The sequence below is a fragment of the Aulonocara sp. 'chitande type north' Nkhata Bay genome, linkage group LG1 (assembly GCF_057382095.1).
Source record: "Aulonocara sp. 'chitande type north' Nkhata Bay isolate Kocher_YH1m ecotype deep benthic linkage group LG1, A_spYH_male_GT1.1, whole genome shotgun sequence".
Taxonomy (NCBI): domain Eukaryota; kingdom Metazoa; phylum Chordata; class Actinopteri; order Cichliformes; family Cichlidae; genus Aulonocara; species Aulonocara sp. 'chitande type north' Nkhata Bay.
The window spans coordinates 2,518,589-2,588,596 of record NC_141344.1 but is presented as its reverse complement, the minus strand read 5'-3'; the positions used below and the strand labels follow the sequence as shown (position 1 = coordinate 2,588,596).

Sequence of the window (70,008 nt, the reverse complement as noted above, 5' to 3'; positions counted from 1 at the left end):
GTAACTTATATTCTATTGAGCTTTTATGCTTTCTCTAAGTTATTTTATTAAAGGCTGTTGTAGGATAACTAACCTGCTGCCTCTCCTATCTGACTGAAATCAAACTGATTTTCTTTGATGCTAATGGGTTTGTGCGCGTTTTGGGGGCTTCCTCGGTGTGCCACAGAAAGCTGGTTGGTACCTGAGTTTTAGCTGAATTAAATAATTAAAAAAGCTCTCCCTCCTCCTCTGATGTAAACCTGCTCACACACCGGTACCTGTCGCTGCTCGTTTATTTACCTTTCGCTCTCTCTGAAGAAGCTAACTCATGCGGCTAGCTGCGTTAGCCGCTAAGGGACCGGGACTCACCTGGACGAAGGTGGTTTTCCCGGAGCCCGCCATGCCGAGCACGATGAGACACACGGGTTTGTCCCCGGCAGCAGCTCCCGGGACCCCGCTGCCACCTGCCGTCGCCGAACTGCCCCGGGTCTCCGGGAAAGCCGCATCAGTGCCGGGACAATCCGCCGCCGCTGCCATGATGCTGGAGGGATATTATAGTAACCGGCTGCCGTCCACACGCAGCCGCTGTCGTAAAATGGAAACGCGGTGTTCAAAACGAAAGGCAGAAGGCAGCAGCGTGTTTAATAAACCACGATGAAAACACAAGGAAACTTTATTAGAATATTTTACAGATAAATTAATATAAATAAAAAAAACACGTGACTGCAGAGAGTAAAATATTTCTACTGTTCACGGGTCTTAAAAAATTAGAAATATTACGTTTAGTAAATTTTAGTAGTTTATAATTTATTAGTAACACAGTATATAAATAATTAATCATTTCTATATTATATATATTTCTGTATTTTAAAAGAATATTGGCTTTACTAGTTTTATGTTTTGCAAATATTTTAAATAATTAATTTTAATATACGTAACTGGAATTTTCACATGTATCACTAACACTTCCTTTTTAAAAAAAATTATAAACCAATAAATACTTATTTTTCTCATTATAGTCTAGAAATATTCTGAAATTTTACTTTCCTTGAATAAAACTCTAAAAGAAGTAGATTCTTCGTCTTCTTAATGTTGGTTTAAAATGGAGCACTGTAACAAAAAATAATTTCCCCCAGGGATCAATAAAGTATTCTGATTCTGATGATTCTGAAATGAAAATTGCTAGAAGTGTGGTGGATGATTTTCACAATAAGTCTCCTCCAGCAGTGGATAAAACTTCAACATAATAAACATTTGCATAAAAACAGATTTTAAATGTGTGGATTTTATATTTTGCTACATGAATGAATGTGAACGAGGTAAAACAGCCAGCCTTTTCAGTCATTTTATTGCAAATGAAAAATGTGAGCATACATGTAATTAAATCTTCAGTGCAGATTAAAAGTACAATACACCATCCATAAGCAAAAGCCTCATAATAATCAGACGATAACACAGTCTAACTCAGACAAGGGCACCAGTCATTCAATATAATAATCAAAGTTAAGAAGGAGAAATAATGAGACAAAAAATATGAAATAATAGGATACGACAAAAAAGAAAACATCAAAAGTCAGAGTCAGCTATCAAAAGAATTTAAAACATCAAAAAGTGTAAAAGATTTCTGATTATGGCGCAAAGCAGAAATTCAGTTTCCAGTTTAAACCAAAACTACAACAATGAAAGATTTAGAAATCTGACGACGAGCACGTTCAGGAGCTGCAGCTGAGCAGGATCCAGACTCACCGAGCCATCACTGCTTTTCTTATCTGTAGAACATTGTGATCTGCAGCTGTCTTCTATCCAGCGTTCTGTCCTTGACTTTTTGTTTTCTAAATGAGAAACTCTCTCCAAAATCTGTTCTGCAGCGTTTCACTGCAGGTCGCAGTCGGACGTGAAATACAGCAGTGAGCTCTCACAATCACAGTAAACTGAAACTAGGTCTTCAAATATATTTTACTCGACTGAAGTAAAACTAAAAACACTGCCTGAAATGATCCTGTGCTTCCTTAAGTGAACTTGAGATCGACCCATTTAGATCATTTCATATTTTTATTGTTTCAGTCTAGAGCAGCTTTGCATGAGTCACTATTAAAAATAATCCTTCTTTACCTTCTGCTGAACCTGGATGTAGCCACTGTGATGTCACCCTTTGTTTTCAGCTTGTGGAATTGAACAAACGGATAAATAAAGGCCGTCTCATCATCATCATCATCATAACCTGTAACCCCCATCGTGTAAAATGACCAATTAACATCCAGAAAACTTTCATCATGCCTGATATATTATGACATCATCATGACTAATATGTGTGTGCTGCATCTAAAGTCAAAGGTCACTCTTTCAAGGATGCCAATATTCACATTTTGGACAGAGAAGACGGAGTGAACGACCCTCTTTAGACGGAGGGCGGAGCTTATGACACCGACTGTCTGACGTTCTTATGGAGAACAGTAGAGTTTAAATACCAGGGACTCTCCACCGTTTGGTTTTACAGCTGCAGAAGCTTCTCAGATGAAACTTAAAGAAGTCCAGTGGCTTTTCTTTCCAAGAAGCAGATCTCTGCAAAGACCAGATTATGAACAAAGTGACAAAATTATTGGAACTTCCGATTATTGTGTCTTTGAGTGTTTTAATACCTTTGGAAAAGGGCGAAATAACAGTGCAGGGTCCAACGTCATGTGGCTAACAACGAGGAGCTGTGAAGGCAGGACAGAGAGAAGTTATCGCTCTGTTGTTGAACACAAACATGCAAAGCATATCTTATCCCACGCAGACAGCTTTTTGTGAGCACGCTCAACTGAAGCCTTAAACTTGTCCACTACAAACTCAGGCAGTGACAAGTAGTCTGATGACAGCAGCATGAAACTAATTCAGAACATTCGACGCGGTTTGCGATTCAGAGAAGAGAAAGAGGAAGTAAAGGATGCAGATTTACTGAAATAAAGGCACTTACAACCTGCTGTAAGAAATACTACCCCAGTACTCTTAGTCGAGTAAGTGAAAAAGTCTGAAGCCACCATTCATTTCTTTTGGAAGGTGTTTCAGAGAGAAACTGGCCATATTTTATCGTACCACCCACGACTCAGGGCAGAGTTCCCCAGTAATTAGCTTCAGTTTATATGATTGTAATTGTGTTTACCTACAAATACTTAAAGGTCAATTCATATTAATAATTGTACTACAAATAAATGCAAGTCTTTGGTTGGAAACAAAAAAATGTATAGAAATTGCCTTCCTACCTGTACATTTATCCTTTCTGAGGTCCTGATGAGTAAAGTGAGCGAGGAAGTTCAGAGAAGACAAAGGCTGATCTCATCTCAGCGTGAGGCTGGTAGATCCACACGACTGCTGTCGTTTCCTCTTCTAAAACACAGTAACAGAAAGTTTGTCCTCAGAGCGGAGCAGATGTGGACAAGCGTGAATTAAAAAGTGGGTTCGGTTTGGCCTGAAATTTGTCTGTTTGCAGCACGGAGCCTCTGATGAAGATGCCTGCTGGAAAGTTACAGGGGCGGAGCTCGAACTGAGAGGCTGAACCATGAAACTATGAAAGTACAGATATAGAAATGAGCTGAACAGACTTTTGGATATCTGCAGTTCCTTTCATGCATGGGAAATCTGTTTTTTATTTTTTAAATAAAAACTGCAAACCATGAGGTGACAAACTGATATATGGTCCCTGTGCTGCAGGCACAGCTGAAGGGCAGTGAACGCCTTTGCTCTGTTTTCACAGGCTCCAAAACATTCCCAGCCTAAACTAGTTTGCAGTGTCTGCCTTTACAGATGGATTCTGTGCATTATTTTGTTTCATACCAAGATTCAGCTTTCGTTCGCCTACATCCTGTTTTATATCCTTAACCCTTTGACCCCTGTGTGGAATACATGTGCAGACATGCAGGACCTCCACAAAAAACACAGAGTCCCGTTTCCCCTCTTTGCCCAGCGCCTCTCAACAGATACGACTTGTTTGCCTCTCCTGCTACATATTTCACGTTGAACTGTGTTTGACCTGCAAAGGGGACTGGATTTCAGTACAAGTGACGTCTGTGATCTTTGTTTAGTGACGGGTGTAGAAAAAAAGTTTCACCTTCAGTTTGTTTAAAGTTTAAAGCGAGGGGCGAGTCCTGCGCTGCAGCTGCTGAGATGAAAACAGGAAGAACTGTTAACTGACTCAAATATGTCACCCTGTTATTTTTAAAGTGACTTTTTGTGACTTCCTTCTGCAAATTCTAAAATATTTTAATTCAATTCAATTCAGTTTTATTTATACACAACAACAGTCGCCTCAGATCTGAGCGCTTTATACTGTAAGCTAGACTCTACAATAATACATACAGAGAAAAACCCAACAACCATATGACCCCCTGTGATCAAGCACTTTGGCGACAGTGGGAAGGAAAAACTCGCTTTTAACAGGAAGAAACCTCCAACAGAACCAGGCTCAGGGAGGGGCGGGGCCATCTGCCTGTATTTTACCAGGTGCCTTTCATCTAAACTAGTTCAGTAGCTCAGTAATAAAACAGCAATAGTTGGATAATAATGTGAAAATAAAGACTCAGTGGGGTGTGGAGATTCAGAGACCTGATTTTTAGACCGATTACGTCACAGAGACGCGACGAAGGCTGTCCAAATTCGAAGACTCTTCCAAATGCAGCCAACAAGTGCGTCCTCCTTTTCCCAGATTTGAAGGATGTGTCGGGTGTATCCTTCGTGGCCCAACCTATCCCATAATTCATAGCGCTGCCCAGCCGATTCCAGTTTCCAACAATGGCAGCAGCTACTTAATTTTAATATTACTCTAATTACTCTTTCTGGAGAGAGAAAAGAAACTGCTGTACGTAGAGCAGCGGTCTCCAACCTCTTTTGCGCCACGGACCGGTTTATGCCCGACAATATTTTCACGGACCGGCCTTTAATGTGTCGCGGATAAATACAACAAAATAAAACTAGTACCGGTACCGAAAAAAAGAAGATTTATACATAACACACGTGAAAAGACCCAGGAAAACAGAGTAAACGATAAAAACGATAACAAAATAACGCTGAAAACCGATAAAACCCCTGAAAACCAGACATTTCACACCTGAGCCTCAACTCTCGCGGCCCGGTACCAAACGACTCACGGACCGGTACCGATCCGAGGCCCGGGGGTTGGGGACCGCTGACGTAGAGAATGTAGCTGTGTAAACTTCAAATATCTGCTCGATTTATCAAGACATCACATATTTCTAAAAGTGCTCCGACATTTTTGGAGACGTCTGTTACCCACCAGCTCGATAGCTGACCGCGGCGATAACGGCGAACTCTGGGCACATCGTTTTCAACCCACCGGAGTTAAACATGATATATAAGTCACTCAGATAGCTTAAAAATGTTATTTTTTCAGTGTTTGATTTGTTCCTGAGTAAATCGGTTTGGCTGAGATTAAAGTTCTAGTTTTCACACAGCTGAATAAACGTCAAACAGAAAACTGATTAAACAGAAGTGAGACGGTCGAGAGTTTACTCCAGTGTCCTGTTATATTGAAGAAGCAAGCAGCAGACAGCCGAGTTTCTTAAACTCTACAGAGACAGCGGTCGTGTCCAAATTCATGGGCTGCATCCTCCTGAGGCCGCATTTGTAGACCGATTACGTCACAGCGACGCGCCGAAGGCTGTCCAAATTCGTAGACTCCTCCGAATGCAGCCGACAAATGAGTCCTCCTTTTCCCCGAATTTGAAGGATGGGTTGGGTGTGTCCTTCATGGCCTACCATATCCCAGAATTCATAGCGCGGCCCAGCCAAACTCCAGTTTCCAACAATGGCGGCCGCTACTAAGTTTTAAAATTACTCTTACTAATCTTTCTGGGTCACAAAATAAACTTTTAACATATTTTCAGGCGAGAAAGTAGTTGTGTAAACATCAAATATCTGCTCGGTTTATCAAGATATCCCATATTTGCAAAAGTGCTTCGACGTTTTCGGAGACGTCTGCTACCCACCAGCTCGACAGCTAGCCGGGAGCTCGAGGGTTACTGATGCGGCCGAGAACGGCACAACTCCCGGCACATCATTTTCAGATCACCGCGGACTTTCGCTGCTCGGATTAAACGTAATATATAAGTCACTTAGACAACCTAAAAATGTTATTGTTGGGCTTTTTTCAGTGTTTTGTTTGTTCGTGAGTAAATCGGTTTGGCTGAGATTAAAGTTATTAGATTAGATAAAATAAAACTTTATTAATCCCCCGGGTGGGTTCCTCCTTGGTTTTTACACAGCTGACTAAACGTCAAACAGAAAACTGATTAAACAGAAGTATGAGACAGTCGAGAATTTACGCCAGTGTCCTGTTATATTTTAGATAGCAAGGAGCAGACGGCCGAGTTTATTAAACTCCACCGAGACAGCGGTGACGCAGATCTGAAGGCTGGACCGTCCAATTTCACGGCCGTTTACTTCCGGCCTACCCGACCTTCTGAGGACCTGGCCCACGTAGACCGCGAAGGCCGGGTCCTCAGGAGGATGCAGCCCATGAATTTGGACACGACAAGCGGTGACGCAAATCTGTCCAGCTTTTTCAGTCTTCAAAGGACCCGCCCACGTAGACCGAAGGCCGGGTCCTCAGGAGGATGCAGCCTATGAATTTGGACACAGCTAATAACAATGCAATGCCATGTAATCGCCATGGTAATAAGGCTACTTTCACGGGTCGCCACTGATGGTAGCTCTGCTAGTTGGAAGTTTTATACCAGCTAGGGATCTTTGACTGTATGTGATTACCATGGTAACAGGAAAGAGCTTGATATGAATCTTGTAATATCAGGTGTGGGAATGTTAGTCACCGTCTGATTGACAGTTTTTATCTGGCCCCGAGTGTCAGGTGTGCAGCAGCATGTTTAGTTGACCGATGATGGTAAGTTCTCCAGCAAGAGAGCGTCACTGAGCTGCCACACGTTGTCACGTTGGCAGCTCAGTGACGCTCTGTGTTGGATTTCTAAACAGGCTAAGAAGCTAGATCTTCTGGTGTCTCAAGCTAAAGAGTCCAAAGCTGGTCATGCTGTTACCACAGCGCCCCCACATGACAGAGAAAAGAAACTGCTGTATGTAGATGCTTGTGGTTAGTTACAGAAAAGACACGACTGGACAAATCATAGAAAGAAACTCATTTATTGATAGTTAAATAGTAAAATGAAGTTTTCTTTTAAGGATATGTTGAACTGTTTTGAGGTGAGACGAGCAGCCGCACAGGAGTCAGGGAGGCTTTCACAATTTAAAATTAAATGAATCTGTCAGACTGAAGGGAGACATGACTTCACATCAGCACAAAACTCTTTCACATTATCACTGAACTCTCTACAGAAATAAAAACAAAGCTCTGACGGTACATCTAGACCACATTAAGTCATACAGTCACATTTTAAAGTTCACAGGTGTCTTTATATCAGGGGTGTCAAACAGGAGGCTCGGGGCCCAGCAAAGACTAATTCGGCCGGTGGAACAAGTGAAGGAAGGCATACATTTTGCCCTTTTAACTGTATTTCCGTAAGTTTGCAGCTTTTCTTACTGATAAAGACGTCCACCATCCACATTCATACTATAACACAGAAATAAAATAACAGAAAATCAGTTTGAGGGCAGAAAATTTCTTTTTTCAATAATGAGACTACAGTAAAAGTTTTCTGTGAATTAACAAAAACTTGGTGTTTTATAAGTACAGTGTGAGGAATGAGCTCTCTGAACATTTAAGCCCAAAGAGTCAGGCTGGCAGGTTTCTTTCTTTCCTGCAGCTGCTTTTATTTATCACGTAGAAAAACTGAGCTGTACTGTGCAGACTGCCCTTCTTGGTCTCATATGAACACATGTCAGGGATTAAATATGTACTTAAGCTTCTTTACGCTGACAGAAAGGCCACTTTCACTGGTCCGGGCCTTTTAACACAGGGTGGGCTGTATGTGGCCACAATGCAAACTGAGTCTGACACCCCTGCTTTACACCTTTATCCAGCAGAAACTGACAGTTTGACAAAAACAGCTTTAAAAATCTCTTCAAAGGGATCAAATCTGCATCATTACCTCACATGAAAATACAAATAAATAAAAACATGAACAATATCTCAAAGAAATATAGTGAAACTAAAACATTTCTTCACATTCATTCTCCTCTCTTCATTACTTTTTAGTCTCTTTAAAGCTAATTCATGTGCAGCTTCTTCATATTGTGCATGTGCCCAATACTGTCCTGTTTTGCATAGTTTAACATTTGATTCCTTCACAGCTTGAGGGCGTCGGACCGCTCTCACATCGCTCTGCTAAATGTGGAGCCATGAAGCTGTTTGCTAAGCTGAGCAGAAAAAGGTGCGTCTCTGTAAAGGCTCACAGCGTTTCTGCCAGGATCCAAACCAAGTCAGCTTTAGAGGATTTTCAGCCACTTGTTCCGAGCTCGAGCATCCTGACTTTTACTCTGCTGCAGGTCAGAGACCTCACCAGCTTTTTACTGCTCTGCATCCATCTGACAACAACATTAGTCACATTAAAAACATATTTATTTGAAGTCCCGACAGTAATTATGGACTCTTCCTTAGTAAACTCAGTGCATTTACATGATGCTGTTACTGACCGTGAAACAGTCGATCAGCTGACTGTCTCTCTGCTTCTTCTTTGGTAAATGAAACATACTAAAATCTTTCCTTGGACTCATCGTTGCATTAAAACTCGAGGCTTCGTGCTCAGCTAAGCTAACGTCTCCTGGCCTCAAATTTGCCCAAATGTTGAACTATTCATCTTCTGTTCACGCTTCCAGCCGCTCTGGCATAAAGTGAAGCTACAGCGGCACTCTGCTTTAGTGGCATTTCACATTAATCTGCATGTGCAAACTACTCAAAAAATACAATAAAATACAACAAAATAAATACTAAAGTGTGAAAGCACATCCTCGTGTCTTTGGTGAAGTCTCTGTGCTTCAGAGGTTAAACCTGCAGGTCTCACAGTTTTAACCATGTGAGGAAAAAGAGACTTTTTAATTTTAAAAAAACATGGGAAGAAATCTCACTTTCTTTGGAGTTTCTGGTCTGTTGGTTGGACGTTTACTGAAAGGTGGAAACAAGCTGCTTTCAGACGAGTTATTCCAAGAAATAATCAAAAAACCTGACTGACTGCAGTCCTGCCTGATTTAAGTCACTCATTAAACTCTACAGAGCAGACTGACGCTCGGACGGATGATGGATCCGTCTTCATCACAACTCAGTTTTACCCTCCTAAGACCCAAACTCTGTCATGGTATGCATTTTTAATTTCTCTTTGCTATTTGGGCTGATTGGGACCTGATGGATGTAAAAACAAAGAATTACCTGTTTTGTTTTTTTTACCTGATTTTTGTCTCTGAGAAAAATTAGATCCACATATGAGGACATTCATTTTAAATTTCGATAGAACAGTGGCAGTATAATGTCCTTGTTAGTGGATATCAGGCCCTTGTAGAGCAAAATTGAGTATTTTGGTCAAGACGACCCAAAATGCGATGTCCACATATGTGGACGCCAGGTCCTAGGAGGTTAAACAAAAAGAAATCACCACCAGTTTTCACTTGCAAGTAACGTCTGAATGACGAAGGAAAGTTACAGGTAGTTGGAGATAAAGTGCTATATTAAATAAGCTTGATATGTATTTGCACAAAGCAGCGCAGCAGCTTTAATAGTTTTCTGTCACACAGCAAAGGTCTGAGGCTCTTTGAGGACGTGAAGCCTCTGAGTCTGTCTGCGCTTTAGTGTTGGTGCTGTTTATGATTAAGACTCCAGAATGACCGATCACGGTTAGTTTCTCTCAACTATCCAGACCAAAACGGGCCTGGATAGTTGCTGAGATATTGTGGTGTGGACTGGCAGCTTCAGGACAGAAAATCTTCTACTACTACTTACAGAAAACATTTTCACATGCAGGCAGAAAGCTGTGATAAATATTCTTATAGTGTAAGTGAAGGTGCTGCACAGCTATAAATGGCCTTCAGTGTGAGTAAAGCTTAGTTTCTCAGATCACTTAGTAATTTTGGGCCTTACACAAGTGCAGCCCACCGGGACTTCGATACGCGTCTTCTGGACTCGATATGTGTCTGCGTCCTTACACTTGGTCTTCATCAGGACCACCATCGGAGCCCGAACCTCCACAGAGTTGTAGTCGTTCACCTCGCGCCCGTCGATGATGCATCCCTTACAAAGGCACTCGGCAAAGATGATGTCACGTGGATACCTGCTGTCGTTTCGGTCTATGCTGGAGACACAGACAGACAGAAAAGACCTCAACACGTGCAGGAGACAGTGAACACACAGCAGATTCAGTCAGGACAATACGCGGCTTCTCAAATCAAAGCTCGTTTAATATTAAAGCTGGTAGCTTTCATCTGCTCGCTGGTTCCAGGTTGAACTTCCTGAACCAGCTCAGCAGCCGTCCATCCATTTCTACTCCGCAATAATCCAGCCTGCTCTCTGCACGTCCAAACTTTGGATCAGCCACCACCAGAGATGGGCAGTAACGCGTTACTTGTAACATCCACCATACCTGCTGCTGAACCAAAGCATGATGTATACCATGTTGGTAAATAAATAAAGAATTATTAAATATGTTCCAATTCAAATCGATTTTAGCCAGAATAATGCGTTATCGATTCATTAAATCCTGAATCTATTTTTGTCAGTCTCTGACCAAAATTCACTGAACCAGCAGCAAAAAAAGTTCCAAGCTACACTTCACATTTGTAAAACATCGTCACTGTTTCTCTCTTACTTTGACTGTTTTGCTTCCACCACGATACGATCTCACTTCCTGCACAGCTCTGTCTCTCTAAGTGTCCTTCAAGAACAGTTTCCCATCTCAAATCTCTGTTTTCTGCATTATTTGCTGCTTATTACGCACCAGTCTACCTGTGTGTTCAGTGCTGTCAGCCTCTGACAAGAAAGCCTGTTCAGTGCAGAAATGTAAACTTTTTAAAATGATGCCAAAACTCTTAGCTGAGTCTCTAATCAAACCTCTGTAACTTCAGCAGCATCAAGTTCAGAAGCTGATTCGTGGTTTTCTTCCATTTTTGATTGGCTGCAGAATATTTTTAAGGTTATCTGTTAGAAAAAGCCAGACCAGGAAAATCTCCTTTATGTGTTTCTGTTTTAGCCTCAGTTACTTTGACACAAACGCATCTGTTGTGATGCTCACAGCTCTGATGAAGGGTCAGCCTTGTTTTTATACAGAGATTGAAAAAAAAATATAGAATTAGAATATTTCTGACTGTCAGTCAAAATTCAGTCGAATCGATGATAGAAATTTGCGACAATACCCAACATTCAAACTTTCATTCAAACAGTAATGAGTGAGAGAATGAGCATTTTTGTCCCTCTGCGGGTTCCATACTTACTAGTAACGCCACGGAGACAGCGCGCGGCCGTTGAGTTCGTGCATTTGCTGGGCAGCCTGTTCGCAGGTGGTGAGCTCCTGGTGCTCGCGGGCGTCGCGCTGAAGGTCGAGCTTCTTCAGGTTGACGTCAAACTTTCGCTCGCGGGCCTCCACCTTCTCGGCGCTGAGACACCTGGAGGCGGCCGGGCGGAGCTCGTGCATTTGCTGGGCAGCCTGTTCGCTGGTGGTCAGGTTCTGGTGCTCGCAGGCGTCCACCATCTCGGCGCGGAGCTCGTAGAGGATCAGCAGAGAGAAATGCAAAGTGGCAGAAACAGTCAGAGAGAGCTTGGCGTGATTGGCCATCTTGACTTCGGACGGCTGAGACTGGCGCCGCTCCATTGAAGCTGCTTTAAATACGGTAGCGGAGCTCCTACGGCTGCCCGGTTGCCATGGGGATCTCCTCAACATTTCCTCACGACAAACAGTCCACGTGCGGCCCCGCCCCTCTGCTGGCTGTGCGCTGTGTTTGTGACCGCGAGCAGACAGCCTCGTACCTCTAATAAACTCCGCCGTGAGCTCTTTTTAAACATTTCACACGTTTCATTGTTGGTTTGTTTTTTTAAAGGTAGAGACAGATGTTTATGTTTTACAGAAAAAGGTTTTATCGCCTGAAACGTGAATATTGTCAGGTTTTCTGCAACTGCTGCTGTTCTGATCCTCAACAGTACATCTCAGTGTTTACATGTGTTTACACAGTTTTTTTTGTTTTTTTTTTGTTAATTCTGTGGAGCTGAACACTGCGGCTTTACACAAGACTGAATACAGCTAAATCTGACTTTCTGTAGCTTTTTATTAGCAGTGACTTTATTTATTCTTCACATGTTGATAGTTTCATGTTGACTTTTGGCAAAATGCAGTGACAACAGATCTTTGACTTTAATGTGTTTCTTTTTGTTGTTCCCTTTTTTTTGACCTATTGACCTATTCAAGGCTGTAATAACCTCATGCCAAATAATCTATTTTGCAATTAATGTTTGGAAAATATTGGATATTATGGGTCTCCCCCCCCCCCCCTCCCCCCCCCCAAAAAAAAAAACCCCCAAAAAAACAGGGGTCTTTATGACAATAAAGCCACAGAAACCTAAAAAATATTTAAAAAATAATGAAAAACTTTATACCTATGGTTAGGTCTGAAGTTGTTTAAAAGATGTGATGTGGAAAAAAATGAAAAATGAATTCATATATGATAATGCTATATCACCTGTTGGATGGGGACCCGTTTGGGTCCCGAGGGTAAACAGTGGATGTAAATTTTAAAAACTCTTATTGCTCCAAAAATAATAATGCATCCAAATCAATTTTGTTATCAATTATTGACCTATTCAAGGCTGTAATAACTTCATGCCAAATATTTTACTTTGCAATTAATTTTTGGAAAATATTGCATATTATGGGTCTCCCCCCCAAAAAAACAGGGGTCCTTATGACACTAAAGCCATAAAAACTTTAAAAGATCTGATGTGGAAAAAAATGAAAAATGAATTCATATATGATAATGCTATATCACCTGTTGGATGGGGACCCGTTTGGGTCCAGAGGTTAAACAATGGATGTAAAGTTTGAGGGATGCTGAAGGGTTAAACGTTTGCAAAATGTATTAAACTAGGGTGACCAACCGTCCTCTTTTTTCTGCACTTGGTGATTTGTAAAAATCTTTATAACATTTTTTATTTCACCATTCATTAACTGCACAGAGACGGTACCGTGTAAATATGTTAAAGTTTTCTTTAAGAAAACAGTATTATTAAAGTTCTTCATGACTGGGCCAAGTGTCCTCTTTTTTGGAAATCAAAATATGGTCACCCTAATTAAACGGTCCAAGGTTCAAGTCCGCACTGTGCCATGAAACACCCGTATTCTCCTGTAAAATATAAATGTGAAATAAAAGATAAAACACATGAGGAATTAAAAAATAAAACGTGAGGTCGTTCCTGACTCTTCACATGGAAAAAAAATCCTCTTGAAGGTTTAAACATCTGGAAACGTCTCCTGCAATATCAGCATCAGGAACAGCAGCTGAAAAATGGCTGCTGCAGTTTTTACTATCTGCACACTGGATTCTCTTTGTGGGGGGACCGGTTCTGACGTCAGGGCCCCCCCAGGTCGTCATGAACTGTCAGTGAACACGCTGCTGTAATTTTACAAGATAGCAAGCAAGCAATTTATTAATATAGCACTTTCAAAACAGATCTCAGCTGAAAACAAAGTGTTGTGCACATGACATAACAAATAACAAAATGAAATAGTATATGTAAAAAGAAAAGCAAATTCAATCAGACAAAAACTACAAAAGGTCCGGGTCAGACTGTGTCATAAGCCAGGGAGTAAAAGTGATTTCTGAGACGGGCTTTAGAAGTGGACAATGATGGAGCACGAAGAAGCTCAGAGAGATAAGGTGGAGCAAGACCTTTAAAACATTTAAAAACAAGCATTAAAATTTGAAAATGAACTCATGCAGCCAATGGAGTGAAGCCAGGATAGGAGTTATATGCTCTCTCTTACAGGTTCTGGTTAGAAGTCGTGCAGCAGGATTTTGGACCAGCTGCAGACGGAGATGCAGAAGAAAGGAATAAAAATAAATGTTTTTTCCAGTTTTTCTTACAGGTGTTTTGGTTCAGGTCCAACACAAAGTGACTTTTTGAATATGAACACATGAACATGTGCCCACCCCAGTCAGAAATGCAGATGTTGTCATTTGCAGCCAGATGTGTGCACTTTCATTTATTACAGTTATTCTTTGCAAAAATTAATCACTTATTTGAAAAACTAGACATGCTTAAACCAAAAGAAATTTTGCACAAAACTTACATATTTCGTGGGCCTTGCAAGTGGGTGGAGCACAATGGCCTCATCGCACCGCTTATAAAACTGCAGAAGCTTAGCCCCACCGCTGTGTTTCAGGTAGGGCGCTATCGCTGTTGCTCACACATTTAATTCAACTTGGCACTGCCATTGTGGTACATTGCATCATTTGCATGACTCCTTCAGGCTGGGTCATTTAAGAGAGTGAAACTGTTTTTTATTGGCTCATTTATTGTTAGCTGTTAGACCTCCTCCACCGGGAGGAGGCCCCGGGGCAGACCCAGGACACGCTGGAGAGATTATATCTCTCGGCTGGCCTGGGAACGCCTTGGTATTCCCCCGGACAAGCTGGAGGAGGTGGCTGGGGAGAGGGAGGTCTGGACCTCTTTGCTTAGGCTGCTACCCCCGCGACCCGACCTCGGATAAGCGGATGAAGATGGATGGATGGATGGATGTTAGACCTTGAGACACAGGTGACATCAGTTCCTGGGTAGACCCATCCCCTGCAGCTAATTTTAGATCCCAGAGTCATCCTGCTGAGTTCACCTTTAGGAATGTGGACTCCTCCCACATATTTGAATAGCACTCCTTGTTTTTATACTGCACTGCAGTAAATGTCACAAAGGAAGTAAACAAACCTTTAGCATTTATGGTGAAAATGAGTCACCTGCTGTGGGTGTGCACATGACTGATTTTACATCCTGAGGTTTTAGGCTGACCAACGTGGTCAGAATCTCATCAGAAAAACATTTGTGCCAAAGATAATAGTACCACCGTCCAATAGGAGTGTGCTCCAGGTGCTGAAGTAGATGTGAGAATTGGAAAGCAGGAAGATTGATTACGCACAGGAAACAGGGAAACACACAGGGTTCCCACTGCAGCCTCCACCCCTCTGCCCTGTCAGGAAACCCCCATCTGTGCCTGAGCTCAGAGTAACACTGTTGGGAATGCGTGCCTCTCTGATATCAGGGCAAAATGTTCTCACAGACCTAAGATGTCATTCAGCGCTATCCATTCCTCACATACATCCAGTTGAAGAAGCATCCAATGATTATCTGTGAGAAATTACTGATTGGTAAAAAGGAAAAGGTTACATCATGTTTTGGCCTGAAAGCTTCTGAGCCGATGCTGAAACAGTGCTGTTGAAGGTGAGTGATAATCTGTCACTCACAGTAGATTCAGATGATAATGCAGCCCTGAATCTGATGGACCTCAGAGCTGCTGCCTTCTTCGCCTCAGACACTGGGTTGGCATTGAGGCTGCAGCTCATCACTGGTTCAGTTCTCACTTTACGGGGAACACTGGGATCCATCCTGGGACCAGTCGTCTTGTAACCGTGTCTGCTTCCATTTGGTGATACCATTAGGAGATTAAACATCTGCTTTCATTTCTATGCTAATGATTTACAGCTTTAAACCTCAGGGTTCATTACAACCTCTACCAGGCTGTCCACTAATAACGTCCTCTAGTTAAGGTCCGAACTCTTCCATGGCAGCATTTTTAATTTCTCTTTGATATTTGGGCTGATTGGGACCTGATGAATGTAAAACCAAAGAATTACCAGATTGTTGTTTTTTTTACCTGATTTTTTTTTCTGAGAAAAATGAGACCCATATATGATATTTGTTTAGAATTTCGATAGAACAGTGGCAGCATAATGTCCTCGTAAGTGGATATCAGGCCCTTGTAGAGCAAAATTTAGTATTTTGGTCTAAATAACCCAAAATGTGATGTCCACATATGTGGACGCAGGTCCTAGGAGGTTAAACAGTGACAAAACTGAGGTCCTCTTCCTTAGTCCTTCCACGTCTTGAAGTAGGCTATATGAATGCAGCTTGTTAACTTAGCTAGAACAGTACAGTAAGATACAGCTTAAAGCACCTGAAGTGGCCGAATGAGCTGAGCATCCAGACTTCATGATGTCAGAGAGGGTGGATATTCCAAATGCTGATGAAATGAGGGGCTGCTCATCAAAAGCTGCACAGAATTAGGATCTGGAACCTTTAAACACAACCAGCTATGCCTTGACTTTACATCTGAACCGTTTCCACACTTCAGTCAGAAACAGACTGAGTTACATATTTTGCACGTGTGATTTTGACTTTTAACAGCAGTTTTCCTGCTGGAGGCTCCCATTCACTGGTTGTTATTTACCTTGCTGAATGTGTATTTGTCAGTACTGTTTGAAGCAGTGGCGGTTTGCTATCGCCCATTTGCTGGGAGTAAGGGCGCCGGGGGCGGGGGACCTTCTCTGACCGGCTGGAGCAGCATCTAATAACCAACTCGCAAAATAAAACAAAATAAAAACAAACCAACAACCACGAAAACACCAGACATCATGATACAGACTTATAATTTGCACCGATGTTTTTTCTATAGGGAAAAGTGAGCGCGAGAGCCCTCGGTGCGCCTGCTCGCTGCTGAAGTCAAAGTAAACTTTATTGTCATCTCCGCTACATACAGTCCAGTATATATAGAGACGAGACGACGAGGCTCCAGTTACAGCAGTGCAAGTAAACAAACAATAAATATCAGAAGAGTAAGAAAATAAATCTACACTTTAGGACTCGGGGTAAAGGATCAATAATGAACAGAACAATCCGGTGCCACAGAAATGATCTGTGCTACTCCAAAAAATAGTTTGTCTGCTATAAAACAGAGAAGCATGTTACAGGCCTGACAGCCAAAGGTTCAACACTCGTCCTGTTTTCTAACAGGAAACAGCGTTTACACACACTCACTGGAATGTTTCTGGCCTTTTCAACTGTGACATTTAGCAGAGCGCTCATTGTTCTAAAACATAAAACAAAAGAAGACCACTCACTAGCTCACTATCGATATCCCTCTCTCCCCACATCACTCTCAAAACTTTCCCCTCCTCCTGAACCAAATGTCATGTTCCATACTATTTTTCTTTATTTTGTGTATTGATCACTTTAGTAATAGTAATGATCATTTTATTACTTAGTTATATACGCACAGTGGGATGCAAAAGTTTGGGCAACCTTATTAATAGTCAGTATTTTCCTGTATAAATCGTTGGTTGTTACAATAAAAAATGTCAGTTAAATATATCATAGAGGAGACACACAGAAGTGAAATGAAGTTTATTGGATTTATAGAAAGTGTGCAATAATTGTTTAAACAAAATCAGGCAGGTAAATCTGTTGTCATTTTATTGATTCAAAACCTTCGGAACTAATTGTTGGAACTCAAATTGGCTCGGTAAGCTCAGTGACCCCTGACCTACATACACAGGTGAATCCAATAATGAGAAAGAGTATTTAAGGGGGTCAATTGTAAGTTTCCCTCCTCTTTTAATTTTCTCTGAAGAGTAGCAACATGGGGGTCTCAAAACAACTCTCAAATGACCTGGAGACAAAGATTGTTCACCATCATGGTTTAGGGGAAGGGCACAGAAAGCTGTCTCAGAGATTTAAGCCGTCTGTTTCCACAGTTAGGAACATATTGAGAAAAAGGAAGACCACAGACTCAGTTCAAGTTAAGGCTCGAAGTGGCAGACCGAGAAAAATCTCGGATAGACAGAAGCGACGATGAGAACAGTCAGAGTCGACCCACAGACCAGCACCAAAGACCTGCAACATCATGTTGCAGCAGATGGAGTCGCTGTGCATCGTTCAACCATTCGGCGCACTTTACACAAGGAGATGCTGCATGTGAGAGTGATGCAGAGGAAGCCTTTTCTCCACCCACAGCACAAACAGAGCCGCTTGAGGCTCTGTTTGTGGGTGGGCGGAAAATTCCCAGGGTGGCGTTGTCGGGTTTTTGTCAAATTGTGAAGACTCTCCATTCTTCCCCACCTCGTGCTGCCACATTTAGGTGACGGCTAAGTGAAGAACATAGTCGTGATTCCCTTTCCCAGAGGAGTTAAGGATGAGCTGACGGCACAGACCTGCTGTATGTGCTGTGGAATTTCCTTTGGCTCTGTGTGTTTTGTCAGTTCGTATATACGGCACGAGGGTGGCGGCCCATCTTTAGAGATGACGTTTGATCGGCGCGCTCTCACCGTGCTGCAGCATGCGATAAAAGAATCTCATCAAGTGTTTACAGTTTACTTAAAAACTTCCATGACACCGTCTATGATCACATTTACAGGGAAGATTAAAAATAGTAAAAACATGCACAACTGTAAAAAGGGTTATTATTGAGTTACAAATCTCTGACTGCAGAAGCGCGATATTTCTAAAGATGACGAAAATGCTGAGTGACTCAGCTGAACAGTTGTTAGGTCGTTCAGGAAATAACAGTCAAACATTCACGCCCCGATACAAAACAGGCTGCTACTATGAGTCACAGTGGACTGATGCAATATCACAGCTGTTTTTTCCCAGAATGTTTTAAGCAGACATCATATCTGAGATGCCAGTGCAAGTGTAGGAGGCCATTATCAGGCTGAAAACCCCAAATAAACCAATCAGAGAGATGAGAAAATGAATACACTCAGCAATTCGGCAACACCAAAAGGCCTGAAAGAACACAGAAGACAACTCAAGTGCATGATGATATAATTATTTCCATGGTTTAGAAAACCAACTTCAAACCAAGTCAGGAACACCGTTGAAGAGGCAGGAGGATCAGTATGAAGGTCTACAATCAAGAGACGCCTCGATGGATGCTAATGCAGAGAGTTTACAGCAAGGTGCAATCCTCTGGTTACACCATCTTAAAGAGCCGTGACGGTTCGGTAAAAACGACTTGTGGACAGACGAAACCAAACTGATGGAAAGAGAGAAGTAGCTCGACCGGTAAATCGAGAGCTTCACCATCTTGGTTCTCTGGGATTGGTGGTGCAGTGATGCGGGCACTTTACTGGTCCTTTGTGGTTAAGAGAGAAACCGGGTCTTTGGTGTTTATCGATTACGTGACTGCTGGTAGAAGCAGGAGGATGAACTATGAGGTGCAAAACTGATGAGACAGAGCTTCACAGTGCAGGTGGATAATGTAAAAGAACATTTCTATTATTCTCATTTAAAGTATTTAAGGGTTTATGCATATGCTTAGTTGTGACACTTTAATAATGAATAATAATTAATTTCAGCCTCAGCACTGGGAGAAGACCAAGACCTTTACAGATGCTGATAACTTCCTCCCTCTTCCTTGGAATGCAATACTAATAATCGGGCAAAACCGAACTTTGCAAAACCAGCTGAAACAATAACTGAAAAACAGAAAAGGGAAATTAAAATGTTATTTCAAGGGACCTTTCCGTCCTCCCTCCTTTCTTTTCCTTCCTAGGTGGAATCCTGCTGCTTATCTGCCCTCTGTTTGTCTTCTAATGCCCTGCCAGAAAATCTCCATGGAGACGGGAGTAGCCACCTGATTAAAAATAGGAATGAAAATCCATCTCCAGGGAAACCACGAGGTCATCAACAAAAGACTACCGTATTTTTGGCGCACTGTTGATGAATGGATCTGTTTTCATACATAAGGCGCACCGGCTCCCTCTCAGTGATGCCGCAGTGTTCGTTTGACTTTGACCTGCATTTACTTACTGTACTCTGTCTGCGGGAAACTTTGCAGAAAGATCCTAAACACAAGGCCTCAGAGAAAATGGTTAAGGTGGCATGCTGTTTTGTGCTGCATTTTTTGTTGCATTTGTGACATTTTAAGTTTGTTGTGAATTTAACTCCAAATCCAGTTTATTTATATAGCACGTTTAAAAAAACAAAAAACCACAAAAAAAACAGCCCAAAGTGCTGTACAAAAACGAAATAAGAAATAAAGCCGTTCACATCACCTGCTGCTCCTTGGCAGGTAGCTCCATGCCCTCCTGGGTTTTAATTGCACCTTAGAACACATATGCATCAACACTACAATGAGCGGGTGGAGGGAGGTTTGGAGTCTTCTCCCACCCCCATTCTCTGCGGCCTGCTGGAGCGGGAGGGCTAGTAGGAGGAGTTGGCCGTCCGACTGCGGTCTGGGGTGTGGGGGCCTCCCTGCTGCTGCGGAGTCGGGGTGGTCTGCCTCTCCCCACCGCAGGGAAAAGGGTAACACCACCTGGGTCTGGGTGCAGTTCCCCCCTCCAGGGGCAAGGGTACCTAGACCCGGTTTATAGAGTACGCTTGGGGAGTGTGATCGTGTGTACAGCGTCTCTTTATGTCTGTCTCCACGTTGGTTGAGTGTGGAGTGAGTGCATATGAGAGCATGAGGGTGGGAATGGATGTTTGTGTCTGTGTGTGCCTGTATGTCTGTGTCTATATGTCAGGTTGGGTATCAGACGCCACCTCTCTGGGGACACCTCAGGCCCTCCAAGGTTTGGAGGCCTATCTCCACCCACCACCACTTCCCCTGCCGGTGGCGGACTCCCTCAGGTGTCGGTGTGTTGGTGGTTCTTTGTGTCTGGGGGTGGGCGTCCGGGTACACACCGGCTCACTCCTTGGCGGCCGCTTGTCGGGGCCTGGGGCCTGGGGCTCGCTCGGGCCCCTTTGGAGGTGGGGTGCCCCCGGCCTCTCGGCCTGGGGCTCGGTCACTCAGGCGCAGCTGGGGGCCGGCGGAGCTCACGGGCGCGTCACTGCAACTCCCCCTGACTTCTGCTCCGCGGCTGCTGGGCGAGCCCTCATCTGGGACTCTCCTCAGCTCTTACTGGAACAGTGGCGCGGCTGCCCCTCTGTTGGTCTTCCATGGTCTCTTGTGTTCTGGGGGCCTCTGGATGTCTGGAGTTTTGATCTCCTCCATACCCGCTTCACACCCTGGAGGACGGGGCTGTGGCCCCCCCACACTCCCTAGCAGATCATTACATGGAGAAACCTTTGGAATGCAAGCATGCTGATCCACACAGGTATGCACACATGGGTATTCACAGACGCGGACTAAAGCTTTCTTGGCTGCTGCCTCAAAGCACACTGTGCGCTGTCTATCTTGCGTGCTGCACAATATCGTTTATTATTTAGTAAATATTGATATCTATGACTAGCTAGTTTATTGTGATGGTGCTTTGTTTTCTCTATTATTATGTTGCTCTTTGTTGTTTGCTGTCTCCTCTGTTTGTTTTTTTTGTTTGTTTGTTTTTTTTCTCCATACAGGTGACCCAGGAGTTCTTTTTTTTTTTCTCTCTCTCTTCCCCCCCCCTTCTCACCGTCTCTTCTCCCCTTTGGTTTTCTTTCTTTCTCTCCCCCCCTCTTTCTCTCATTCATTCCCCCTGTCCTATTTATTTAAAAAAAAAAAAAAAAAAAAAAAAATGACAAAGGATGAACTGAAGCTCTGCCATCACGTAATGTTGCATACTGCTGTTTCTGATGTCATTTAGAAAAAAAAAAAAAAAAAAAAAAAAAAAAGAACATTTCTATTATTCTCATTTAAAGTATTTAAGGGTTTATGCATATGCTTAGTTGTGACACTTTAATAATGAATAATAATTAATTTCAGCCTCAGCACTGGGAGAAGACCAAGACCTTTACAGATGCTGATAACTTCCTCCCTCTTCCTTGGAATGCAATACTAATAATCGGGCAAAACCGAACTTTGCAAAACCAGCTGAAACAATAACTGAAAAACAGAAAAGGGAAATTAAAATGTTATTTCAAGGGACCTTTCCGTCCTCCCTCCTTTCTTTTCCTTCCTAGGTGGAATCCTGCTGCTTATCTGCCCTCTGTTTGTCTTCTAATGCCCTGCCAGAAAATCTCCATGGAGACGGGAGTAGCCACCTGATTAAAAATAGGAATGAAAATCCATCTCCAGGGAAACCACGAGGTCATCAACAAAAGACTACCGTATTTTTGGCGCACTGTTGATGAATGGATCTGTTTTCATACATAAGGCGCACCGGCTCCCTCTCAGTGATGCCGCAGTGTTCGTTTGACTTTGACCTGCATTTACTTACTGTACTCTGTCTGCGGGAAACTTTGCAGAAAGATCCTAAACACAAGGCCTCAGAGAAAATGGTTAAGGTGGCATGCTGTTTTGTGCTGCATTTTTTGTTGCATTTGTGACATTTTAAGTTTGTTGTGAATTTAACTCCAAATCCAGTTTATTTATATAGCACGTTTAAAAAAACAAAAAACCACAAAAAAACAGCCCAAAGTGCTGTACAAAAACGAAATAAGAAATAAAGCCGTTCACATCAAAACACTCACATAAAAGCATAAAAGGCATAACAAATCCCAGCGGTCCAAACGCTGTTGACAAAAAATGTGTGTTTTCAAGTTTTCAAAAGAGACTTAAGAAACAGGAAGCGAAGATGCCTGCGTGATATTTAAAGGAAACCTGTTCCAAAGTTTCTGAGCTACAGTTGAAAGAAGTTGGTTCTCCTCTAAGTTTTAGCCTCAATTTTTCTGGACAACCACAAGCACCTGGTTGGCTGATCCAAGGACCCCCGAGGGAATATAAGGCTGAAGTACCTCAGAAAGGTACGGCGGTACAAGGCCAGGCATTTATAAGCTGACATTGGGACTTTGAAATGAATTCTGTGATAAACAGGAAGTCACTGAAGAGAGGACAGGACAGGTGAGATATGTTCATGCTTGTGATTATAGGTGGCAGATAAATTTGGCAGTCGTCTGCGTAGCAGTGAAAGGATGTCTCATGTTTCCTAAGATCAAGTGTGTGATCATGTAGAAGTTGTATAGTTTTAATGTTTTATTTGGGAACAGAATGGTGTGTATGTGTGAGTTTGGTGATGGAGTTTTTATTATGAATGAATTATGATTTTTTTTATGAATTATGTCTATTTTTTATGTTTTATGGACGGCAGATGGACATTTGCTCTTGGCTATAATCTGGTATGTTTACATTCATGTAATGTTTTTACATGTATGTTCATTAACATGCACTGTACTAAATAAAATAAAAAAACACAAAAAAGGTGGCTGAGGTGTGAGTGCTGCACCTTTAACGCCAGCCAAGTGTTCCAAACGAGAGATAAGAATACTGTGGTCCGCAGTATCAAGCACTGCAGTAAGATCCAAAAGCACCAGAATCACAGAGCTTCCAGAATCATTTGCTGTAAGGATGTCATTAAAAACCAATAAAAGTGCTGCTTCAGTGCCTGGAACCAGACTGAGAAACCTCCATAAAAGCATTAGTATCCAAAAATGTATTTGAGTGGGTAAAAAAGAAATGTGAATAACTTTGAAAGGTAAATGGACTGATTCATATATAGCACGTTTCTACTCTCCCAGAGTACTCAAAGCACTTTATCCAACATGCCATATTCACCCAAGCACTTTCTTCTAAGCTTCTTAGTGCTTCCCAACTAACATTCATACTCATAGAGCAACTTGGGGTTAACCATACTCGGCATGCAGACTAGAGAAGCCAGGGCACTAACCTTCCGATCACCTTCTAGATGACCTGCTCTACCTGAGCTACAGCCACCCACAAAAGCAACTTTGGAAAGGATGTGCAAACTGAGGGGTTAGGCCCAGGTTGTTTTTTATAATACAATTGCATGTTTAAAACCATCAGGAGCCACACTGGAAGTAATACTGCTAATTGTAATAGCAAGGACTGAGGTTCCAGTCGAGGGAAAATCCTCTTTAAAAAGCCATGCAGGGATCACATCCACGGGAAAGCCAGAGCGTTTCATTTGCCTAAACACCTCAGTGAGAACGGTAATTGAAACTGGCTCAAACTGGTGAAAAAACAGCTGAGCAGGGAATAAACATGCATGGTTCATGTGTAGGAGGTACTATTGCTGAGCTGATAGACTCAACCTGTTTAAAAAGAAAGAAAGGAACTGATGACATATACCAGCAGAGCTTTTCAGGGTGGTAGACTGAGGCACATTCAGAATGGAGCCGATAGTCTTAAAACGAACACGGGGATTATGACACAAAGGCTTCATAATGCAAAGCTCCTTATATCTGATGGTTTTATTAAAGATAAAGCTACTCAGGAGCATTTAATTAAATAATTATCACCAACTGCAACATCAAAGTGACACACGTGTTAATGGGTCATCACATATGGATGACTCTGCACAATGGGTGTATTTACTTTAGGTACTTTGACTATTTTATTGACTACCGTAAATAAATAAGGCTTCTCACTGAGAACCTGTGGGTAGAGTCTGGTTTGGGGACTTAGATTAACATAAACTGGGCGTTAGTCAGGGATTCTGTGGTAGACATACCTGGAATAAAAGGTTTGTGCATCCAAGTACGAAGCTGCTTGGGGAAGATCACAAGCTGTTAAACCTTTAATTTTGAGGATTTGACACAAGCAGAAATGGGTTCATGTGTTTCTGAGGCAAATGGATGCAGATTATCATTAGAACAACTATTTTAAAAAGACTTTGCATCAAAGGCTCCAACAGCTTGTAAAGCCAGAATCATCAAAGCAGCAGCGATGCAGTTGCCCCAAACAGGGGCCTAATTTCAGTACTTTGCAAAACAGCATTTCACTACAAAATGATGTTTATGCTCCTAGGACCTGTGTTCAACCCTTGGATTTTGGTTCCCACCCGAATCCCACCAAAAACATATTTTCTGGTTGCTATAATGCCAACCAGAATGTCTTATCACAGTTTACTGCACATGGATTTGGGCATATTTCACAGTGGGAAACGTGACTCATGTAGTCAAGCAGATAAAAGACATTCTGGAATGGATGGGGAGGCAGAGTGTTATTCTTGCATTGTTATCTCGAGGTGGTGCCGGCCTTCTAAAGCTGAGCAGGATGTCAGCCAAATAAAATCACTCAATCAATCATCAAAAGCTCAACCCTCCTCCAATGACAAAGTGTGTGTACATGTGGATGTTCTGTTTTGTCCTTTGTTTTGTCTTTTTTGTTCTTTATTTTTTGTTCATTTCTGGCTGTGGTGTTAAAGTTTTATTTTTGGTTTGTTCACTGGGATTGTGGAGGGTGTGCCGACCATCCTGACCTGCTGGTGAGCCTCGGTCCTGAACCCTCTTGCCCGGCATGATTGACGGTGTAGCTTTAAAACATTGCATTCCTTTGAGTAGTAAATTTAAACTGAACTGTGCAATCATGTCTTCTGTGGAAACCTGTGCACCTTATTGGTGTTTCTACTCATTTCCTTAAGTGGAATTCCCAATGTGGGGTTTTTGTTGGCCACATTTTTTTTGCCCCTGGATATCATGAGAACAGTGAAAGTACTGAATCACTCTTAGACATATTCATTAAAAAAAAAAAAAAAAAAAAGACATATTCACACATGCTGCACCCTTCCGCTGAGGAAACTTTCAGACTTGAGATAAGCCTGAATATGTGGTCTTAATAAATAATAAGACTACATATTCTATAATAAATAAGAGTTTTATGAAAACACTGAATTAAAAAAACAGCGGCCTTGGAAAAGACCAAAGTTACGCTTCACTATTGAACATGACATAAAATAAACTATACACACAGTGTCTTTCAATGGCAGAGGTGCGCGTGTGGCTCAGTGTCTAAATGAGTGAGAATGTGCGCTTGAAGCCATTTATAGTTCACTTATCTGTTCTGCTGCTCACAAACAAGCACAAATTTATGTTAATGATCATAATGCCAAAAAAATAAGTACATTGGGCATCTTTCTTGGGCCTCAGACAAAAATACAAAATTATGGGATGGGACAAGCAAAGAAAAGAAAAAGAAAGAAACAAACATAATTAGACTGAACATGAGTGGTATGCCCCATTGCACCTGGCATGTTATTGGGACGTCCATCGAGCTTTTGCTTTATTCCTTCTTGTAGCTTTGTTATAAAGCCGACATCTTCTTGTGAAATGCTGCCTTGGTTACGCAGATGTAACGACCACCAAACAGCTAAGACAGTAAATGAGAGCAGGTAAATGGATTCAGCACAAAGATGCAGAGCGCAGAACCGACGCATCACAATCTGTGAGCTGTCGGCTTTCTCACCGACAGCACACAGACAGTGTCATGTGAGCATGCGAGGCCTTTCAGGTTAACAACTTTCATCCACTTGCCTTTCAGCAATGAAAGGCAATGAAATGTGCTTATTTCTTGATGCAAAATTTCCTTTTAACTTGACTTGAGTAATGAATACAGGACAGACTTGAGTGGGGAAAAGAAAGAGGGAAAGAAAAACAGCGGAGAAGAGGGACGGGGATAAAGGGCAAAAACCAAAAAAAGCAAACAGACAAAAAATACAAATATCAATCACCTGTTGAGAAAGAAAAAAAGAGAAAACAAGCAGAAGAAAAAAAAGAGCAACATATATGGGAATATGACAGTAAATACTAAATATTAAACATCATTGTGCAGCACATAAGATCAACAGAACACAGTGTGCTTTGAGGTAGGAGCCAAAAAGGGTGTAGTTTGTGGGTGTGATCACCCGTGTGTACACCTGTGAGCATGGACGCGCTTGTTTTTTTTGTTTTTTTTTAAAGGTTCCTTCATGTAATGATCTGCTAGAGGTGTGTGGGGGGGGGGGGGGGGGGGGGGGGGCCACAGCCCCGTCCTCCAGGGCATGAAGCAGGTATGGAGGAGATCAAAACTCCAGACATCCAGAGGCCCCCAGAACACAAGAGACCAAGGAAGACCAACAGAGGGGCAGCCGCGCCACTGTCCCAGTAAGAGCTGAGGAGAGTCCCAGATGAGGGCTCACTCAGCAGCCGCGGAGCAGAAGCCAGGGGGGGTTGCAGTGACGCGCCCGTGAGCTCCGCCGGCAGCCAGCCGTGCCTGAGTGACCGAGCCCCAGGCCGAGAGGACGAGGGCACCCCACCCCCGAAGTGGCCCGAGCGAGCCCCAGGCTCCAGGCCCCGATAAGCGGCCGCCAAGGAGTGAGCCGGTGTGTACCTGGACGCCCATCCCCGGACACAAAGAACCACCAACGCACCGATGTCTGAGGGAGTCCGCCACTGGCAGGGGAAGTGGTGGTAGGGGGAGATAGGCCTCCAAACCTTGGAGGGCCTGAGATGTCCCCAGAGAGGTGGCGCCTGACACCCAACCTGACATATAGACACAGACATACAGGCACACACAGACACAAACATCCATTCCCACCCTCATGCTCTCATATACACTTACTCCACACTCAACCAACGTGGAGACAGACATAAAGAGACGCTGTACACACGATCACACTCCCCAAGCGTACTCTACGAACCGGGTCTAGGTGCCCTTGCCCCTGGAGGGGGGAACTGCACCCAGACCCAGGTGGTGTTCCCCTTTTCCCTGCGGTGGGGAGAGGCAGACCGCCCCGACTCAGCAGCAGCAGGGAGGCCCCACACTCCAGACCGCAGTCGGACGGCCAACTCCTCCTCCTAGCCCCCCCGCTCCAGCAGGTCGCAGAGAATGGGGGTGGGAGAAGACTCCAAACCTCCCTCCACCCGCTCATTGTAGTGTTGATGCATGTGTGTTCTAAGGTGCCTTTAAAACCCAGGAGGACATGGAGCTACCTGCCAGAGAGCAGCAGGTAAGCGCATAGTCCCTCCTGCTAGCCCTCAATGTCTACGTGTACTTAAAATTGAGAGGTGGGCAACGACGCCAGGGGTGAGGTGTACACCCTGATGGTACTTTGGATTCCGTGTAGCGTGCCCACCCCCAAGATCTTATATGTATGTGTAATGAGAGTGTGAGTAATGTGAATGTCTAAGTTGTGGGATAAAATTGAGGCTTCTGGCTAACTTGTGGTGCTGTTGTTGTCAGACTTAAACACAGTTTCTTATTGTTTCTTCATCCTTGTGTCTCGTTTCCAAACATGAACTTCAATATCTGGCTTCTGGACGTCTTTAATAAAGAATAAAGTTGCTTCTTCATAAAGACTCTTTATGAAGAAGCAACTGGTGAATCATTGTGCCCAATAACATTTGCAGCAGCTTGGTCCTTGGTGCAATGACACGATTTCGCCACCAGGGGGCGGGAATTATGCAGTTCTGAGTTCGACTATCACTTCCACCTCTTCTTATAGTCAATTAAGAGCTTTTTTATGTGATGGCATGAAGTTGGCTGTAATGTGAGTTGAAAGGTCTTTGTGTTGATATTGTTACAGTATCACTTTGATCACAAACTACACCCCCGTCGAACTAAAACAACACAAACTTCAATAAATAGTGCGACGGGTGAAATAGAGACATACAATGATCTATGTAAACTACAAAACATACCTCGCTGGCTGACCTCCGCTTTGAGGCAGAAATGAGCACTTTACAGATACTTTTAAGAACATTTGAACTTGCTCTGACTTAAATTGGCCTCTACTGCTTCAACTTGCCTTGCTCATACATCCACATGGGCATGCATCTCACTCAGGTGCACCAGCAGAACTAACATGCAGTACAATAGTTCATGCATGAGAATTTCCACAATAAATGACCTAATGACGTATAAAATATGCGTAGTATAAAACAAAATACATTAATTAAAAGTATGGCAGTGAAAATGAGAGAAATTCACTAGAATAGAAGCTCGGGAGCACGAAGGAAAGGCGCAGGCTTCAGGGAGCGCAACCGGGAGTCTCAATAGAGGTTTGCAGGTGGAGAAGTGGCAACAGGGGAGGTGGGGTGAGGCGGCTGGGTTCCGAGAGCGAGGAATCGGCGGGATGCAATGACGGTGACTGAGGGCAGGCAGGTGAGTTGGTGGAGTGATTCAGTGGAAAACTCCCACAGTTTCCTCCTGTTATGATAATATAGCAGGATGATTTATGCCGTGAGAGTTGAGACTCGGGTGTGAAATGTATGGTTTTCAGGGTTTTTATCGTTAACTCGGTTCCTCTGGGTCTTTCCCGTGTTGTAGTTGTGCGTCTTATTTTGAAAGAAATGTTTCCCCGTTATAGCGACCAGAGAGCAGGATGTTACTCTCAATGTTGTTGTCAGGAGGACGCTGCTGATGAAGTTACACAGTTACACAATGAATTCTCGTTTATTATTATATTTACAAAATACCAGGTTTTTTTGTCTTGGTCGTATCATTTTATTTTGTTGTATTTATCCGCCACATCTTAACAGCTGGTCCGTGAAAATATTGCCTGAAATTAAACCGTCCGTGAAAGGTTGGCGACTGCTGATTTAAACCCGCTCTAATAGATAATCATGCCTGTTCTGAAAATGCTGACCTATTGCCAGCAGGTGTGTGGGCGTGGTATGTATGTGGTGCACGCTGCATAGAAGTTGTGGATGTTTTGTCTGCTTAATCCTACTTTTTTGTCCATTTTGAGGTCACACTACGGCAATACTGACACGGAGAAGTGGGATCAGGACAGGCGCAGAGAAAACATGGGGACAGAGACTGAACACAGAACAGGGACCATCAAAATAAAACAGGAAGCATAACGACAGGCACCGAGACACAGTTCTGACACTGAGCAGAGGGAACACGGCGTGCAGGGACAGGAGTCACATGAGACACGAGTGATAATATTAATCAAAAGAAAAACACCGAGTCATCACATACAGGACCGTGATAAAAACATTGTTTTCCTTTGAGTAATAAACTTAAACGGAACTGCAAAATGACCTTTTCTGTCTCATTCTAGTGGAACAAACCTGTGTGGCTTGTTGGTGTTTCTACTCATTACTCATCTTGAGTAGAATTGCCGAGGCGGCGTTGTTGCTGGAAGCCGTGGAAGCCGTGGAAGCCGTGGAAGCTGTGCTGTGTCACGGATGGTCTCAGAACTCAGAGCAGGCTGCTGGCAGCGATCCAATCACAGCAGCCGATTCATAAAAGTGTCAGAGCGCTTCTTTGATGTGTCACATCCGCATATTTCTATCATCGCTGGGGAAACTTTCAGACTCAATATATGACTGACTGCATAGTAGATCTATAAAAATAAGCGTTTTATGAAAATGCTGAATGAAAAAAAAACTTCCTTGGAAGAGATCAACGTTCAGTTTGCTGTTGAAGATTAATATACTATATTATTATTACTATACACAAAGTGTCTTTGAATGGCAGAGGTGTGCGTGCATGTGTGTGCATAATAATAATGTAATAATGTGTATGTGTTAGTCCCCATAGGGAAATAGTTCCTCTGCATTTAACCCATTCACCCAGTGAAGCAGTGGGCAGCCACCAATGCAGCGCCCGGGGAGCAGTGTGTAGGGACGGTACCTTGCTCAGGGGTACCACAGGGTAGCCGTTCAATGGAGTTGAACCCCCGACCTTCCGATCATGGGGCCACCACTCTACCTACTGAGCTATCCCTGCCCTATGTGCGCTTGAAGCCATTTATAGTTCACTTGTTTGTGGTGAGCAGCAGAACAAACAAGCGCGAGTTTAAATTTTGGACGTTTAGCTGTGATTGAGTTTTACAGCTTTTCCCACTGATTAAAACCTCCTTAATGCCAGTCATACAGCACAAAGTAATTAAGTAAGAAACAACTAACCTGTTGAAAATCAGAGCCCCGGTACCCGGGGAGAACATCTGGTTTAATGGGATGTGTTAGAGCCAATCTGTAGAGAAATATTTTTGATACTGTTTCAGTTATTGTTACATGTTTAATTTTGTATGATATGTTGTTAGAGAATAAATGCTGCGTGTTTAATTTGTGTCGGGTAAGAAAACATTACAGCGCATGTGTTGTAGCAGGTTAGAGTGAGCCAGGACGGCAATGGAAGTGTGCGCTGTAGCAGCAAATAGTTTTTTGACCGTGACATCTTTTGTTTGTATGTACGAGTCAGAAATAAATCTGAACAGCTCACATTAAGAAGTGGAAGAATTATTTTTTCGAAGCTTGGGACAGAAATTCGCCACTGCATAAAAGTCAAAAAACTAGCGAGTAACGGAGGAATGTTTTCCGCGGTGGAGCCACCGACTGAGACATAGAAAAGTCACCGGATCGTCGGCATAAGGACGCCTACATACAACAACACGGCGAACAGCTAAGTAAAAGGTGTTTTGTCAGATGCATCTTACCTGTGGAAGTAGCATAAAGGAGTTTGTGCAGTACACCACCCGACAGCTGTGCCGAAGAAAATCATTACGGCTTAGCGGTGTTATATGATTACAATGGCGGACGACATTAATGACAGTGTGGGTGTAGTTACGCGTGATGGCAGCCAGAGGGCGATGACAGACAAAGGTCTGGAGTTCAAACTGCATCAGCTCACAAAGGTGAGAAGAGGCAAATTAGGACAAGTGACAGCACAAGAAGATGAAACTGAGCGACTTTTGAGCCATGAAATTCTGCCGGCTGTAAATGATGTGAGAGAGGCACTGAAAGTTTACAAGAAGTTGTATGAAGAGTTTCAAGAATGCAATTATGCAGTGTTGCTGTGTATTAAAGATGAGGAGGAAAAGGAGGCTGACCAACAACTTTGGTTTCAGCCAATGTCAGAACGATGTTTGCAGTTCATTAATAGAGTTAATACATGGATTGAAATACAAACATGTGATCAAGAGATAACTCCCATGGACAGTGCATCCAGAGTGTCAAAAACATCTAGAGTGTCAAACAAGTCTAAAGTATCCAACACGTCAACGGTGTCGACAGCATCGTCGGAGCGCGTCAAGGAAGAAGCTAACAGAGCAGCTCTGATGGCACGAGCAGCGTCTCTGAAAGAAAAACAGGCTCTAGAGTTAAAAGAAGCAGAAATTAAAGCTGCAAAGGAAAGACTGGAAATTGAAACAGCCATTGCAGTGTCTACTGCCAAAGTGAAAGTGTATGAGGAATGTGAAGGGGTTAAGTCTCAAGTGAGTGAAACCAGACTTACGGTAATGCCACGTCGTGACCTCCTGAAGATGAATAACGAAAATGGTCATGGCAACGTAAAACACACACCAGGGAAGCCAACAGAGATAGAGAGGTCTGCCTCTTGGAGGAATCCTGGTGATCCAAGTACTGCAGCAGGGGCCATGCCTAAGACACATAGAACTCCACTGCAGGGGCCGAGCCAACGCCAAGATGGTGTCTCACTTCAGGAGACCAGACCAAGTGAGCTTTATCAAGTTATGCAGAAACAGGCAGATATCACAGAGATGCTTGTAAAGAACCAACAGCTGGCTCGGTTACCACAAAGGGATGTGCCAGTGTTCCACGGAGATCCTTTGGAATACAGGTCGTTTATGAGGGCATTCATGCACGCTATTGACACCAGAGCTGATAGCAATTCAGACAAGCTATATTTTCTGGAGCAGTATACTCGAGGCGAGCCTCGTGATCTTGTGAGGAGTTGTCAGCATATGCCTGAACATCGGGGGTATGAAAGGGCTTTGCAGCTGCTTCAAGATAAATATGGAAATGAGTTACAGATTGCTGGCACGCTAATTGAGAAGGCATCGAAGTGGCCACAAATTAAGGCTGAAGATGGAAAGGCGTTGAGCGCATTCTCTGTATTCCTGGTGAGCTGTCGTAATGCTATGGAGGATGTGGACTATATGGAAGAGATGGACAACCCTGCAACTATGAGGGTCATCATTTCCAAGTTGCCATTTAAAATAAGAGAGCGCTGGAGAGTCCATGCATATGATATCCAGGAGCGGCGCTGCAACAGAGCAAGATTCACAGAGCTGGTGGCCTTCGTTGAACGCCAAGCAAAGATCATGTCCGACCCACTCTTTGGCGATCTTGAAACAGCAGTGTCAGACAAGGTTATAAAAAAGCCACAGCAAGGAAATAAGTTGAAGAAAGACATTAGACATGGGAGCAGCTTTGCTATCAAGGTTAACCAAGGTTCAGAAATGGACAAAAGAAGCAGAGTGAGTAAGAACCAGAGTGACCTTTCACTCAACTGCGCCTTCACAAGACCTTGCATGTTCTGTGGGAAACTTCATACACTGCAAGAGTGTTACAAGATTAGAGAGGAGACTCATAAGGATAGAGTGGACTACTTGAAGAAAAACGGACTTTGCTTTGGATGCCTGCTAAAGGGTCACATGAGCAGAGATTGCAAAAAGAAGATGGTGTGCGAGGTTTGTTCACTCAAGCATCCAAGTTTGTTGCACTTCTCAAGTTATGAGGAAGAGAAGCCTCCCGATGAGGTCAATATGGGTAGCACTGCTAAAGGCCCAGCAGGGTTGTCTGAAGAAAAGGAGACAAGTGCCTGTACTGGGGCTGGAGGCAGCTGCGTGCTTGCCATTGTACCTGTAAGGGTGAAGTCCTGCAAGAGTGACAAGGCTGTGGAGGTTTACGCTTTCATTGACCCAGGTAGCTCTGCATCGTTCTGCACCAAAGCCTTGGCAAGGCAGCTGAAGGTGCAAGGCAGACGAACCGAGCTAACGTTGAGGACCATTAATTCCAAAAGTCGAGAGGAGAGTTATGTGCTCACAGAATTGGAAGTCAGCAGTCTGGCAGACAACAACTTTATCGCACTGTCAAAGGTCTTCACACAGAAAAGTATTCCTGTTTCCAGAGAGAACATCCCACTCCAGAAAGAGGTTGACAAGTGGCCGTACCTACGCGAAGTGAGGTTGCCTCATATTGAGGCTGAAGTGGAGCTTCTCATTGGAACTAAAGAATACACCATATTGGAGCCATGGAAGGTGATCCCAAGTGAGGACAATGGTCCATATGCCGTAAAGACAGCACTTGGATGGATTCTGAATGGACCACTCAGAGAAACCGATACTGCAGCCAATGATGTATAACCATGTGCTATTGTGAACAGAATAGCCATCGACAACGTGGAACAACTGCTTGTACGACAGTATAACCACGACTTTCCAGAGCGTCACTGTGATGATAAAGCAGGAATGTCTCAAGAGGACCACCACTTTATGGAGTCTGTGTCAAGCTCTACTCGTCTCACTGATGGACACTATTCCATAAGTCTTCCTACGAAGAAGTCGTGCGTTCAGATGCCGAACAATCGAAGTGCAGTGTTACAGCGTGCACTGAGCCTTCAGCGCAAGCTGAAGAGGAATCCTGCACTCCATGAAGAATACACTGCCTTCATGAGTGACATGTTGAGCAAGGGATATGCCGTTGAGGTTCCAACAACACAGTTAAACCGCAAGGATGGAAAACAGTGGTATATTCCCCACCATGGGGTATACCATCCACAAAAAAAGAAGCTGAGGGTGGTCTTTGACTGCGCTGCCAGCTACCAAGGAGTTTCACTGAATAGTGAACTTCTACAAGGGCCAGATTTAACAAACTCATTGATCGGAGTGCTGACACGGTTCAGGCAAGAGTCTATAGCCTTTACAGCAGATATTGAAGCAATGTACCATCAGGTGTGTGTCCCGGATGACGATGCTGACCTGCAGCGCTTTCTGTGGTGGCCAGCAGGGGACCTCAATCGAGACATTGCTGAGTACAGGATGATGGTGCATATCTTCGGTGCGACTTCTTCTCCCAGTTGTGCCAACTATGCACTGCGAAGAACAGCAGAGGAGAACCGCAGCAAATCATCACCTGAAGCTGTAAGCACAGTTCTGGAAAATTTTTATGTTGACGACTGCTTGAAGTCTGTTGCCACGGAAACTCAAGGTATGGAGTTATACACAGACCTCACTGAATTGTGTTCTGGTGGAGGATTTCACCTAACGAAATGGACAAGCAACAGTCGTGCCTTGCTCTCATTCATCCCTGAGCATGAGAGAGCCAAAGATGTCAGAGACCTGAACTTGAACCATGACCTGCTGCCTATGGAACGTGCTTTAGGAGTTCTATGGTGCCCTGAGTCTGACGCATTCAAGTTCAGGATTAACATCAAAGAAAGACCTGTGACGAGACGTGGAATACTTTCCGTCACCAGCTCCATCTACGACCCACTGGGATTCCTTTCCCCAGGAACTCTCCCTGCAAAAGTGATCTTGCAGCAGTTATGCAGGGAGGGTCTTGCTTGGGATGATGAGATCCCAGAACAGCTCAGTCATAAGTGGAACAAGTGGTTACAAGAGCTGTGCCAGCTGTCAGAGGTAACCGTACCCAGGTGTGTGAGACCATTGGACTTCGGTCCTGTCGCAACAGCACAGCTCCACCATTTTTCTGATGGGAGCGAAAGTGGATATGGAACAGCATCATACTTGAGGATGACCAGCAATGACGGACGGGTTCACTGTACGTTAATGATGGGAAAATCCCGTGTGGCGCCCCTGAAGCAAACCACTATTCCGCGAATAGAGTTGACTGCAGCTATGGTTGCTGCAAAGACAGACAAAATGTTAAGAACGGAGCTTCAGATGAATCTTCTTGAATCTACATTCTGGACTGACAGCACAACTGTGTTGAAGTATATTGAAAATGAAAACCTTCGCTTCAAGACATTCGTGGCCAATCGCGTTGCGGTCATTAGAGAGCTAACAAATCCCCAGCAGTGGAGGTACGTTGGTACAGCAATCAATCCAGCTGATTGTGCATCCAGAGGGCTTGCACCATCTAAGCTCATGAAGAATCTAAGCTGGTTCCACGGCCCAGCTTTCCTGAAAACCCCAGAAAGACAGTGGCCAGAAAGACCTGACAAGGAAAGGATTGATAAAGATGACAGCGAAGTGAGGCATGCAACCATGGTACATCTCACAAATGCAGCTGAGAATGTTCACACGTTGAACAAGCTGATCAATCACTATTCCAGCTGGCATTGAGTGAAGAGAGCTGTGGCATGGATGATCAAACTCAAAGACTTACTGCTACGACGATGTGAAAAAAGGAAAGAGACGTACGTTAAACAGAAAGAACAAGACAACGAATCAATGCAGACAACACTTACCCTGAAAGATCTGGTGCAAGCTGAGACAGAGATCATCAAGTTCTGTCAAAGTCAACAATTCCAAGAAGAGATCACCATGTTAAAGAAAGGCAAGTGTGTGACAAAGACTAGTCACTTGAGGAAACTTGATCCCGTGATGCAGGACGGAGTTTTGAGAGTTGGTGGTCGCCTCGCAGCTGCTGGGATGCCAGAACATGTGAAGCACCCAGTCATTATCCCAAAGGGCTCACATATCACCACACTGATCTTGCAGGATATACATGAGAAGATTGGGCACTGTGGAAGACTGTATATGCTTTCACGGCTGCGACAGAAGTATTGGATTCCATCCGCTAACTCAGAAGTGAGGAAGTTTCTGTCAAGGTGCGTAATCTGCAGGAAAACTAGAGGCAAACCACTGGAACAGAAGATGGCAGATTTGCCAGAGGATAGGCTTCTACCTGATGAACCCCCCTTTTCTAATGTTGGGGTGGATTACTTTGGACCGTTTAATGTGAAGCATGGCCACAGCACAGTAAAAAGGTATGGTGTGGTGTTTACCTGCCTTACAACAAGAGCAGTGCACATTGAAATCGCGCACACTTTGGACACTGATTCATGTCTGAACGCCATCAGACGCTTTGTGTGTAGAAGAGGTCAGGTATCTGTCATGCGTTCAGATAATGGCACCAACCTAGTTGCTGCTGAACGGGAGTTACGCGAAGCCATTCAAGAGTGGAATCAGTCAAAGATTCTAGATTGTCTCATGCAAAAGGGAATCCAGTGGGTATTTAACCCACCCGCTGGTTCTCACTTTGGAGGGATATGGGAAAGGCAGATCAGAACCGTGAGGAAGGTCCTGAGGTCTATACTGAAGGAACAGTTGGTCAATGATGAAGGTTTACTGACACTAATGTGTGAAGTGGAGTCAGTACTAAATGACAGACCGCTGACTACAGTAACAGATGATCCAACAGACCTGGAACCACTGACGCCTAACCACTTGCTACTAATGAAGAAAAAGCCGGGTTTGCCTCCTGGACTTTTCAGAAAGGAAGACTCATACTCCCGCCGCCGTTGGAAGCAAGTGCAATATCTTGCTGACTTGTTTTGGAAGAGGTGGGTGCGCGAGTATTTGCCTATGCTTCAAGAGCGTCAAAAGTGGACTCAGGTCAGAAGAAATGTAACTGTGGGGGACATTGTAATGGTGGTCGACGAGTCAGCGCCAAGAAGCTCGTGGATGTTGGGGAGAGTTCTTCGTGTCATTCCAGATGCTAAGGGTCTGGTGCGGCGTGTGATCATCAAGACAAAGACTAACACCTTAGAAAGACCCATTGACAAGCTATGCTTGATCTGTGAGAATGTCATGTAACTTGGAATGAGAAAATACAGTATATGTTCTGATCGGTTACAGGTTTTGTGAAAGATAATTTGAATGACCATGTGTGATACAGGAAGTGTTAATGTTATTTGGCTCTTTTGTAAGTGTTCGCTAATTGTCAGTCTTCACGCCCTCCAATTAGGGGGCTGGAAATGTTAGAGCCAATCTGTAGAGAAATATTTTTGATACTGTTTCAGTTATTGTTACATGTTTAATTTTGTATGATATGTTGTTAGAGAATAAATGCTGCGTGTTTAATTTGTGTCGGGTAAGAAAACATTACAGCGCATGTGTTGTAGCAGGTTAGAGTGAGCCAGGACGGCAATGGAAGTGTGCGCTGTAGCAGCAAATAGTTTTTTGACCGTGACATCTTTTGTTTGTATGTACGAGTCAGAAATAAATCTGAACAGCTCACATTAAGAAGTGGAAGAATTATTTTTTCGAAGCTTGGGACAGAAATTCGCCACTACAGGATGTATCGCCACATCTGCTATTTAAATACAGATACGTGTGTTGTCCACAGAAACATCAGCATCTCAGCTAAAAGCCCACAAAACCATTTCAACAACCACCAAACGATTAGCAAGCAGGTAAACAGATTCCTTTAAAACATGTAAACACAAAGTGGACACGGACACGCCGTCTGTGCTGAAAGCCCACATCTGAGATTCGGAAGCTGCAGGTTTCATCACTCCAACCGAAACTCACCGAACCAGCAACAAAACACATTTGAGAACATCGTCATGAATTCCCTTTTGCTTTGGCTGTTTTACTTCCACTGTGATAAAATCGCCCTTCTGGGCAGCTCTCTGTGTTAAACTATTCCAAGTATTAAAATGCTTTTTACGATCCCAGGAAAAAAAATAAAATGATAAGAGCCAAAAAGCTCAAACCTCGGCTCTGCACTGGCTTCAAACACTGGACACCATACTGGGCGTCCTCTAAAAATCGCCATGTTTGCTTGCCTGGCTATCACTGAGTGAGGGGTGGGGCACACCCTGGACAGGTAGGGCTGCAGGTAGGCTTGACTTTGGGCTGATATTGGCCTTACTTCAGCTGTCAGCTTGGCTTAGAATCTGGCTTTTGGTTTTGGACCTGCTTGAAACTATAAACTGTTGTGGTGCAATAAGACTGTAATTCGGATGCCCCTCCCCCTGAATAATTGATTCCATGTGTTTGTTCACCACTGTCAGCAAAGCCCTGTGATTTTTCTAAATATTTGAGTGTCTCTTCGGACTCTGAGGTCTGAGGAGCGGAGCGAGATTCAAACATAGACTAGTTCCATCAGAGCACCCCTAAAAACAACCATTAATAGTATTAACAATAACATGTTACAATAACACTCTGGCACAGCTGGCGGAGCCCACGGGCACGCCACTGCAGCCCCGTCTGGCTTCTGCTCCGTGGCTGCTGGCTGACTCCTCGTCTGGGGCTCTCCTCAGCTTCCCAGGTGGGTGGCACAGATGCCCCTCCGGTGGTCCTCCTTGGGCTCTCGCACTCCTTGGGCCTGGATCTCCTCCATGCATGCTTCATGCCCTGGGGGACAGGGCTGTGGCTCCCTACACCCTCCAGCACACAGGTGTCGAACTCCAGGCCTCGGGGGCTGAGTTTTTGCCTCGGGTTTGATAACTACAGGCTCCGCCCTAAAACGGTGGATTAGATTGAAATCTCTGATTATTCCCTCTGAATTATTCTTAGACACTACAGTAGGTCATCCAACACATTAGGTGGCTTTGGAACGTAACATTGTGACGTTTTCCAGTTGAATCATTAATATTAATTACAAGGCACGCGTGACAGTATGATTGGAAACTGAGCCCCCCTAAAAGTTTGGACCCGCCCCTGGATTCAAATATTAAAGCAATTCTACATTTTCTGCATCAGCAGCTGAACACACGAACACTGCAGTGATGCACAGTGTGGGTTCCTGTGGTGGCTCCACCCCATCTTTCCAGGTATGACCAGCGTCCGATAGAAGCTTCAGCAGTGGATGGGTCTGGAGATGTGACCACTAACTAAGGAACAGGGAAACAAGATTAAACACAAGGACTAAATCACAAAAACAAGGTACATGAAGACCTAGTTACCACCAGAACGTAGCTGACAAACTGGTGGAGAGTGGAGGACAGCGCTGGCCTCAAGAACCTTCTGCTGATTAACCGTGGATGGAACTCAGGTGAGACACCAGGGACTAAAATAAGTGCATGAAAGTCCTTCAGACTTTTTTACTGTGCGGAGTTTGTCCTGTGTTCGATTAGACACACAGGACATAATAACATGTATGTTATTATGAATGTAAATATATTTTATTAAAACAACATTAGCACAGTTACACACGGTCTTCTCTGCCTCATCAGAGAAACATCCACAGCTCAGCTGCATTTCTAATCTTATGACCTCTTACTGACCAATGGGAGCACTTTGAACTGCATGTGGCGCTCTGACCGCACGCTCATACAGCAGGTCACATGGCCAGCATAGAATCAAACCAACGCGTGAGTCTTTAGACTGTGGAGGGAAACCTGCAGGCGCAGGGAGAACATGCAAAACTTACACTGAAAGGCCCCGGCTCGGTTCGAGGTCACGGCTGACAGAGGTAGCACAGACACGGCGTGAATACACTTTCATCGTCTCAACTTTCACCAGAACTGCCATTTCCCTTCAGCTGACCCACACTGGTGAATCTAAACCCCCCGCCCTGTAGGGTTCCTATGAAGGGGGAGTCACTGCTGAAGCCTCTGCTGGACGTTAGAGGAACTGCAGGTTTTGGCACTTCAGCGTGTACCTCATAGCCCCAGAGCTCACTCCGTGTGAATGAGATGGAGTTACAGGTTTGAGTCCAGAAGCATTGAGGTGCTCAGAGATCCAGCAGCAGCAGCGGTGATGTTTTTAACCCAGAGAACAAGTTCAGCACCAGCTGAACAACTGGCTGCTGTTCACACTGGATCAAACTGTGATGTTTCACTGGTGCAGAAGAGCAGACTGCACCATCTGGTTGTGTGTTTGAAAGGCATGCAGCACTGCTGCGCTTCATTCCTGGAAGAGCTGCATTCACAGTTTGCACATCAGCATGTAAAGCACACTCTTATCTGAAGGTCTAATCAGGTGAACAGCAGGTGACACAGGTGTGCAGGCAGCATTCCTATGATAGTGCAGCCTGCTGAGCCTGAACTGTAGCGTGCGAGTAGCGTGTCGGGAATCCACCTCAGGATCATTCAGATAAAGGTCACATCTGATAGATATGGAAAAGACGGGTTAATGTAGACACGCTGAATATTTTACAGAAACACAACTCGCATACATCTTGAATTTATTTGGAGCTGGAATTGTACGCCTTTCTTTTCTTTAAAAAAAAATACAGAAAGAAAATGAAAAAAAAAATCAAAGTAAAACATAAGGAGAACAGAATAGTCATAATTAATATGGTAACATATTCAAAAAGGAGTAGGAAGAAGCTAAACTTATCCAAGTCCATCACCTTCTTCCATTTGTACTAATAATCATCACTTTTTCCTTCCTGTCTGTGCCTTATCCAATCAGGACTCAGATTCACGCTCGAGTGTCCGGGCAAGGTGAGAGCAGTGGGAGTAGCAGGAGATCCAATCCAGAGTTCCAAGGGAGTCCAGGAGGAGAACGATGGTTACAGATGAGCTTTCCAGGTATGACCAGCGTCTGATAGAAGCTTCAAGACACTCTCTTGTACCATGACATACACACACACACACACACACAGATAAACACACACGCACACACACACACACACACACACAGATAAACTGACCGTCTCTAAGTTTAGCTGCAGCACACAACCTCAGGGGTGAAAGATGTTTTCTTGGGATTGCCTCTAAACATGTCTCACTTTACAAAGCTGTTTACAGGTCTCGGTCCTCATTCTGGTCCCGGTCCTGGTCCTGGTCCTGGTCCCGGTCCCGGTCCTGGTCCCGGTGCCTGTCTGATGGAAGTGACTTAAACTTGGTGCCTACTGAACCTTTAAGCAGTGAATCTCGATGGTTTTTGGGTTTCTTCGTTGATTCCCACTCACCTCAGCCAAGGACATTATGGTTTTTGTAGCGTTTGAGTGTCTGTAAACATGATAGGTGGAAAAGCTTTCAGTGGATCCTGATCAGACTTTGACCTCTGACCTTTGCCCTTTTAGATCAAAGGGATAATAATGCTATTAGAACCTGTTTCTCACTGCCGTGGTTCGTACTGACAGCTTACGAGCATGATGTTAGCTGAGTAAGAAAGCCTCACCGTTGTCCCTCAGTATCAGCTGATTTCCCGCCTGCTCCTGTCACGCTGTGTCGCGTTGCTGCTCGCTGCAGGTTTCCTTTTCCTTTTTCTTTGTGTGAGGTCTTCCTGTTCTTGGTGTTCCTGTGGTTTCCTGGCTGGCGTTGGCTGTTTTCATGTCCAGTCTGTTTTTGGACTTTATCATTATAATTTTTTGCTTCCACTTAATCTTTTTTTTTGTCGTTTTATTTTTTGCTTGGCTGGCTGATTAAAGATTAGTCCTGTGGACTGAGTGAGATCAAAATCAAAATAAAAAAGGCCTCATATTCTTAATCATGTCTCCATTATGTGATTTTGTAATCATCCGTGAACTATGTGAAAGTCCACTCTGCTGTCAGTCATGAGAGTCCGTTCACCCCGCTGAACCGGCCCTGCACTCTGACAACATGCCCCGCCCCCCACGGTATGTTGTTATGACTCTCAGACAGGTTTGTTCTATCCTGACATCTGATCTAACCCTGTTTGTCACGCTAACAAAGCCGTGGGCCTATAAGAAGCTCCGCGAAGCCGGTCTCCTGTGCCGACGGGTCCAGCAGACGCAGCATGGGTAAGTGTCTGCGCTCATTGGTAAAAATCTGAGAAATAAATCTATAAACTGCTGAGCGTCCTGTGGGCAGACCGTGTGCATCCACACAGCTCCCAAACAAACCTCAGGTTTATGTCTTTCTTTATATTTCCAAGTATTTGTAATTTTTTTCATAAAGTTTGCTCTCAGAACTGTAAAAACAGTGACCTCAAAGTAAGAAAGATTTTCAGGTTTGGATAATGGATCACTGCAGGAATGTGAAATAGCGTAATGAATTAATACACCCCACACTGGGTGTTCTCCAGAGGTGTGGACTCGAGTCACATGACTTGGACTCGAGTCAGACTCGAGTCATTAATTTTATGACTTTAGACTTGACTTGAAAAAATGTTCTAAGACTTGTGACTTGACTTGGACTTTTACACCAATGACTTGGGACTTGAATTGGACTTGAACCGGTTTACTTGAAAAGACTTGATATTTTACCCCAAATATAAAATTTAACACGCATATTATATAGAGATTGAAAATGTGACGTCATTCACGGGTAGAACCGCAAAGGATTCTGGGAACTCGTGGCAAGCGGTACTAGCGCACGCAGGCTTTCAATTAAAATCAGTTACACAGCGATAAAAAGAAACACAAAAATGTCAAGAAGCTGTTGTATTATTAACTGCAATAGCCGGTCGCATGACAGCCACGGGAAGCCGACGGGTAAAGAGATCGGTTGTTATCGGATTACGTCGTTGAAGAGAAATTGTTCAGCCATGTTTCCAAAGTAACAAAGACGCGACGGGTGGCCTGGATTGCAGCCATTCAAAGATCAAATATAACGTCCCAGAACCCTCCAGCTCACAGGTTAATCTGCTCCAAGCATTTCCACACAGGTCAGTCTGCTGTTGTAGTTAATGCGTCATTTTTCTTAACATAATTGGTGATATAGGTTACAAGCAAGTCTGGCGCTGAACAGAAATGGTCGCGCTATGCTCCTTTGTTTATTGTGCATAAATAGTGAATTGTCCTGACACAATATTGCGTTTCGCTTCTGTTATTATGGTACATTGACAAAAACATATACTTTTATTCACAGGATAAAACAGTTGTTTTGTATCACTAATTGTCCAGTACGATTACAGCATACAATATTGTTGTCACTGCTACATTTCTGTGATGGGTACCAGAAATTATTTCCACTACTGACTAATTACCGTTGAGCTCAAAGGTCCTATTAATAAACTGTTAAGGAATGTGTATTTATGACGACAATTTGTGAGACTGGTAAACTTATGATACGTACGATGGTCTTTCGTTCTACACGGTGCATTTCAAGGTCCTGCACCCATCCGGCGGTAAACTGTACCTGGGCTTGTTGCAGTGACCGGAAGTTACTAAACTTCATGAGTGTATGCACTCACTCCAAGAACCGTATGATTATAAATATGCATATAAATATGCTACGATGAGATAGCTGACTTCATCTAACTAGCAAATGTTGTCCAGGCTACGTTGGTGATACAGTTTTTTTTAATATGTATGATATTTTTGTCATGCGATTTTAAGGCCGGTCCTACAACCGCATCCAAGAATAACATGCAGCTTATCTCAGAACTGTCGGTGAAAATTATTCTTGGAGCTAGGTTTAATTGAGCTGCATTTTAAAGAGGTGCAATTTCACAATTTGTGTATATTTTCTAAGTTCACTATTTTGTCATGTGTTGAGAAAAACACAGATTTTAAAATTACATGGTCTAATATTTACATTTAGCATAACTGCAACATGCTTTTTTCGTGTGTTTTTTTTAAAGACTGGAAAGGACTTGAAATTCAAAATTCCAGACTTGTGACTTGACTCGGACTTTTACACCAGTGACTTGAGACTCGACTCTGACTTGCCTGACATTACTTGAGACTTGACTTGAGACTTGAGGATAAAGACTTGAGACTTACTTGAGACTTGCAAAACAATGACTTGGTCCCACCTCTGGTGTTCTCACATTTGCTTATTGGTTAAAGTGGAAGGAAAAACTAAACTGGAGGCTTCCTGTTTCTTTTTTATTCTCTCGGACTTCTGAAGCTGTGCATGAAATAAAAAAATAAGCTAAAAACAAAACAAAGGAATGTGTTTTTGTTCTTACATCCAGATGGACCAGGAGGAATTTATAATAACAGAAAGCACTGTGAAATCCTGCGGTCAGCCTGCTGTGACTTTAACGTTTCTAGTTTCACCTTCTGAAGGTTATTTACAGGATTTTCTGCTTCCTGTCTTTTGTATTTAGAAACACTATTTAAAGCTCGATTGTGTCGGACGAGCTGTACGTCTGTGTTTACTGTTAAAGAGGAAATGTTTCTGATAAACATCCAGATTTAAATTTGAACTCTTTTCATTTTTTTCACTAGTTTGTTCCAGTTTTCATATTTTGAGCAACACGACAAAGAAAGTCATCAAACTTGATTTCAAGGTTTAACAGCTCTGTGTGTGTGTGTGTGTGTGTGTGTGTGTGTGTGTGTGTCTCTGTGTGTCTGTGTGTGTGTGTGTGTGTGTGTGTGTGTGTGTGTGTGTGTCTGTGTGTGTCTGTCTGTCTCTGTGTGTCTGTCTGTGTGTCTGTGTGTGTGTGTGTCTGTGTGTCTGTGTGTGTGTGTGTGTGTGTGTGTGTCTGTGTGTGTGTGTGTGTGTGTGTCTGTGTGTGTGTGTGTGTGTGTGTGTGTGTGTGTGTGTGTGTGTGTGTGTCTGTCTGTCTGTGTGTGTGTGTGTGTCTCTGTGTGTCTGTCTGTGTGTCTGTGTGTGTGTGTGTCTGTGTGTGTCTGTCTGTCTGTGTGTGTGTGTGTGTCTCTGTGTGTCTGTCTGTGTGTGTGTCTGTGTGTCTGTGTGTGTCTGTCTGTGTGTGTGTCTGTGTGTCTGTGTGTGTCTGTGTGTGTGTGTGTGTCTGTGTGTGTGTGTGTGTGTCTGTGTGTGTGTGTGTCTGTGTGTGTGTCTGTGTGTGTGTGTCTGTGTGTGTGTGTGTGTGTGTGTGTGTGTGTGTGTGTGTGTGTCAGCTCAGAAGACAGCTCTGATCGTTTACGCCCACCAGAGTCCGGCTTCGTTCAACGCGGCGGCTCGAGACGTGGCGCTGCAGGAGCTGAAGCTGCAGGGATACGAGGTTGTCGTGTCTGACCTGTACGCCATGAACTTCAAAGCCAGTGCCACGCGGGATGACATCATCGGTGACCCCCCCCCCCCCACACGGGGAACACACACACACACACATTATTGCTTGTTTCATCATCAGTGCTTTACAGTTTTTTTCACCGTTTTTTTTTTAAATCAGAGCAGAGTGCAGGAGCTCATCATATTTGTACATTTAAACTTTATGACTTCAGATGCTGCGAGACAGAGATGACTGCAGGCGTGTCTCTCTGAGCTCACGTTGCATCTGTCAGTCAGTTTTTGGCCTTTTTTGTGCTTCGTCTGCATTCATCTGACATATTTATTCTTTGTTGTTTTGTGTCTTTGGGCACGTTTTGAGCCGAGCTTCATCTTTCTCATTGTCAGCAAATCCTGGCAAAACACCAACTCGAGCTTTAATGCTGCTCTCTGTGTGTCTCTCAGTTTGTGGCCCATCACCTCACCTTTAAATCCTCACCTTCAAATCTGTGTAAATATTTAAAGTGAATGAAACATACCTTGGTCTGATTCGCAGGCTAATCATTTCTTTGTCTGCTGTAGTCTGCTCTTTGATGCTGTAGTGCTCAGACGGGGCATGCTCTGAGCTGAAATGCCCCTCAGCTCCACATGGTGACACAACTTCTGTGTGCAGTGGACACCAAAGAGGAAGCTGAAACTTTAAGACACGTCTCCCGGTGAAAAACAGCTCCTGTGCGCCCTGAACTATCATCAGAACTTTTAATGATTGGACTGATGGATGAAGGCATGCCACGTGACTCTTGCTAACCTTGCCTTCATCACCTCATCAAACACTTTGAAGCTACCCAACAAACAGCTCTGCTGCCTCAGCTTTGCACTCAGACCTTAGATGCTGACCTGAAGGGATGTTTCAGGGACTATGTGAGATTTGCCTTTTTCCAGCCGCTACAGCTTTTGTTATAGTTTCTACAGAAAGTTTTTAAAAAATGCTGCTGATCAGTTTTTTGCACACTGGACTATCTCCCCTCACAAGCATCACACTTGTTAATAAATTATGGCCTTTGATGGGTATCAGTGAAATAACTCTCAGCTTAAGTCAAAGGTTTGTTTTATATAGAAAGGGTGCCTCTGGGTTGAAAACACCCAATTAAAGTGAACCGATAAAACCTCCCAGTGAGATTCTGACTGAGCGTGTTGTGTTCAGGTGATGTGAGGAACTCTGAGCATTTCCAGTACGGAGAAGAGACCCTGCACGCCGGGATGGAGGGCCGTCTCAGCGAAGACATCGTAGCTGAGCAGCGCAAAGTAACAGAGGCCGAGCTCATCATCTTCCAGGTCAGAGGTCACTAAAAGCTGCAGTTATTGAGTGTCACAACTTCCCATTTCATGATGAGTAACCTCTCCATCGTGCCCACGAACACAAGTGAGCCCACATCCTGGATTATCCTGAGAATACAGAGATCGGTTCCATTTTTAATGGTTTGTAATGTTCAGCTTCTGTGTTCTAAATTCAACAAGCTCCTTAAATCGCCCTGCTCATCGGGAATGTTGTTGTTCTTCTGAAAGATTATTCCTGAGGCGGATTCATGAAAGGTCAGAATATTTAAAGTGAAGCAGAACACAGACTAATAAAACCACCATCTGAGCAACATGAAGTAAAGTGGTTTTAGAAATAAATTTAGATTTAAATAGGATTTAGATTTTCAGGGTGATAAAATTCATCTTCCTCAGTAGCTGTCGTATCTCTATTGCAAGTAAAATTCTCCAAACCTGGAGCTCCGCCTTCTCGGACGGTCTGTTAGTACAGTGACCTCACAGCAGCCATATTTTTGGTCACATGAGGTCATTGAAAATACTCCATAAGGCTCCAACAGAACAATTATTCGGTATTCAGAATACATTTACCTTGTTGAAATAAAGGGATTACACGGCGGTATTTTCCTGTTTCATTTTGTCGCGGGTCAGGACTGTTTGGGTTTTGTTTGACAGCTATGTTGTTGTTCCAGGCAGCAGCGTTACGGTTGCCATGGTTACAGGGTGACGCTCTCTCTGCCACTGTGTGTTTCCTGGGTGAGAGAGGCCTTGTTGTTGTTGTTGTGCTAAGCTAACAGGCAGAATGCTACAGGCTCTAAAGAATGCAGCATCATGGGCAGTGTAGTCCGTGCTGCAGGGAGAATGGACTGCCATACCCGTGATGTGTCTGTGAGCGAGGAGGGAGAAAAATGAAAAGTACGAGCTGTCACGGAGCAGAAACGGGAGCTGGAAGCATGTAAATATAATAATAACCACTGCAGCCAAAAAGAGAGCCTGACGAGCCCAGTTGTAAGTAAGCTGTTAAGACTCGACTGTACACTGTGTTCCTGTTTTCCTCCGAAACAATAAGTTTTGTTGCAGCAGCCTTTCAACGCCTCTCTCTGTGTCTCGCTAGCAAACTTGACCCAGACAACAAAGTAAAGTTAGTTTTCGGCTACGAGCCCGACATGAACCCGACGTATTAGCCAGAGGTCCCTTTACTACGGTTCAGTGCCGCGGACCTTCAGTAATAGTAATAAATCACATTCATGTAGTTGTAAACTGCTTGATAATATATTAAGTTGTGGTGGACCACTAGAGGGCTCCACTCACACCCAGTGTTGAGGAAGTGTGTTGCTGTGTTTTGTGGCGCGATGTGTTCAGTTGATTTTGGAGAGGAATAAAGAAGGAGTGAGAACTGAGAGCTCTGTGTCGTCCATGCTTACCTCCACCACAAAGTAATCCAAAGTATTCAGAATACGTTACAAAATACATTTTGGGGCATGTATTCTGTAATCTGTAGTGGAATACATTTTAAAAGTAACCTTCCCAACACTGGTTATAGAAACATTCTTCCATGTACAGAGACCAGCTACCAGGCTGTAAACATGTTTGTTTCTGTTGTAAAGTTTGGAAGTCTATGGGGACTGACTCACTTCTGCCTCTGCTGGACATTAGGGGAACTGCAGCTTTTAGTACAGGCATGTTTGCGTCTTTGGAAATGCTTGATGTAAAAGAGTGTTGAACTAGAAAATGACTGAGAATAATAAAACTCTGAATGGTATTAATAACAACATTATTTTTTCCTTCTGTAGTTTCCTTTGTACTGGTTCAGTTTTCCCGCCGTCATGAAGGGCTGGATAGACAGAGTGCTGTCACAGGGCTTCGCTTTCTCCCTGGAAAAGATGTACGATAACGGGATATTCAAGGTACGTTCCAGCAGAGAACACCAAATCATTAGAAGGATGCAACAAATAACACAACCAACTCCATTAATATCAGTCTGGATTTATCGATTTAACCTACATTTAAGTGGGACAGTCAGGTGATGCGCTCATGTTTCAGAGATGAAAAGCAAAAGACAAGAAAGGAATTTCTGTACATATGTTTGAAAATTATTGGAAAACTTGATGTTGATAAAATAAAGAGCTTTTCTTTGTGGACGTGTTTTGGTCTGGTTATCCAACTGTATGTTATATTTCCTCTAAGGATAAAAAAGCCATGTTGTCGTTCACGACCGCAGCAGCTCCGACGATGTTTCAGCCTGACGGCATCAACGGGGACATCAACGTCACCCTGTGGCCTCTGCAGGTGAGACACCCGAGAAATAAACTCAAAACAAAGACCAAGAATTCACAACTTACTACAAGCATAGTAAATTATATAATTAATCGGCATGCACAACTATGCAGTAAGATCCAGTAAGATGAGAAGTCAAAACATTAAGGCAACATCGTGAACCAGAACACACAAAACAGAAAGTTCTTAGGAGGAAAATCAAAGACTCAGTGATGCTGCAACAAATCAAACAAAAGAATTCAAAACTTCAAACAGCAGAAGAGTAACAAAAACTCAGAGGATCCACTGTAATCCTAATCTCACATACAGAAACCTGTTGGAGGCAGATTAATGGGAATCGATCATAGCTGTGATGTTCCTGTTGGAGACAGATGTTGTTTTCATTCCTGAGTTATTAAATGTCACAATTTTATCAAATCCACTGGAGCCTCTCAGTCACACATGGATGTGGTACAGCATCAGGGAGACGGGCCTGGCCCTCAAAGCTCATTTTTTTCAATGTGTATGGTTATCGTAGTGAAGGCCCATATTTTATCCCAGAGGATTATCTTATTCTGATCCTAACAAGCTGCAGCACAAACAAAGGCACAAATGTGATTCAGTGTCTCGGCTGATAAAACTGTGATAAACCACTGAAGCTCCTCCAGTGTTTCAAAGCTGACTTTGTCCTCATCCGTTGGCCCATTTACCGCCGTTATCAGCTGATACAAACAGACATGCACCCTCCTCCTCTGACAGGCAGGCTCGTGGAGCTGAACAGAAATAATTTGTTGACTGCTGAGGGGCCAGGGTACGATAAAGGAACGCCTCTAATTCATGCAAAGCTACAGTAGGAAAGTCCAAGGAAAAAAATATGAAGCTTTAACTGAGCATCAGGAGTCTTTGAAAAGCAGCAACACTGCTGATGTGGGTGTGATTACATAAAAAGGAGATAAGAGCCAGTCACCGAGCTGCTGGTACAGTGGGGCAAAAAAGTATTTAGTCAGCCACCGATTGTGCAAGTTCCCCCACTTAAAATGATGACAGAGGTCAGTAATTTGCACCAGAGGTACACTTCAACTGTGAGAGACAGAATGTGAAAAAAAATCCATGAATCCACATGGTAGGATTTGTAAAGAATTTATTGGTAAATCAGGGTGGAAAATAAGTATTTGGTCACCTCAAACAAGGAAAATCTCTGGCTCTCACAGACCTGTAACGTCTTCTGTAAGAAGCTTTTCTGTCCCCCACTCGTTACCTGTATGAATGGCACCTGTTTGAACTCATCATCTGTATAAAAGACACCTGTCCACAGCCTCAAACAGTCAGACTCCAAACTCCGCCATGGCCAAGACCAAAGAGCTTTCGAAGGACACCAGGAAAAGTATTGTAGACCTGCACCAGACTGGGAAGAGTGAATCTACAATAGGCAAGCAGCTTGGTGTGAAAAAATCAACTGTGGGAGCAATCATCAGAAAATGGAAGACATACAAGACCACTGATAATCTCCTCGATCTGGGGCTCCACGCAAGATCTCATCCCGTGGGGTCAAAATGATCATGAGAACGGTGAGCAAAGATCCCAGAACCACACGGGGGGACCTGGTGAATGACCTGCAGAGAGCTGGGACCAAAGTAACAAAGGTCACCATCAGTAACACACTACAACGGCAGGGAATCAAATCCCGCAGTGCCAGACGTGTTCCGCTGCTGAAGCCAGTGCATGTCCAGGCCCGTCTGAAGTTTGCCAGAGAGCACATGGATGATACAGCAGAGGATTGGGAGAATGTCATGTGGTCAGATGAAACCAAAGTAGAACTTTTTGGTATAAACTCAACTCGTCGTGTTTGGAGGAAGAAGAATACTGAGTTGCATCCCAAGAACACCATACCTACTGTGAAGCATGGGGGTGGAAACATCATGCTATGGGGCTGTTTTTCTGCCAAGGGGACAGGACGACTGATCCGTGTTAAGGACAGAATGAATGGGGCCATGTATCGTGAGATTTTGAGCCAAAACCTCCTTCCATCAGTGAGAACTTTGAAGATGAAGCGAGGCTGGGTCTTCCAACACGACAATGATCCAAAACACACCGCCCGGGCAACAAAGGAGTGGCTCCGTAAGAAGCATTTGAAAGTCCTGGAGTGGCCTAGCCAGTCTCCAGACCTCAACCCCATAGAAAATCTGTGGCGGGAGTTGAAAGTCCGTGTTGCTCGGCGACAGCCCCAAAACATCACTGCTCTCGAGAAGATCTGCATGGAGGAATGGGCCAAAATACCAGCTACTGTGTGTGCAAACCTGGTAAAGACCTATAGTAAACGTTTGACCTCTGTTATTGCCAACAAAGGTTATGTTACAAAGTATTGAGTTGTATTTTTGTTATTGACCAAATACTTATTTTCCACCCTGATTTACCAATAAATTCTTTACAAATCCTACCATGTGGATTCATGGATTTTTTTTTTTTTCACATTCTGTCTCTCACAGTTGAAGTGTACCTCTGGTGCAAATTACTGACCTCTGTCATCATTTTAGGTGGGGGAACTTGCACAATCGGTGGCTGACTAAATACTTTTTTGCCCCACTGTACCACCAGCAGTTCAAAGTTCTTTTGGGACTTTTGTTTCTCTCTTTTTATCAAATAACAGAAGCTGAAGGTAAACATATAAACAAAACTGACTCAAAGCAGGAACCCAGAAAACAGAAAATCCATGAAGTGAATGAGAACAAACATCAGATGATAAGTCTGGGAAGCCAACAGCTGACGGTTAATGATTGGAGTGAAAACAGCTAGGTAACAAGAAACAGGTGAAAATAATCAAGGAAATAAAGAGCTACCAAAATAAAACAGGAAATGACTGAGCACAGAGACAAAACCCTAACACAATTAAAGTTGATAAAGAAGGGCATAAGACGGAAAGCTACACAAATAACACATAACAAACCCAAAGATGAATGCTTGTGGAATCATCTTCCTCCCTTCTGTCTGCTCTTGTTTCTTCCAGAATGGGATTCTGCACTTCTGTGGATTTCAGGTTCTGGCTCCTCAGATTTTCTGGAGTCCGGCTCACAGTCCCCCAGCTGCACGAGCCGCGATGCTCGAGGGGTGGCGGACTCGACTCAAAGGACTACTTGCAGAAAATCCTTTGACCTTTGCCCGCTGTGAGCTCTTTGACCTCAGCTTTCAGGGAGGATTCTTACTTCGGCCGGAAGTGAAGGAGGAACTAGCGACGCAGCCTCTCGGCATCTCCACAGGACACCACCTGGGGAAGCCGCTGCCGCCCGATAACCAGACCAGAGCGGCCACAGCGGAAGACGAACGAGGCAACGGGAAGAAGGCGTGTGGCTCCATTCGTACAGTGTAATTCACGCGTGGTTTTAGACACGTTTACTGAAGTTTGAATAAAACTTTGTATTAAAGCACTTACTTTGGTGCTGGAGCATTTCTCTTTTTAGAATATCTGAACAAAGAAAAGCTTTTACTCTAAAACAAATTCTGTCGTCATAAACATGAAGCAATACATTTGATGAAAGTGTAACTGAAATGTATGAAATAAAAGTTTTATGTATTCCAAAAAAACATCAAAGAAATTATGCTTGATGTAAAGTGAATGTATCCTAATCAAATAAAGTTTATTTCACCAGATTTCATTAAACGTAACATTTTAAGTTGCACCCACCTGCTTTTATACAACTGAATTACTTAATGCCAGCTTTTTAAATATATTGTTTTAGTGAGTCAGCTTTTGGAAAGGTTTTTAAAAATCCCAGAAGTATTCATGCCTTTGGTTTTTATTTATTTTGTAAAACAGGAATGTCAAACATAAAGTCCGTGGGCTGAATGGGTATAGAAAAGACGCCATACCCAGGGCATAAGTTATTGACCTTTTATTTGTATTTTCAGTTTTTTACAAATTATTTTACTGACAAAGACCTTGCCACAGCCAGTAACAGATAGAAAAACAGAACAATTTTTTTTTTTAAATAAATTTAAATTATTATTTTCTTCTTTAAATATAAACTTTTAGTTAGTCCAAAATTCAGGACAGTCTTGGCAAAAAGCTACCAGAGCTTTTTCTGTATGTCCATGATGTAAAATGAGTTGGACCCCCCTGTTATGTAAGGTTCAGGACAGATTAGTTCTATGTTACTCGAATAAAATGAGAAGAGAGGAAAAAAAGCAATGACACGTTTCTGATTGCAACACCTCCAGAAGCAGAATTAGCAAGGCCATGGGTTTGTAGTTGGAGGCTGTGCTCTGGATCTCTCCTTTCAAAGCAAAACAGGAAGATAGATATTTATTCATTTTATCTTAATATCAATTAATTATTGTAGAAGTCTTAGCCCTGCCACGACATCATAAAACATTCTTAATACTCAGCATTTGTTAACGAAAGTAATGGTTGCATTTAGGGGATTCAAACTGCGCATGTCTGTGGGGACAACGCTGTAATGCTGGTTGTGTTTACGTTGTAGCGAGGAGAAATACGTATGACTGCGCATCACTACGGGGGGAACAGTGCATAAACTACCATGTGAAATGTTAATATCGGCTTATGCATACAGTGAAATGGAAACATTTAATCTTACTTAGGTCTTATGTGGTTATTAGCCTAGTTATGATGCATTTCGCCATTGCTTGTTCGTTATTATTACGTTTACAGAGAGAAAGAGTCGATGTTTCCGTCTTTCTCTCCCCCCTTTACATGGCGGAATGGTAGGGGCCTTGGTGACGTCACGGGCTGGGCGGGGCTCAGCAGGCTGATCGTGAAGAAGAGGATTGTTGCTGTTGTTGTTGTTGTTGTTGTGTAGCTGGAGCGCTGGGAGGTGCCGAGCCGTGTGTTCGTTTGTGGTTAAAACTGAGAGGACAGCGAGCGGGAAGATTGCTGAGCCCCAAATTTAACCGTGAGTCGCGTTTACAGCCCGCTGCACCCGACGAGAGGAGCCCGGAAACGGCAAACATGAAATGGATGTTCAAAGAAGACCACTCTTTGGGTGAGAATGGAGGCGACGTTCTGATTAGTGAGGAAAAATAGTTATGAGTTGTTATTATTATGTTATAAAAGTCTAGCTGTTTATTCTTCCGTATGGGAGTTAATGTGGGCTTTAAAGTTTCTAAGGTGTCGCTGGTAAACGGGCCCTGCGGGGAGCCGGGCCTGTTCTCCAGGCTTTTGTCCATAGAGGAGCCAGCGATCCATTAACGGGGACATACAGGTGTAAATGTTGATGTCCGCTCCTGTTATCGTTAACTTTTAAACCCGTAGTGTTAAAGCCGTGTACTGGGCTCGTGGAAGCGGACAAACCATCGTGTCTTTGTTGTTAACACGACGACCCAGTTTCAGGCTAATCGTGTATACTGGCTCAGCAAGTAGCTAGTCGGGCCTCGCCTCTGCTCGCAGTTCATCAGCAGCTGGATGACCAAACAGCTCTACACTGCGGGCCAGCCGCATGCAACACAGCTGGAAACATCTGTTTAGACATGTAAATGTGCTGAGGGATCATTTAAAGTGTGCTCAGTTACAGCTGAAGTACAGTAAAGTAAATCAAGGTAATCAGGAAAACTCACTTAGTGAAGTACAGGAGGAGTGCAGGAGCACCTTCCCTGTGATTGTGTTACTGTAAAATAGTTTTATATCCATTAATTTCACATAAAAATATTGTATTATTCTATAATTACGCAATTGTAATAAATATTGTGTAAGCTGACTTCCACCAGTGGTTGAAACTTACCATGAAATATTATTTGTAGGATTTAAAATAGCACAAATGTTGTCTCCGTTAAGAAAGACAAGCACATGTTGGTGAAGGCCCTCCCCCCCCCTCCCCCCCTGTTGATTTAGGTAAAAAAAATCAGTGGTAACTTTTTTGTGTCATTTATTAAATGTTGTTATAATAAAAGCTTAAGAAAGTATTTATGGTTCTTTCTTTCAAGCTAGCACTATTCAGGGTTTGTAGTCACATGACCATTAACCTGTCCACCATTTTGCCATTGTGATGCTGTAGGGTGGCGTGAACAAGGCCCCACAGAGTCACACGGTCCTAGATCAGTGAGGGGACTGGTTGGAGGTTTACGGTACACGGTGCTACCTGTATGGACCTTCCTGCGATGGCATAGGTCGCTACACGTCGCCCCAGTCGCTGTTTGGAAGGAAGATGCGGACATTTCTGCAAATGCTCGCTAATTTCTAGCTGTAAAAATGCAAAACACAAAAGTCGAAACCTTTACAGGGAAGGTGAATTTCTGGGTTGTGTTGCACTTTGTGTTTCACTACAGTTCAGGAAGTAGTTAGCGAGGGTTTGCAGATAATTCAGTATCTTCCATGCAAACTAGAAGCAACTGCAGCAATTAGCATGTCTATGGCAGCCAACTGTGAAACCTGAACAGGAGCTCAGGGCAACCCCAGTGCTTCCTGTGAAAGATAAGATGTGCTTCCTGCGGCCTCATGCCGAGCGCTGTTTCAGCCGGCTGACTACAAACCGCGATAAGGATTTTTGTCCATTTGTGCTCATTCATCTTAAATTCATGTGACATAGTGAAAACGAATGATCTGAAGGAAAAGGAGCTGGTGAACTGTTAGAAACAAGAGTGATTGTTTTACTTTAGTGCAAATATTTGCCAGAATAAATACTTGCAGGAATGCATGCGGCGTGATATCATAGAGCCAACATGGTGATGTTTTATTAAAGATTCAGTGCCTGCACGTTCTTCTTTTGAGTGAGCGGATCGAAGGTGTTCGGGCGGCCAGAGGTGGTGTTAACTGACAACAACTCCACCGTCAGATATCGATCTCTGTACATAATCAGCAGCAGGAGGTGCTGAGAGCTGTCTGAGGAAGGTTTTTTCTAAACAAACCTCTCTGAAGAACTCCTCACATAACCACCAGGGACCTAAAGACTTAAACTGAAGAAGTCAGCTGCTTTTTGAAAAGTAGCTTTTATTGATCATTTAAGAAGGCTGATAATATTTGGTACATGTAAACAAACTGCTGAAGCTAGCCTCCACACCACAGGGGGCGCTGCAGGGAGCCAAAGCTTGCCTTTGCATTTAGAAAGTTACTGAAAACCTTTTTTCACTGATTGAAGTGGACTTAAATCTGCATTTGTTAAACCCTGTCATATATCCACTGCTCCTGGTGGATGTTCATATGAAACAAGGCTCTGTATGAGATAAAGAAGGCTTATTTTGAACTGTGAATCATGCAAAGCTGTTGGGCAATATAAATATGTTGAATTAAGTTGAACATTCGATTGCAATGAATAGCAGCTCTTTGTAATGTCTGTTTTTTGTTATTTGTTGCTTATAATTTGCATCTGTTTGATCGTTATTGTAGTTTTCTGTCTTTTTAATCATGTTTGTTTCTGTGGTTTAATCAAGTGAGAACTCAGAGTCAGTTTCTTGTTTCATTATTGTTAAAATAATAATAATAATTTTCTTTATAGTTTCATTTTGGTTAACTTTCATTAGCCTTTTTTTTTAAAATTTCACTTGGAAACAGCGCGAGGTGCCGAGAAACACCCGTCAGACTAACCCGCGTGTGTCTTTGTCTCCTGCAGAACATCGATGCATAGAGTCAGCCAAAATCCGCAACAAGTACCCTGACCGCGTCCCGGTGAGTGAGCGCGACGACGCGTGGGCGGCTGCTTCTGCAAGTCGGCCAGTTCGCTGATGATGAAATGTGTGTGTCGTTGCGTTCAGGTGATCGTGGAGAAAGTGTCGGGATCACAGATAGTGGACATCGACAAGAGGAAGTACCTGGTCCCCTCTGACATCACAGTGGCCCAGTTCATGTGGATCATCAGGAAACGCATCCAGCTGCCCTCGGAGAAGGCCATCTTCCTGTTTGTGGATAAGACGGTGCCTCAGTCCAGGTGAGCTCAGCCTTTCAGAGGACCTCGTTGTCTGATTTTTATATTATAAAGTAAAATAATGAGATCTGAAATGACCTCGCTCTGTAACTTCAGGTCGTGTGAGGGTTGAATGTTTGATTGTAAGCGAATACTGGTGGCTGCCACCATTAACCGTTTCAGTTTCAAAGGTCTTTAGATAAAAGACATCATATCTATGATATCTTTAATTTTCCATGAATCTGCTCGGCTTTTGGAGGACGAATGATAAAAGAAGGCCTGACAGGAAGATATTTACTCTACTGCAAAACACAACAGATGAAAACTGTAAATCTTCCCGTCATTCATTTAATACTGTATTCATTCAGTTTTGTCTCTCAGCATTCAGAATGCTGCACGTCTCAGTATTTCAGTGTTAGTGGGTCAGTTTCCACTAGGGCTGGGTTTTGATTATCGATATATAGATTAAAATCGATTCTAGCTTGGATAACGTGATATCGATTCATTGAAATCCTGAATTGATTTTTTAATATTAATTTATTTTGCCCGAAACGCCAGAATCTCAGGTTAAACCTCACAAAATTTCAACAACCACCAAACAGCTGAAACAGTAAATGAGAGCAGGAACACGGATTCTGCACAGAGACATAAACACAAAGCTCGGACCCGCCGACGCATCAGAATCATCAGGATCAGTGAGATGTCGCCTTTCTCACCCGCCGGCGCGGACAGGGTCGGGGCTGAAAGCCGACAGCTCGCTGATTCTGATGTTTCGGCGGCTCCGCGCTTTGTGTTTATGTCTTTGTGCAGATGATTCTAAAGCTGTTAGTTTGATCTCTCTCCAAACAATATTGACTGAACCAGCAGCAAAAGAAGATCCAAACTACGCTTCACATAAACATCGTCATGAACTCACTCTGACTTTCGCTGTTTTGCTTCCACCAGGATAAAATCACACTTCATGCACAGCTCTCTCTCTCTCACAGTTTCCCGTCTAAAAATCTGTTTTCTTCATTATTCGCTTGCTTGCTATCACAAGTCTACTGTTGTTTACAGGCTGTCGGCCGCTCTTTATGTGCTAGTGTGCGTCACTTGGGCGATCGTGGCTCAAGAGTTGGGAGTTCGCCTTGTAATTGGAAGGTTGCTGGTTCGAGCCCCGGCTCGGACAGTCTCGGTCGTTGTGTCCTTGGGCAAGACACTTCACCCGTTGCCTACTGGTGGTGGTCAGAGGGCCCGGTGGCGCCAGTGTCCGGCAGCCTCGCCTCTGTCAGTGTGGCTGTGGCTACAATGTAGCTGCCATCACCTGTGTGTGAATGTGTGGATGACTGGATGTGTAAAACGCTTTGAGGTCCTTAGGGACGAGTAAAGCGCTATACAAATACAGACCATTTACTCCTCCAAATGTTCACAGATTTCTGTTGTTATTTATGAAAAAATGCTAACCGGGCGGATTTGTCGGTGTCTTTTCTGCGGTGGATTGTTTTCTTATTTGGTGTTCAGTGACGACGTTGCGTCTCCCTCCATGTTTCAGCATCACGATGGGGCAGCTCTACGAGAAGGAGAAGGATGAGGACGGCTTTTTATACGTGGCCTACAGCGGGGAGAACACCTTTGGCTTTTAGAGGAAAATAAAAGCTGCCTCTCCTGACACCCACCCACATCCAATCACAGCCCTCACTTGGCCCCTGGGAGACAGCGAGGGAAATTCAGAGACTGGAACAGACACGGATGCGCATCAGGAGACTCCGGCGTGCTTGTCCCGGCTCATGTCTCACCTCCTCTTTACAGATCCAGTGTGTCACATTTCAGTTACTCTTTGTTTGATGTTGTGATTTGAGTGTTTTAGTAGGAACCTTGATTTACTATTATTATTGATTGTTTCCACCTTTTAAAAGTGACGAGTGAATGATTTTTGCTTTCAGTTGTGCTTTCTTCTTTGAAGATGATATTTAAAAAAATGAATTATTTGACGGTAAGGTAGCTGGATGACCTAACCAATAAAAAGCCAAAAATAAATCCCGGGCACCTTCCTCATTTCTTCAAACTGTGTGTTATTTGATGCAAATGGGGTCATGTGACTCTTCAGCACAAAAGATCCCCATGAGTGTCGCCTCCAGTCGAGGTGTTAACAGATGACACAACAGTGACAAAAAACAAAGAAAAACTACAACATTGTTACAAATGTTGCTGCAGAGAATCATCTGCACAGAGTGGTGTCATTTCACATAGCTTTTGTTTCCCTGAATGAATGAAATGATCAATTAAAAGTGTATTTTGTATTTACTCAGGTTATCTTTAACTAATATTAAGATTTGTTTGATGGTCTGGAGCGTGCACGTGGAACAAATATCCAGAAAACCTCTCACAGCACTGAGGATGATCCTGACGTCGCTCAAAATAATCTCTTTTCAAACGTGTTGTTTGAGGCGTGATGATTCACTGAACTTTGACCCTTTGCTCCTTGGTTTTAGTGAAATCTGATTGTATACGCTTTAGGAGGAAGTCTCGTTTCTTTTTGTTTGGTGTCATTTATGACTTGTGTTGTGATTTTAACCTTTGATACTTTCAGTCACTTTATTGCAAAACATTCATTCATTTAGTAGTTTTCACTTCCTGTTTAGAGTTTCTAATCGTGACATTTTACGCTGCACAAAGTGCAACGAGCTCTTCGGTGGGATGAAGTTGCCGCAGTGATTTCTGGGTAAAACCGACCAGGGACACATGAAAGTTCGTGGAAGCGCGTCTGCGTGCTGAGTTCTCATACTTGGTATTAGCAGCTCGAATCAGGAACCAGACACTCGATATCTGAGTGAGGTTGTGAGAATGTGGTTACTGACTTCTACGAAAGCAAAGTTTGAAAATGAACTCAGCGACTCCTCTTCACTCACTACATTTATTATTTATTATTTTACCTTTTCACAGAGATTTTAACTCTTTAATGTCACTTTAAGGCAGCGGTTCCCAAACTTGTTTTTGCTCCTTTGTTTTACAAGAAAAATGTTCGCGCACAAACACATCCTCCAACCACACGCGCCCATTTTTTGCTCCATTGCGGTTTATTTCACAGCTCAAACATTTAGTAAACAATTAAGCAAATACAAGTAATCTGCAATAAATCACAGGCAGTAATAAAATAAACTTCTAACTCTTTCACGCTGCGTCCGCACCTACACGGGTATTTGTGAACACGCAGCTGTTTCGTCCGCGTCACCGAGAACGGAGGTTTTTTTTAACTCCTTTTTGCGTTTATGTGTGGACGAGGAATACAGAGTTCTTCATGCAACGTCAAAGGTATATATGCGCCTTTTTCACGTCACGCTGTGGCCACGTTATTGTTTACATGAGATGAATCGCAGATGGAGACAAAATACTGTTAATCTGACTGTCTGCAGGTTTACATGCAGTTACTGTCCCTCCATTTACAAAGGCAGAGGCGTCACGGTGTCATTATTTTAGGTGTAGTTGTTTCCTGTGTAATAATATTCAACATTGCATCAATACATTTTTCAAAAAATGCCTCTCTGTGCAAAATGGGTTTAAAAACATAAACAGCTGTGGGATCCTGTTTGTCCGTGATTTACACAGCCCAGCGCTGCTCCCGACACAGGGGAAACCAACCCTGCAGGGAGACCTACCTCTGTACCTGTGCAGGTGAAGCCAAAGGGAAGATTTGCGTCACCATATTTTCTCGTCTTTGGCTTAGAATGGAGCTGGTTTGGAAACATATTCAGCGATGCTTCATCTCCTGCTTTGCGTGTCTGTGGGCGCCTGTGCTCGCAGTGTCCAAGCGTTTAGTTTTTTTCCTTTTCATACCGCGCCCCCCCCCCCCCTGCCATGGCTCTGCGCCCCCCTGCCATGGCTCTGCGCCCCTCCTAGGGGGCGGCCCCCCCTTTGGGAAGGTCTGATTTAAGACATTTTGTAATCGTTTCCAAAAAATGTGAAATACACACAAAATCTACAACAGAAAGATATAAAACACTTTTATTTAACTACCTAAAACTAATTCATGATCAATCTGTGTAAAACTGTGTTTCTGTGTGTATTCTTCTGGTTTCACTTCCTCCTGTAATGTCTGCGTTCTTTCTCTGAATTTTAAGGATACTCGGGTGTAAACAAACCACAGTTCCTCTTTCTCTAAATAACATCTGATCTCTGAGCCGCTGAAGCGCCGCTGCTCGTCTTTGTTTTCATCACTCGCGTCGACAGCTTTGAGTTAAAACTCTAGAACGACAAATCAAATCTTTTACTTTGACAAATAATGTGTAAAAACGGTGAAATAATAATAAAATCCATCTTTTATAATTAAAAATAAATGTTAGAAGATGCGGCTGCTGACGGCGAAGACGCAAAGGTCCCAAAAGTATACAGCAAACACTGGTTTATTCCAGCTTTGGGTCTTTATGAAGGTGATGTTTGTCATAACATAACATTATTATAACATGGGTGCATGTCTTCATGACTCACAGCTGCTCTAAATAAAGCAGTCGCGGTAACACCAACAAGCTCAGACAAGGACTCAGTGGGCTTTAAAGCGTACAAAAATAAAGCTTTTATTGTGAAAGGTGGAGCAATGACGAACAGACATTTGAAACTTTCAGTCACAGTACTTGGTTTCTCTCATAAAAAACATCCAAAAAGAAAAACTTTAAAGGTTTTAAACTAGAAACATTTCTGTGTGATCATCATTAATGATCAAAGTTCTGCAACAGTTCAAAACACATGAGAGCAACAAATAGCTTCTTTGATCATTTCTGGGATTCCAGACTCAGATGGTTGTGGGCTTCAGAGTGGTGGACGAGACGTTTGTCTTCATTTCTTTAGTGGTTTCAGGTTCCAGAGTGGTGGGCGCTGATCTTTTCTTGAATTCTTCCAGATGCATCTGCGCATGTTTCCATTCAGGATCAAGGCAGAACTTCTTCTTCCGAGTAGTGACGCTGTAAGAAACACACGACACGTAGTGTCAATGTACACGTCACAACATCGCAAACAGGGCCACTGATGGAAAGAAGCTGAAAAATAAGTCACACAGCAGCCAGTTTCATTTTTCTCAGTACTTAGTTTTACCAGTCGATGATGAACACACAGAAGACGATCAAATTTACTGAGTTTCAGACTGGTGGAGCCCAAACATGGAGCCAAAAGAGAGTGCACGCTGGTTTTTCATAATAAGAGCCTCCCAGTTCTAACTGCACTTGTGTAAGCCTACTTCACAATAACATACTACAACTGTCTCAATCAGAAGACTAGAGGCAAAATAAAAATCTCAAAGTCAAAATGTTCTAAAATCCTCTTTAATTGCAACTCCTCCAAATTCGATGCCTCCTAAATGAACTAAAACATCAAAGATATTAATGCAGGTTAGCCGCACTCTACAGTTCTGCATCTGCACAGAGACCTGCAACACCTGTAACCTGACTTTCATGTACTCACATGATTGCATCACGACTGCAGCCGCTGGTCTTCATCGCATGCTTCACCTTTGTCACTGGTATGTGGATTTTATTAGTGACGACCTCGCAGCATTCGACACCGTTTATCACCATTTCCATAGCGACTGGCACTGTGGACACACACACAGAGTTAATACGAGTGCAGCTCAGACTCACGGCGCTCAGAGGTCAGAGGTCAGCGGTACTCACTGGCAGAGCTGTGCTTCAGGAAGCAGATGAGCGTCAGGACTGTGAGAGCCAGCAGAGTCTTCATGGTTCCCGACACAGACAGATGTTCTTCTGTTTGAATGTGCAGGGCTGATGTGCTCCGAGCTGCTCGCTGCTCCCTTTATATCCGACGTCCACGTTCATGGCTCAGTGTGTTCTAAGAAGTCACGGTTCCCCTTTGGTTCCACTTCTTCTCCTTTCTGACAGGATTCAGAGAAACCCCTTACAGAGGATTTCTTTTTTTAAATGATGTTAAAACCACCAAAGAAAAATGCAACGAAATCTCATTTTACTTTTAACTAAAATCTGTCTTTGAATATCACATTTGATCTATTTCTCTCTTTTTTTATTTCTCTGATTTGTTGTCAATAAATCAGAGAAATAAACTCGGCAGAGCTTTATGTGAAAATTACAAACTGATCGGTCTGTATTGGCAGAACTCATCCGATTTGAAAACAACAACAATGACACGACCCTGTTTGAGTAAGTACTCTGGTGACAGTAGGAAGGAAAAACTCCCTTTTAAAAGGAAGAAATACCGGCAGAACCAGGCTCAGAGAGGGACGGGGCCACAAGCGGCTGGGATTTCTCATTTTAAATAAATAAAAATAAAGTCCTTCCACGGCTTCATTAGAAACATTAGAAACATTAAAAACAGTCACTTGGTTTCCTCTGGGACCCTCTGACCGCAGAGCCTCGACACTGCTGGTAGATGCAGAGGAATGAGTAGAAAAGATCATAGCAGCTATGTTTAATATGTTTGATATGAATTTAACTTTATAAAGCACATATGGTACAAGTTGTAGTGCAGTAGTAATGGTAGTAATACTGTTGTAATGAACAGTAATACTGGTAGTATTAGCAGGACAAAGTCACAGTGCTCCAGTCAGCACGACCTCTGACCTGTGAGGTCGGAGCACAGATTACAGATCTCTGTTATTCTCTTTCATTTTCAGCGTGTTGAGTCTGAAACACAAACACCTGTCCAGGTACTCGCAGGCCGGACTGCAGCGCTGTGGGGTGACGTTGTGAGTTGTGTGGCGGTTTTCACTTCCTCGTCCACTTCCACCAGAAAAAAGTTTCTGTGAATCTGTTTTCACACTTTGAGAAAACCCGCACATTTATTGTGACTGTGTGCAATTTTGTGTTTCTACTTCCTCGTTGTGGTGAGCTCGTTTAGGAGGCAAAAGGAGAGAAGTGGAAGAAAAACAAGCGTATTTCCTCTTGTTGACTTTCATCATGAGCTTAAATGTGTTCATTTAACTTCAGAGGGAATTTTATTTGTCTTATTCATTATTTTATATGTGTTTGGCTTTTCAAAATAATGTGCTTCATGTTTTATTTGATCTCATTTTATTTTGGTATTTTTATTGTGTCATACATTAATTGATTTACTTAAATAAACCTCTGTTTGCTGTGACACATCAACTTATTTAAAACTAGAAAACGTACTTTGTCCTCAGTGGTGTTTGACACCAGTCTGATAGTCTTTGTGTTTCTGGTGCCTTTTTGGGTCACGACTCTATATATTTAAAAATGCACATGCTAATATTGCACCTGTGTTCAAATGTGCTTTTTAATAAATCAGGGACAGTACATTATGTGAAATGTTTGGAATATACCTGCTGAAATATGATATACAGTCTCTCCATAGTGAGGGAAACAAACACATGACCTGCAGGCCAGCATTTGGTGCAACAAGCAGATTCCTTTCTTTTAGTCTGAGCCTATCAGTGCTGCAATCAACTCACTCAACAGAAGAGAACAAAAGGACCGGTCCCGCTAAATTAAGAGGGACGGCCGGGGGCATTCGTATTGTGCTGCTAGAGGTGAAATTCTTGGACCGGCGCAAGACGGACGAAAGCATTTACCAAGAATGTTCCAATGTGCCCATCTCACATTGTGCGTCAGAAAGCTTTTTCTGAAAACACGGGACTGTTGCTTGCTTTGATTGGACCGCAGCCAGGCTCGCTGAAGCCAAAGCCCTAAAAGTTGTGTCCCGGTTGCGTCAAGGTGTTGAGTCACTCAGAATTCACTGTTTGCATTTGTGATGATAAGTCATAACAAGAGGAAACTCCTTCCTTCCAGTGGTGACTAAAGGGATGTGCATCTGCGAGGAAAGTAGGACGTAAATAATTCAGAGCAGAATAGAGTGAGACGCCTCGTCAGTGCGTCAGATCCATGAGGAAAACTACCCAGATCTGCGTGTTTAAGCAGTCAGGTTCATTTTCCTGCATTTATTCAATTTTCATTCTTATCTTTGTAAAGAGATAAGCAGCAGCTTTGCTAGGAAAACTGGCAAGTCCCGTTTTTCCTTAACGGGAAACAGAAACTTTTCATCTCTGTGTAATTCCTGCAGACCAGGCTGCATGACATCCCAAATTAACCTGCTGCTATCAGCCTATTTCAGCTTCACTGACTCAGAGAAATGTGAAGCTGTGAAACTGAAAGAACGTCTAAGTGGAAAAAACAAACCGAACACTTTCCCAGAAGCCAATCAGTCCCCCAGACTCTCGTGTTCAAATGTCCAAACTTACAGCAGAAATAAACATGTCATGTGTGGACGTAACACAGCTATAAAAACTGTTTCAGTCTCTAAAGATAATTCCCCCTTCCATAACAGCAGGCACACTGCACCACCTTTTCTCCAACAGGCTTCATCAGGACCAGACTTAGGGAAGGGAAGCTGTCTGCTTACACCCTATGACAGAGAGAAGACAAAACTTAAGGACATGCAGTACTGCAGCCTTCAAAATAGAGACAGTGTCTGTCTCCTAAAGAGGGGACGAAGCTGAAGGCTCTCCCTCCCATTCTATTTTTAAATACTGTAGGAAGAACAAGTAGGCCTGCAGTGCAAGAGCGAAGTGCTCTAATAGGGTGATATGGTACTGTGAGGTCTATCACTGCATTTTGGATTGGCTGGAGTCTTTTGAAAGAACTTTAAGGATAACAAACTTCATGTCAAAATGGGACACGCCCCCTAGGGTGGTTGAGAATGACCAAGCAAAGATCCTGTGGGACAGATACAGGCGGACAAATGGCTAACCAACCGGACATAGTGGCGTAAGACAAGCAGAGGAAGACGGCTGTAGTGATCGATGCAGTGATACTGAATGACAGCAACATCAGGAAGAAGGAACACGAGAAGCTTGAGAAGGACCAAGGGCTCAGAGAAGAGCTCGAGAAGATGTGGAGGGTGAAGGTAACGGTGCTCCCAGTGGTAGGGACCCCCAAACTGGGCAAGTGGCTCCAGCAGATCCCAGAAACAACATCGGAGACCTCTGTGCAGAAGAGCGCAGTCCTAGGAACAGGAGCAGCTCAGATACTGTGCAGGACCCGAGCTTGAAGGATAGACCGCCCGCAGGGGTGAGTGGGGAGTTTTATTCATATTTCCATTTTATTTAAATTGACAAGTTTAGATTGTCAGTTATTTTGATTTTATTTAAATTTGTTCTTTTAGTGTAGTTTGAATTAACTATAATAACCTGGTTAGGCAGACTCCTGACGGCCTAATGCAAAAACTTCCTTCTTGTCTTCAAACCTGTATTCTCTCTAATGCCCAGCAGGGGGCGAGTCCCCTGCTGCAAAGACTCAGATTACACAGGTCTCCAAAAAACAAAACAAAACAAAATATTTTCAGCTGCATGGGATATTTCGGGTAAATTGTATGTTTTTTAGGGTGCTGAACCCAAAAATGATTTCATTTCCCTCCATCACGTTCAGTTTTTTGCAAAACACGAGTAGTTTACATTAAAAAAAGCACAACAGCAATGAAAAGTATCAATAATTTAACTGTGCACACTTTTTCTTTAGCTTTGGCTATGAACAAAATAAACCTTTTGGGACACGACCATCTGAGCTCCTCACACCGCCAAACCCACCGTACCCTCCCCCCTCCTACTGACCCCCCTCAATTCCTCACATTTTCTAGTTGTATGTCTCGCTCTTAGAAACATTAAATTAATGTAAGGAATCCTTATTGGATATGGTTTTTTGATTCAATTATAGGATACCAGATTTCAGTTTAAAAAGGTTAATTACAGTAAAAACATGAGTGTTGCAAGAAAACCTGATGAGGTGGAACTTTTAGAGGATTTTTCCCAGTGAGTAAAAATCTATAAGAAACAGTCAAAAAAAATCATATACAATGTTCTGTTTGCAGACCTGTGTTATTTGGATGTCAATAAGAAACTGAGCCTGCTGCTTCCTTTATCTGTGACCTCAGATTTGGTTATTTTCCAGTGGATTTATGTCAGTGCACAGTTACATTTCACTAATTCTGTAAATTACTGAAAATGAACAAAATGTCTGCATTACTCGATTATTCACCCGTCATTCTTAATTTCTTGGACACTTTAATGTCACCTCCCAGCGCTCTTCACAAACTTCACCCTTTGATGCTGTAGTACAGGAAGATGGTGTCGCAGGTGTCGACTGGAATGCCCCTGAAACTCTGCCGCCTTGGCTGGATATTTTGCAGAAAGTCCCACGTCACATTCCTGTACGTACATCAGCCCGACCGAAACAACAGAAGGCTGTTCATGTTTGCATCACTGCGTCATAGTGTGCATGCAGTATGCTGCATGCACATGAGGGAAAATCTGCAGAAATGCCTCAATATCATTATATATTTAAAGTATGTAAATATGCAAAGAATCCCAAACAGCTCTTCTTGGTTTCATCCACAGTTTGTGCTTTTCATGAATCATAGCAGTTAGACTCTGTTTGTCTGAAACGCTGAATTATAGACAAACCTAAAATTCCTGACACTAAACAGCCTTTTACACACATCTAAAGCTTCCATCACTGTTACATTATTTCGGTAAATTTTGCCTGTTCCTCTTCCTTTTCCACTGACACCAGGTAAGCAGTACACCTGGGAGGTTAGGTGCTTTATAAGAGTAAATTCCTGCCTCAGATATTCACGAGTATCCATTGGGGCATACGTACAGTGGGGCAAAAAAGTATTTAGTCAGCCACCGATTGTGCAAGTTCCCCCACTTAAAATGATGACAGAGGTCAGTAATTTGCACCAGAGGTACACTTCAACTGTGAGAGACAGAATGTGAAAAAAAAAATCCATGAATTCACATGGTAGGATTTGTAAAGAATTTATTGGTAAATTAGGGTGGAAAATAAGTATTTGGTCACCTCAAACAAGGAAAATCTCTGGCTCTCACAGACCTGTAACGTCTTCTGTAAGAAGCTTTTCTGTCCCCCACTCGTTACCTGTATGAATGGCACCTGTTTGAACTCATCATCTGTATAAAAGACACCTGTCCACAGCCTCAAACAGTCAGACTCCAAACTCCGCCATGGCCAAGACCAAAGAGCTTTCGAAGGACACCAGGAAAAGTATTGTAGACCTGCACCAGACTGGGAAGAGTGAATCTACAATAGGCAAGCAGCTTGGTGTGAAAAAATCAACTGTGGGAGCAATCATCAGAAAATGAAGACATACAAGACCACTGATAATCTCCCTCGATCTGGGGCTCCACGCAAGATCTCATCCCGTGGGGTCAAAATGATCATGAGAACGGTGAGCAAAGATCCCAGAACCACACGGGGGGACCTGGTGAATGACCTGCAGAGAGCTGGGACCAAAGTAACAAAGGTCACCATCAGTAACACACTACAACGGCAGGGAATCAAATCCCGCAGTGCCAGACGTGTTCCGCTGCTGAAGCCAGTGCATGTCCAGGCCCGTCTGAAGTTTGCCAGAGAGCACATGGATGATACAGCAGAGGATTGGGAGAATGTCATGTGGTCAGATGAAACCAAAGTAGAACTTTTTGGTATAAACTCAACTCGTCGTGTTTGGAGGAAGAAGAATACTGAGTTGCATCCCAAGAACACCATACCTACTGTGAAGCATGGGGGTGGAAACATCATGCTATGGGGCTGTTTTTCTGCCAAGGGGACAGGACGACTGATCCGTGTTAAGGACAGAATGAATGGGGCCATGTATCGTGAGATTTTGAGCCAAAACCTCCTTCCATCAGTGAGAACTTTGAAGATGAAACGAGGCTGGGTCTTCCAACATGACAATGATCCAAAACACACCGCCCGGGCAACAAAGGAGTGGCTCCGTAAGAAGCATTTGAAAGTCCTGGAGTGGCCTAGCCAGTCTCCAGACCTCAACCCCATAGAAAATCTGTGGCGGGAGTTGAAAGTCCGTGTTGCTCGGCGACAGCCCCAAAACATCACTGCTCTCGAGAAGATCTGCATGGAGAAATGGGCCAAAATACCAGCTACTGTGTGTGCAAACCTGGTAAAGACCTATAGTAAACGTTTGACCTCTGTTATTGCCAACAAAGGTTATGTTACAAAGTATTGAGTTGTATTTTTGTTATTGACCAAATACTTATTTTCCACCCTGATTTACCAATAAATTCTTTACAAATCCTACCATGTGGATTCATGGATTTTTTTTTTTCACATTCTGTCTCTCACAGTTGAAGTGTAGCTCTGGTGCAAATTACTGACCTCTGTCATCATTTTAGGTGGGGGAACTTGCACAATCGGTGGCTGACTAAATACTTTTTTGCCCCACTGTAAATGTTTAAAGGTTATACTTATGTTCCATATATGTGTGCACGGTAACAAAAAAATGCATTCTTCATTTTTTGTGCATTTTCTATGAGTTTCATGTACAAAGGATGATTTTCATGAGACAGATCAGGATTTACGAGGTCGCCACAGATAACATATGAAAAAGTCCAAAGGAGCTGCAGACTTGCTGCCAAATACACCGACTAAAATGACACTATAATAAAAACTCGTCAGGTTTCCGAGGCACTGACGTCCCACCGACAGACAGAAGGCTTCATGTTGGTCTCTGTGTGTAAACGCCGTACACGTGCAGGACTGCTGAGTGTGAGATTACAACATTTCTGACATGTTAGCTGCGAAAACAACTGAAAGGAATATTTAAAAAAATCTGAGGATTAGATTCAAAACCCAAAACAATGACAGTGAGAATCCGTCATCCTGAATCATTGCAGGTGCCCGAACGATGATGTGAGTGTGGAAAACCCGTATTGCATGCCCTGGTTTCCTTGTCACTCGCAGAGAGGAAGTCGGTCAATGGGAGTGAAAGGGTTCAAAGAAGCAGGAAGAATCGGCCTTTTAATTCTAATCAGACACATATCCTCTTTCCTCTGTGGGACAGTGATGCAATGAACAGGTTTGACACACAAGTTATTTATAGAATCAGTGGAGGAAGCTGCTGAAATTGTTTGTTTTTTAATTCAGTGTAATTGTTAATTGTTAGACTGGTTTTGTGTGAAGGCATCAAGCTTTAGCAGCAGGCTGAGGTGAACTATTAGCTACTGCCTGTGTTTTTTAAGATTTAAGACTTTTAGAATCTTAACACGACGGCACAAACAAACTCGTTTCAAGTTCATTTTAAACGTAAAGTTAGGACGTCTCACAGGCTGATCTGGCAGGCGAGCTCTGCTTCTAAATACAGGCAGCAAGGCTTTATAGCGAGAGGGAGGAGACTGCAGCGGCATTGCATCACCTCACTGGTTTCTGTGCCAAAAAGCACTGTCAAAGACACAAAGAGCATAAACTCCACACAGAGTAAACAAGGAAACTCTAGCATAAGACTTATTGTGATAACAGAGGCTGGATTTAATCAGTAACTTGTAAAAGCACTGTTACAGTTTCACTTTGAATCATTCAGCTGAAGGCCCGTACCCTGAACGTTTACCTTAATAAAGAATCCCAGAAGGATCTTAAAGACATTTTAAGCTGAAAGATTGCGAGCTTTGTTTGCCCTGAATTTTACCCCACAGGTACCAAACAAGCTTCCCTCTCTCTGCACTGAGGGCTTCAGAAAAGCTTCCAGAAGCAAATGCACCGTTAAAAACACAGGTGGGAAGTGAATAACTCGCTCTTATCCTGGTGTGACAGAGCTGACGT

At 43.3% G+C, this 70,008-nt stretch overlaps 5 protein-coding genes and 1 long non-coding RNA gene across 11 annotated transcripts in view; 2 read left to right on the top strand and 4 right to left on the bottom strand.

The window, feature by feature from the left end:
- The window catches only part of gpn1 (GPN-loop GTPase 1), a 6,757-nt gene extending 6,196 nt beyond the window's left edge, over positions 1-561 (bottom strand). The window contains exon 1 of one of the 2 annotated variants that reach the window (XM_086291283.1): positions 349-561. In XM_086291283.1, coding sequence (XP_086147409.1) covers positions 349-516 — 168 coding nt within the window. In that variant the 5' untranslated portion in view covers positions 517-561. The remainder of the gene's footprint in view (positions 1-348) is intronic. The other variant, XM_086291362.1, reaches the window with a different exon arrangement.
- A 749-nt stretch (positions 562-1,310) lies between these two features.
- On the bottom strand, positions 1,311-11,801 carry LOC147338477 (uncharacterized). 4 transcript variants are annotated; one of them, XR_015128999.1, is made up of 5 exons: positions 11,356-11,768; positions 10,010-10,220; positions 3,222-3,345; positions 2,619-2,678; positions 1,311-2,541 (listed from the first exon to the last, which is right to left on the bottom strand). XR_015128999.1 is itself a non-coding variant. In XM_086291089.1 (3 exons), exons 1-3 carry the CDS (start codon positions 11,730-11,732, stop codon positions 8,449-8,451), a joined length of 606 nt encoding a protein of 201 aa, XP_086147215.1. In that variant the 5' UTR covers positions 11,733-11,768; the 3' UTR covers positions 7,174-8,448. The 4 variants fall into 4 exon arrangements, 3 of the variants coding, with proteins under 3 accessions (XP_086147215.1, XP_086147289.1, XP_086147102.1); XM_086291089.1 differs by lacking the exons at positions 1,311-2,541; positions 2,619-2,678; positions 3,222-3,345 and adding an exon at positions 7,174-8,466; XM_086291163.1 differs by lacking the exons at positions 1,311-2,541; positions 2,619-2,678; positions 3,222-3,345 and adding an exon at positions 7,174-8,466 and having other exon boundaries at positions 10,075-10,220.
- A 27,332-nt stretch (positions 11,802-39,133) lies between these two features.
- nqo1 (NAD(P)H dehydrogenase, quinone 1) lies at positions 39,134-52,312 on the top strand. The gene is made up of 9 exons (XM_086290818.1): positions 39,134-39,250; positions 40,615-40,733; positions 40,943-41,767; positions 41,844-41,911; positions 44,924-45,091; positions 46,216-46,346; positions 48,119-48,232; positions 48,513-48,614; positions 51,586-52,312. The coding sequence occupies exons 3-9, from the start codon at positions 41,751-41,753 to the stop codon at positions 51,943-51,945; spliced, it is 960 nt and encodes a 319-aa protein (XP_086146944.1). The 5' UTR covers positions 39,134-39,250; positions 40,615-40,733; positions 40,943-41,750; the 3' UTR covers positions 51,946-52,312.
- LOC147338476 (uncharacterized) lies at positions 40,400-41,794 on the bottom strand. 2 transcript variants are annotated; one of them, XR_015128978.1, is made up of 4 exons: positions 41,329-41,794; positions 41,117-41,156; positions 40,934-41,026; positions 40,400-40,770 (listed from the first exon to the last, which is right to left on the bottom strand). It is a non-coding gene; the product is annotated as an uncharacterized LOC147338476 (long non-coding RNA). The 2 variants fall into 2 exon arrangements; XR_015128976.1 differs by having other exon boundaries at positions 40,934-41,156.
- Positions 52,313-53,386: 1,074 nt separating the features above from the next.
- Positions 53,387-58,441, top strand: LOC147338474 (gamma-aminobutyric acid receptor-associated protein-like 2). The gene is made up of 4 exons (XM_086291834.1): positions 53,387-53,575; positions 56,135-56,190; positions 56,277-56,449; positions 57,957-58,441. Exons 1-4 carry the CDS (start codon positions 53,542-53,544, stop codon positions 58,045-58,047), a joined length of 354 nt encoding a protein of 117 aa, XP_086147960.1. The 5' UTR covers positions 53,387-53,541; the 3' UTR covers positions 58,048-58,441.
- A 2,468-nt stretch (positions 58,442-60,909) lies between these two features.
- LOC147338473 (uncharacterized) lies at positions 60,910-62,314 on the bottom strand. Its single transcript, XM_086298119.1, has 3 exons — positions 62,065-62,314; positions 61,856-61,985; positions 60,910-61,359 (listed from the first exon to the last, which is right to left on the bottom strand). Exons 1-3 carry the CDS (start codon positions 62,126-62,128, stop codon positions 61,191-61,193), a joined length of 363 nt encoding a protein of 120 aa, XP_086154245.1. The 5' UTR covers positions 62,129-62,314; the 3' UTR covers positions 60,910-61,190.
- Between the last annotated feature and the right edge of the window lie 7,694 nt (positions 62,315-70,008).

Bases quoted from the DNA above. Each gene is read 5' to 3' on its own strand.
- LOC147338477 (XM_086290976.1), bottom strand. From the start codon at position 11,801: ATGTTGAGGAGATCCCCATGGCAACCGGGCAGCCGTAGGAGCTCCGCT. The intron at 10,221-11,355 runs GTAAGTATGGAA...CTGTGTCTCCAG, and splicing joins CTGTCTCCGTGGCGTTACTA to CATAGACCGAAACGACAGCA.
- nqo1 (XM_086290818.1), top strand. The intron at 46,347-48,118 runs GTCAGAGGTCAC...TTCCTTCTGTAG, and splicing joins CCGAGCTCATCATCTTCCAG to TTTCCTTTGTACTGGTTCAG. The intron at 48,233-48,512 runs GTACGTTCCAGC...ATTTCCTCTAAG, and splicing joins ACGATAACGGGATATTCAAG to GATAAAAAAGCCATGTTGTC.
- LOC147338474 (XM_086291834.1), top strand. From the start codon at position 53,542: ATGAAATGGATGTTCAAAGAAGACCACTCTTTGG. The intron at 53,576-56,134 runs GTGAGAATGGAG...TGTCTCCTGCAG, and splicing joins CAAAGAAGACCACTCTTTGG to AACATCGATGCATAGAGTCA. The intron at 56,191-56,276 runs GTGAGTGAGCGC...CGTTGCGTTCAG, and splicing joins AGTACCCTGACCGCGTCCCG to GTGATCGTGGAGAAAGTGTC.
- LOC147338473 (XM_086298119.1), bottom strand. From the start codon at position 62,128: ATGAAGACTCTGCTGGCTCTCACAGTCCTGACGCTCATCTGCTTCCTG. The intron at 61,986-62,064 runs GTGAGTACCGCT...GTGTGTCCACAG, and splicing joins CCTGAAGCACAGCTCTGCCA to TGCCAGTCGCTATGGAAATG. The intron at 61,360-61,855 runs GTGAGTACATGA...TGTTTCTTACAG, and splicing joins TGCAGTCGTGATGCAATCAT to CGTCACTACTCGGAAGAAGA.